The sequence below is a fragment of the Nilaparvata lugens genome, chromosome X (assembly GCF_014356525.2).
Source record: "Nilaparvata lugens isolate BPH chromosome X, ASM1435652v1, whole genome shotgun sequence".
NCBI classification, from domain to species: domain Eukaryota; kingdom Metazoa; phylum Arthropoda; class Insecta; order Hemiptera; family Delphacidae; genus Nilaparvata; species Nilaparvata lugens.
In genome coordinates this window covers 91,639,207-91,698,168 of record NC_052518.1, presented here as the reverse complement: position 1 = coordinate 91,698,168, position 58,962 = coordinate 91,639,207, and the positions used below count along the sequence as shown (strand labels likewise).

General features: G+C 34.0%; 1 protein-coding gene across 1 annotated transcript; it reads right to left on the bottom strand.

Moving 5' to 3' along the window:
- Nucleotides 1–4,275: 4,275 nt before the first annotated feature.
- LOC111045253 (malate dehydrogenase, mitochondrial) lies at nucleotides 4,276–37,086 on the bottom strand. Its single transcript, XM_022330615.2, has 7 exons — nucleotides 36,714–37,086; nucleotides 27,163–27,357; nucleotides 25,943–26,110; nucleotides 23,764–23,889; nucleotides 22,329–22,466; nucleotides 10,257–10,448; nucleotides 4,276–4,975 (listed from the first exon to the last, which is right to left on the bottom strand). Exons 1-7 carry the CDS (start codon nucleotides 36,789–36,791, stop codon nucleotides 4,847–4,849), a joined length of 1,026 nt encoding a protein of 341 aa, XP_022186307.1. The 5' UTR covers nucleotides 36,792–37,086; the 3' UTR covers nucleotides 4,276–4,846.
- Nucleotides 37,087–58,962: the final 21,876 nt, after the last annotated feature.

The following is a 58,962-nucleotide window of genomic DNA, read 5'->3' as shown; positions in this document are numbered from 1 at the left end:
TAGACAACAAAATGGAATACATGTCTATTATTAATAATTAATACAACATTATTGTGGTTGGAATTATGTATTTGAGGTAATTTAACCCAATAAATAAATAATAATCTCATTTTTAAATCCTTAAGATCTAAGATTACTGTAAACCGAGTGGTTTGGTTTGTAACAACAGCTGACCTTGAAAATTGCAAGCGTCAACTGACTTATGGGCTTAAGGGCCACTCTGTACTTAACACGTATTCACCGTACAGTACACTGTTGTAAAATCATATCTTTACATGGATAATATGCTGAGGATAGATTTGAGACATGAGTAATAATATTACATGTGTGATGTAACCTATATACATTGTATAATGATGGTGAATAAACTTGATTCTAAATTTTTAATTCAATTTGAATTATTAGAACACATTACAGTTTACACTGTATTTTTCACCACATGGATTCCCATAGATTTGGATCTTTTATGCATTATTAGTTCAAAACTATTAAATTCAGGTGAAATGGAAAATATATTGTCAGTTCCAAATGTAGTTTATTATTTAAACCACATCTTGAACTTTGAAACAGTAAATGGAAAATATATTGTCAGTTCTAAGTCTGCTATTTAATTTCACACGCAGATTTTTCAAAATCATGGCCGGATAATCGCCAGGTGCCCACACCAAATGCAAGTTAAATGAGAAAAAAACTGTTATGAAGAGAAGTAATATTTTAAGAATTCATGCGGTGATTTGATTTTATGTATGCTCATTTCTATTTAGATTATTTTTTATTCCATTTAAATCCATTACATTTCAGTTACTTATTTCATTTCATCCATAGTGTATTCATACTTTTAATTGAGCTATTTCATTCATATTTCATATTGATATTGGCTCGACAATGAAAATACCCACTGGGAAAGGTTATCATGAATCATAAACTACTGAGTATCTGGTACCAAATTCATTTTCAATTCCCAAAGCATGGGCATTTTCTATACATACATTATAAAAATAATTTTGATATTTCCTCGAGTATAAAGCTTTATTGACATTCTAAATAGAACAAAAGCCTCTCATATGAGGTAATGATATTTTGTGCTGGCAGCTTAACAGTAGCTTCAATAACTATTTACAAATTTACAATTTCTTGATGATTTTCTCCCATCTCTTTCTGTCCCTGGCTATTGTCGGCCACATATATCCAACTCTTTGGGTGAGCTCGTCTCTCCATCGGCACGCTGGACGTCCTCTCCCTCTGGCCCGATCTCGTGGTATCCAATCCGTGCATATTTTCGCCCATCGCTCTGCTGTCATCCTTGCCACATGGCCGGCCCATCTCCATTTCATCAGGTGAGCTTCTTTTTGTAGGTATTTCACCTTCACCTGCTTCAGTAAGTCTGTGTTTCGTCTTCTATGATGCAGTCGCAGTCCCAAAATACTCCTTATCATCTTCGTCTGCGTTGTCTCCAATCTCTTGTCTGATTGAGCCGTCAGGGACCAAGTCTGAGCACCATATAATATAGCTGGATAAACACATTTCAGAAGCAATTTGGCTTTTAATTCATTCGAAAAGTCGCCCTTGAATATCTTCTTCAGTGCCCAATATTTTTTCCAACCCTTGTTTATCCTCAAACTCACGTCCTTTCCCGTTCGATTCTCAAAAGAAAGCAGTTGGCCCAAATACTCATACTTATTGACATATTCTATTCTACCACCTGTAACATCAATTCTTTCCGTGTCTGAATTCGTCATTACTCTTGTTTTGCCTGCATTCAGACACAGACCAATTTTCTTGCTGGCTTCTATAAGTTCATCAAACATTTCTTTCATCTCTTCCGCACTTTTTGCCACTAACATCACATCATCTGCGAATCTTAAGTTGGTTAGTTGATAGCCATTTATGCGCAAGCCTTTGCTCTCCCAACTTAAACGGCGAAAAGCATAGTCCAAGCAGCAATTGAAGATGATTGGTGACAATGGACATCCTTGCTTGAGTCCTTTCCTCACTCTAATACTCCTTCCTCTTCGCTCCAACTCGATGTACATTTAATTATCCTCATACAAGCTTTTCAATACTTCAATGTTTTCCACTTCAACACCCGACTCCTCCAGTGCATTCCAAATTTCGCAGTGCTTAAGGCTATCGAATTCTTTGTGGAAATATACAAATCCTATGTACAAAGGCATCTTATACTCATTGCTCTTCTCAACTATTTGGTTCGCAGCTTGTAATTGATCCGCTGTAGAGTAACCTGATCTAAATCCGGCCTGTTCTGAGGGGTGGTTTTCGTAGATCTTGTTGATTATTCTGTTCTTGATTATGCTGGCGAATATCTCGAGTAATATAGAGGAATGTAATACTGCAATTTCAACCTACAGTGAAAAAATGTATAGCAACAACTTTTCGTGATAGGTATTTGGTATATATAGGTACCGGTAGTCATAAATTTTGTTTTTCTTTTGTCTCAAAACAAAGTAAGATTTTGTCTCCAGAGTAATTTAAATGATAAGTAGTGATTTTATCTCCACGGTGATAGAAATTATACTCAAAATTTGACAGTGAGAAGTGGTAATAAACGATGCTGTTATGAAATCCATAACAAAAACGCTTTTTCTGCAAAAATAAAAATCGATGTTTCCCTTGATCCAAAGCTAAAAACACCTTGCACACAGGGACAATAGTAGCGTCCTCTAGTTGCTGATATTACTTGTCAATGCCATCAGACGGGGACATTAGCAGCGTCCTAACCTCTTCTCACAGCGACAGTAGACGGTTATTTTCAGTAGCCGCCACTATAATGACCAGGTCTAGTAGACGCCACTATTCTCCATGTTTGCAGAGGGCTTAACAACTAACAAGCCACTATAATTAGTAGGTGTCAACGATTTTAGACCATTCTTCCAAACATTCCATTTCCTTCACTAAGTTTGAACTGCAGTTTTTATCGCTAATATTCAACAGTGAACTTTTTACAAATATTACGATCTACTTTCCCCAAAAAACTAGATGTCGTAGTAAGATTGTTTTTCTAAATTAACAAATTTTTCACTCATGTTAATCATACGATGTAATTTTTTTTTGTTTATTTCAGATCAAGCTACAATTTCCTTGATCAAAAATCTCTTGAGACCATTTGGAATTAGATAATTATTAAAGTAAGCTATAGAATTCAATAACCAGTGATATTGTTAACATTCCATAATATTCATCAGAGTCGTGCACTATGAACTATCAATAATATAGTATGGGTTCATAATATATTATTCAGAGGAAATGAGTTTCAACTTCCTAAGGAAAGTTTTGTCAAAGTTCATTGGTATTATGATAGCTTATTTAGTTTTATAACATTATAATAGATGGGTTTAGCTTTCAGGTATATAATATAAACCTATTATAATTTATTACTTATATTTAGGTTTACTAGTTTGATTATTATTTCCTATGATATAAGAGATTATATTAAGATATAGAAGAATTGAAAAGCAGATTTTCAGCAAATGGTGATTGCTTGCTATATTTCTAGTGAGTATAGTTTCTAACAAACATAAACTCCATCATGCCCACAATTTCAAAACAAATCTAATCTGTTTAATCTTACAAGCGATTAGAATAAAATTAATTGATCTTATTGCATCTTACGCAACATTGTTACAGGATAATATAAATTACATATATCTCACAATACCGTGAAATTTTCACCTATGTAAAGTAGTTTAAAATTTGTCATACAGTTATACAAGAATAGATCCATCAGATATTTCTCTCTGATTCTTTTGTAATTGACAAAGACAGCATCAACACTTTGGGTTGTTTTTTATTAATCATCTCTTTTACTTCCATTAATGTAAGTTGTAACAATAAATGTATTTCTGGAGTATTTTATTTATTCTACCCAAATATTTATTTCTATAAGGTTGAGTTGAAAGTATTATATATTCAATGTTAAAATCGGAAGACCAATATATCGATATCTTGAACAATTTTGCCATCACTAGCAGTGTAGCAGTAGCCTGCCGATTTTTGTCTTGAACATCAGTTTAATGGTGGTAGAATTTGTGATGGGTTTCATAAACCAGAGTTTATGCTAATCCCCTATGATAGAACTCAATTGGCTTCAAGGTTTGTGGGCAGATCAATGGTTATCATGCACAGAAATTTGAGTTCTGTAGTTTTTTTATAACAAATCGGTTGTGTAGTATTCAACTACGGGTTTGAAAACAGGAGTGGTTGTAGGAAAAATAGAAAGATTCTAAAACTTATGGGTATTGAACTAAATAGACTCACAGCTTGAAAGGCGAAAGATTTTGTAATTTTTATACAATGATAGTAGGAAAATATAATCGATCAACAAAAATAGTCTATAACAATCGTGTAGTGAACAAAACATTTAAATACACACTATCTTAAATTGTACTATTGCTTTGCAAATATTCACTTAGTAATTATCACTTGGTTATGTCACAAATTGATGAATAATCATGTATCAAAGAGCTTTTAAAGCAATAAGTCGAATTAATAAATATGGTGGACAATATTGCTGGTAAGTAATAAATATGTTTCTCAAAAATTAGCTATAAATACACAATGATGACTGATATAGCACTAAGATAGAACGATCAGCTAGTTTTACAGTATTACTGGAACTGTTCTAAGTTTCAAAGGCAAAATTATTGCTTTCTTATAATGTAAATAGATTCATACATATAGCATACATACACAGAAACCTAAGGGACATGCACACATACTTTTACAGGTATTCGGATACTGTTGCTGGTTATAGTGGATTATATATTTCGTCTCACTTTAACTGCTGAAATTGGCTAGTTCAATTTGTATTGCATTACTTAAATTGGCTAGTTCAATTTTTGTTGACAAAGTCCTCTCCCTTTTGAATATTCTTCTTCAGCTCTGGAATGGCCGCTTTCAAAAGACCTTCTTCAAAGGCGGACAATTTACCAAATCCTAGATTCTTTTCCAAACCATTGGGCTGAAAAAGACGATAAAAATACTGATTAGCATTTAATATTGGATGAAACATTCAATTGCTGTGTTGCAAATCCATTCTTTTGCACTATTCAAACTTACAAACACTTTTGAAGTGGAATCACTTATTTTTTAGCAGTGACAACATTTCAACCTGTTGTTGGTCATTTTTAAACTGACTCTTGTTCCAATAATAACTAATAGCCACATTCTTGGATACCAGTGATAACCTTGGTACAAATCAGTTTGAAAAAACACAGTTTTATTTAAAAACTAAAACAAAAATCTGGTGTGGCGCACCACACAACTTTCCTTTATGTTATTATGCCGTTATGAAAATTGATTACGTGACGCTAGTGTTCACGCGCATCTCAAGTCTACTATTCAAAGATCTGAGCCAGCTGGTGACAGGACAATAACGCTGGAGGGTGGAGACACAGGAGGTCTGCTGTCTCTTCATAGTGAATGATTTAATAGAATCAACAGTTGCCAACAGTTTGCAATATTGTATAATCACATTTTCTCGAATTTCGAGCTTATTTTCAATTTTAGGTGAAAATGTTACTGGACGTGAATTGTAGAGATTTTCATTCTCAATCTTCCCCACTTGAATTTTTTTGTTTAAATTGTATCTGAAGCCTGATAATTGTGAATCTAAAATCAAACTTTGCATAGATGGGCCGGAGCTCCTGAAATTTTTACAGATATGAGACTTGTGGCAGTTGATAGAGCTTATCAATGACTATTTCAGGTATAAATTTGATCAAAATCGTAGGAGCAGTTTTCGAGAAAATCGCGAAAAACCATTTTTGACAACTTTTTCGCCATTTAAGCCGCCATCTTGAATTGCATTTGATAGAAATTGTTCGTGTCGAATCCTTATATTGTAAGGACCTCAAGTCATTCCGTTAATTGGGAGATGAGATATCGTGTACGCAGACACACTCACAGAGATACACTCATACACACACACATACAGACCAATACCCAAAAACCACTTTTTGGACTCAGAGGACCTTGAAACGTATTGAAATGTAGAAATTGGGGTACCTTAATTTTTTCGGAAAGCAATGCTTGCCTTAGGCCTATGGTAATAGGGCAAGGAAAGTAAAAATAAAACTGTATTTTTAAAATAAATTATGGAAAAATTCCACAATATCAATTTTCATTCAACAAATTTGATCAATAGTCAGTTTCTTCATTTTGAAGATAACCAACAATAAGTCGAAACGTCGTCACTACTAAAAAGTAAATGTTTCCGCTTCAAAATTGTTTTTAATTCAACATTCAATTAGCCTACTAGTTCGCTAACTTTAGGTTCCGATCCTTTGCCAAGATCAATCATTTTTGTAGATAGATGATTGTTTCAAGGCAATACAAATGGAGAAAATATTAAATTCAACACAGAAAAATGGGGAAAGGAATAAAGGTTACTAGTAATATTACTACATAATGCGGAACTACATTACTACATTACTAGTATAGAATAGAATATGTTTTTATTTCACAAAATAAAAACAAAAACAAACCAAATATAACAATAGTAGATAGATAGTACTTATTTATAAAACTTGACACATAATGAAACTAAGTATAACTAAGTATTGACTTATTAGCCTCATTTATTATTATGTATTACATTGAAATATTAGCAAAAAAACTTTTGAAAGTACAAAAATAATAGGTAATTATACCCTATAGTTCCCTATACTAATTAGCAAACTAAAACTTTATGTGGCTACTAATCTGGTTGTCGAAAGGTTTGTCTGAATGTGGAATCCTCCATTCAGGCAATACAAATTTAGAATTAATTAAGCTCAACACAGACAAATATACACTCAGTATAGAAAATCACGAATTTACATACAAAACAAACTGGCTCTACTGTGTAGTGTATTAGAAATTGTTTTTTCCAATGAAGCCTAAATTTTTGATAAAATTCCAGAGTCAACTCAGAAAGTCAGAAAATTTCAATATTACTTAGACATAGTGAATAGAACTTGTAATATCACCTATGCAAGAGCTACTCTCTTTTGTAAGAAGGATAACCAGGTGATTCATGCTCCGCAATGGCTAAAAATAACAAATATTGAAAACATTCCATGGATAATCTACATTAGAGTTGAAAATTTGCAGCAAAAAAATATTGACTCCGGATGGGATCGAATCGGAGACTCAGTTCCAGAATCACGCACTTTGGTACTGTGCCATCAATGCACTGGGAAGATTGACGATTAGATAGGATTGAATAAAAACACAAATATTTTGTCGAGTTCTACACTGTTTAATTTAGTACACGACCATGGTTTCGTGACCACACCGGTCACATTTTCAAGTTGACTGTAATGATTTCACAGTCAACTTGAAAATGTGACCGGTGTGGTCACGAAACCATGGTCGTGTACTAAATTAAACAATGTAGAATTTGGCAACATATTTGTGTTTTTATTCTTCTGGAACGGTTCTACAATATTGACAATGACTCTGTTATGTAGCAGGCTATGTAAGTTAGGAGAAATCAAATTCGTTTTAAACATTGTTATTAATTTATTTATAACATTAAAATAGCTAACCACGGTGAACTCGAAATCTTAATGTAAAGTTTCAAATTAATCAGTTCGGTAGTTGAGATGTGTTAAGATGTATCAAACAACATGTATTCCAGTACTACAAATACGAATAACCATGATCATATCAATATATATTCCAGTACAAACAAACTATCATTCCAGTACTAAATTCAAAGTCATTTTTATTTTAGTCGGGAAAATGTCCACATGAGCGCTATACTTGTGCGTGGGTGATAGGAGAGATAAATGTACCTAACGTTCTAGGGGGATTTCGAACAAACATTATTATTTACTAGTTCTTAAATTATATTTTCACTATTTTATTTTATTTATTTATTTGTTAATACAATTGAAAATCATATGAATATGATATATATATATATATTATATATATATATATATATATATATATATATATATATATATATATATTTATTTATTTATTTGTTAATACAATTGAAAATCATATGAATATGATATATATATATATATATATATATATATATATATATATATATATATATATATATTTATTTATTATATGCGTATGGCGTGAGGGAAGAAAACTAACATAAATAACATTATTTACACTGTATGAAGTGCTGTTATAATAATAATAAAATCAGACAATATTATGAGAATGTCATGCTTGCCTGGCTCTGTCAAAATGTAAAACATAGAAAAAATAATTATTGGGTTCAAGTACCCTACACAGAGAATCAATCTCCATATTTCAAATGTCAATCTCCAGGTCACTCAGCCACTCTATAGCTTCTCTGGTGAGAGTGAGGAGGCCCGAAGCCCCTGTTGGCTGTACATTGGTCACTCATTTGTTATATGTTGAAGAGTTTGGACTTGACCGCAATCACAATTCTCAGAATCCGCAATACCCCATCTATACATGGATGTTTTTGCCCTGCTGCAACCAGTCCTAATCCTATTGAGCCTGACCCATAATTTTCTAGGGAGAGAGAAACCTATTGGATAGGCTGTCACATTTACTGTGTCTCCAATCTCATTCTGTTCACACCGCTCTTTCCATGTGCCCAAGATTTGTTGGTTGCTCATCCTACAACTTAACCATGGAGGTCTTCGTGATCTCAGTCTTATTTCTGGTTCATCACTCAGAATTTGATGTATGGGAAGGGATAATATGAATATGATCAGGGAAGAACAACAGGCATAGGGCATAGCCCAAAACTATCCTCTTCCCAAATTTTGATATATATATATATATATATATATATATATAATATATATATATATATATATATATATAATAACATGTCCATAAAAATAGGTTATGTTATTACTGTGGAAAGTTAAAGTTCAATTTCTGTCCAAAAAAATATATAAGCTGAAAATTTTGAATTTAGAATGATTAAAGCACCAAATTATAGTCAAATAAGAATTTATCAAGTTCAACTCTGTATATGAATGTTATAATGTTAATGTTTTTAATGTACATGACTACTGTTGTTTAGCCTGTGACGAATAATAAATGAATTGAACTGAATTGAATCGAGAACCAGAAAGTAAGAAGATAAAGGAAATTCATTTGTTACCACAACCCATCACAGATCAGTCCCGAGTGTAAGTCCCACACTCAGCGGCCAATTTCACCTCCAACTACAATTGCAATATGCATGGGTTCTTTCCAAATATCATACAATTATCAAATAGGCCTATTACTAATTATTTGTCAATAGCCCAATTTAAAAGCCGGTTGTTTCAAAATGGATAGAGGAATTTCAACAGGTTATAATATTTATTACATCAATCATGCTCTTTTTAATTTGATATAATATAACTTGTAGCTGTAAATTTGGTGTAATAAATATAGGGTTACTACAAAAGATTCATGAGTTTAAAAATGCATGATTGTCTCATGAGAGTACTAATCCGAAATGAATAATTTTTATACCAATGGAAAGAGAAAGTTCCAAAGTTTTTTCTACAATAAATACCTTAAGCTCCTTTTAGACAAGGCAACCAGGAAACCAGGTCACACAGTCAGTTGGGCAGGCAGACGCTCACTCCGTCACTGAGTATTGTTTCTAGACTTGGCAGCCACGTTATACAAGTGTAGTCGTCGGGCTCGGCATCCAACCAGCAGCCAAAATGTGGCTGCCAGGATGGCTGTCCTACTCTAAAAACAGTTCCCGGTGATCGAGTGAGAGACTGCCGGCCCGGCTGACTGTGCGACCTGGTTGCGCGTCCTGGCTGCCTAGTCTAATAGGATCTCACGGTATTTATTGAAAAAAAAAAACTTTGGAATTTTCTCTTTCCATTGGTATAAAAATTATTCATTTCGGGTGAGTACTTAATGAATTTTAAAAATCCGATGAATCTTTTGTAGTAATCCTGTATTTATTGCATCAAACTTACAGCTCCAAGCTATATTATATCAAATTAAAAAGAGCATGGTTGATGTAATAAATATTATAACCTGTTAGAACCCCTCTATTCATTTTGAAACAACCGGTATTCGAATTACTGACAAATAATTAGTAATAGGCCTATTCGATAATTGAATGATATTGATTGATATGATTGATGTAATACAAATTATAACCAGTTGAAGCCCCTCTATTCATGTGAAGGTAGATGAATATTTTGCAGTAACCCTGTATTATAACTTGTTAAACCCTATTAATTCATCCTGAAACACCCGGTACATTCAAAATTTAAGATGCACATACAGAAAATACTTACTCCCAATAGCACTGGAGTGGAGAAGTATTTAGCATCAGTGATATCGGATCGAACATAGGCACATTCAACAACATTAGCTTCTCCCTTCAGAGCACGACACAATGAAATGGCGAACCTGGCTCCGGCAAAAGCCATGGATAGTGTGGCTGATCCTGCTCCAGCCTTAGCCTTCACTACTTCAGTACCGGCTTCCTGAAAACCAATAAAAATATATCATGAAAACAAGTCTCAAACATTTCTGATAACAGAGCTCAATTTATCCGTAGATCCATTCCGCGAATGATTGAATAAATAAATAACATTTCATTGTCAGCAAGCCACAAAGCACAAGACAAAGTAAACATGTTATGTACATGTTTATAAAAAACAATCACTATTATCTTTCTAGACATATTGAACAGTCTGAACAGTAATATTGAGATCGTACTATATCTACGAATTTAAAATGAGAAATCAATATTTTAGGACTTGAGCAGCTTAGTTCATCACACAAACTTTTCGTAAATTACAATTAAAATAAATCAAGAAATGCATTAAATGAATTACATTAAAATACATGCAAATGAATTGAGGGATACTACTCTCATAAATCTTACTCAGATTATTAAATGCGTTCTGTACCAACCAATCATGAACTTTAGGCTTTAGGGGTGTTTCATGTAATGTTGATTATCAAACATTTTTCGCCCAACAGTTTCAAAACTGTTGATTTCGACAGTCTCTGGAGTTGAATATAAATCGGTCTATTGTCCTAGTATTAACTGAGTGAATATTGTTTCTTGTTTGATAACGGTGTAGATTTTCCCTCGTGTATATCAAAACATAATATATGTAGAGATTTATTACTGATAAAATTTCATTTATTGTAATAAAATTATTCATTGATTGTACTTATTGTAATAAATTAATCTTTTATTATTCTTTATTCATTCATACAATAAGTACATCATCAAAATGATAAGGAGAGAAAAGTAAGGTGACCTTGTGCCATTCCTCTTCCGAATTTGGATAAGGTTACACATAGTCCGAAATAGGTTAAGTCTTGTAGTTCTTCACTTCACAAAATGTTCAGTCCTCAAGTATTTTCACGAAGTAGATTTTCAAATTTAGATGCATCTACATTCATCCTTTGAGGCACAAGTAACCCATCAATACTAATAATTATAATAAATATTTAATAAACCGGCCATGCCTTCAAAAGGTTACTAGTGATTCTATAAAATATAATTATAATAAATAATATGTTCTCAAACGGTCTGCAAGATGCATTAGGCTATATATTCAATTGATGGACTTGAACGTGAGCAAGTAATTTTTCAAATCAGAGTTAAAATCGGTTTTCCAGTGAGATTAAGAGTCTCCCGAGCTTAAAAAAAGGGTGAATTAAAAAAAAACATAATTAACGGATGAGCATAATAATTTTGGCTTGTCTCAAATTGAGACACGACTGACGCGTGTGCCACGACATGACAGTGCGAAGTTTTGTAGCACTATAATGAATCAGCGCAAATTAGCAACACAACAAGACGCGGAACGCGTAGTTCTTGGCAATACGCATATTGGAACGAGACCAGCACGAGGTTATGCGCTACCTAGCACGAGTTTTTGCAACTCTTGTAAAAGAATGGATCATTGCACATCGGAAACACGTGCGACAGCAGTGCTATTGTTGCAAGACACGATCCGCGTGGTTCTGTGAAAGAGGCACAATTTTTTGTGTCACGCGCGTTCCTATCATAATATGATCATGATTATTATAAATGATTGAAGCACACAGAATGAGTAGCACAAATTATCATGATGATATCCTAGAAGAATCACGTCTACCAGGGAATACCGGTAGTCAAAACACAAAACAGAGCTAGGCGTGCGGCACGATTCTCTGCTACTATCAGCTTCATGTCGGGTCACACGTGCCAGTTCGTTTACATATGAACATTAAATATGATCATATGACATGTCTTCAAGCTAGTCGTGGCACTCGCTCATGGCGTGTCTCAATATGCGCCAATCTTAACAGTAGTGTGATATCACACAATGAACCATATACAGAATGCGGCAGCGAAACTTACTTTTTTAAATGTAAATAGAACTTTGTGTATAGATCAGAAAGTTTGTATTTATTTTTTGAAATGTAGACACATATATCAGGTTTTATTTCAATTAGTTGTTCTGAATATCAAATCAGGTAGGTGACGTCCCCCATTCTCCATACACTGAGTAAACTGATTTCTGGCGTTTGTCATGACTCCTGCCAGCATTACAGACGTTATGTTGGCAATTTCTTCCCTGATATTGGTATTCAAATCTTGTAGGGTCCTTGGAAGGTTCACATGAACAAGGAATTTAAAAAACCTCCATAGAAAAAATCACAAGGGTTCAAATCGGGAGATCGGGCTGGCCTATCCAAATCGCTCCTAATTGAGATCAGGTAAACTAGAAAGTGTTCCCTCAATTGAAGTCACGTTCAGAAAGTTCCTGCACAGTTGCCATCTTGTATGGGTGGGAATGAAGATTATCATGAAGAATTCATCTCACAGAACGATCGGGAAGTCCAAGAGCGGACGCGTGTTTACGCGCATAACGCTGTGGTGATCGCAACATTGAAACTCTCACTGCCTCAATGTTCTCAGGTGACCTAATGGGCCGAAGGACTTCACTTCTTCGTCTTGTCGCAATTGCAGTTTGTCTGAACGTAGTGACCCACGTAACAATTAATTAATAATTTCTCTGATTGCCAATGAATTGCAACCAGAGGAGTTTATTGACAAAACATATACATACAGTAGTTGTTATATTATACATACAAAATTGCTAATACTAAACTTAGTTCTAATTATGATACCCCACTATAATAATATGTGTCGAGGTAATCATAATATTCTTTTCTAAAACTTTTATAAAAAATGTAATTAGTAATTTTAGTTATAAAGGTTTGTTAGTTATTAAAGGTAGAATAAAAAGAAGACAGTAGTTCATTCTATATCCTATTTACAATGAGCTCCTCGGTCTGGTAAATGCCAGTATCATATAACCAATTCCGTACTGCTCTTTCAAATCTATTTATATTTATTTCGTCCTTTGCGATCTGCGGGATTTTATTGTAAATTCTAGGACCTAAATATTGTACAGATCTCTGACCAAAAGCTGTGCTCATTCTGGGAACGAGAAGAAAATTCAGATTTCTAATTCTGGTGTTGTGGCTATGGAAAATTAAATCGGTAAAATTTGTATTCTTCTTAATATAAATTACTAAAACTAATACATATAATTGTCTGACGATGAGAACTCTACTTTCGGTGAACAATTCACTTGTTGGAAAACGGTTGTTTCTGTTTGTCATAGCCTTGAGAATACGTTTCTGAGCTTTAAAAATTGAAACTATCAAGTTGTAATTTGCTGCACCCCAAACCAACAGTCCATATCTCAAAAGTGACTCTACAAGTGAGAAATATACTAGTTTATCATATCTTTACTAATTATATGACGAAGCTGGTAGAACTTATAAATGAGCTTTCTCATTTTCTTAGTTGTGTACGATATATGTTCATCCCATTTCAATCGATCATCTACAATTATACCTAGATATTTAACATTATCAGAGCGCTTAATGAGAGGACAATCATAGTTTCGATTCTCCCCTTTACAATAATGGAGTTTCATTGATGACTTTGATGGTTTGGTGCTATCAGTTATAGAAAAGGTTAAGAATTTTGTTTTCCTTGCATTTAATGTTAATAGGTTGTTCCCCATCCATGTGGTGACCCTGGAGAGTTGTGTTTCTGCTGTTTGAAATACCTCATCCCAGTTTCTATCCTGGAAAATCAGGGCCCTGTCATCTGCATATGCTATTACCCTACCTCCGATTCCTTGAGAAATTCCCATTTCCATGGATCCTTCAGCATTCATGTGACTTCCAACTTCTGTTCTCTGCTGACGATTGCTAAGGTAGGATTTGAACCACTCCAGAGTTGTATTTCTTATTCCTATTGCTTCAAGTTTTTCAAGTAATAAATCATGTGACTTATAATAAGCTACTTATTAGTGATATAGGCCTATAGTTACTCAAAATTAGCTTATCACCTCCCTTATGGATAGGTCTGACACAAATTAATTTCATTGCTTTAGGAAATGTTCCAGTTAATAGACTCAAATTGAAGACATGAGCCAGAGGTTTACAAATTAATTCTCTAATGCCTTTTAAAATTCTATTATCAAAACCATCAAGACCCGGCGCACTACTGTTTTACAAAGAGTTTATAGCTTCAATAATTTATTGCTCAATTATGGGAAAAAATCATAGAATTGGGTACTCTTATATTCGGCTTATAACTATTTACAATATCACTTATAGTCTTACCTAAGCTATCTGATATTTCCTTGGCCATGTTTTCTCCTATACTAACAAAGTATTCATTAATGAGATTCAGTAATAAATTAGGATTCTCTTTCAATGTTACAACATTATTTCCTATTTTTACAGAATTCAATTAATCTGTCTTCTCTCGGTTTGAATCAGTGGCATCCTTTATGATCTCCCAAGTTTTCTTGATGTTATTTCCTGCTTCATTGAATTTATTCTTGAAGTAATCTTCTTTTGAACTCTGAATAAGCGACGTCAGCGTATTCCTGTAGAGACGGTAATGGGCTGCTAGTTCTTGATTTTCTGGTTGAAATTTCCTCTTTTTATTCAAAAGATTCCTTTTTCTAATGGATAAGACAAGCCCTCTCGTAATCCAAGGTTTGATGATCTTAATTTTCTTTTTTTGTCTGTACTGATGAGAGTTATTATCCATGTGGTGTTTTAAAATTTCTATAAATTTTTCGTAGGCCATATCTGTATCATTACTTTCATTACTTTCAAGAACCCACTCCCAGTGCTCCTCTGCTAGACATGTTCTTAGACCAGCTAAATTAATTGTTTTTCGGTTTTTGGAATCGGTTTCATGTAGATTCGCTCTGTTACTTGCTCCCGGACATCTTTGTAGACCCAAAACGGTGATAAAATTATCTGTGATGCTGGAGTGGTATATTATTGGATAGATCTGTTGTTTGGAGTTTGTTAATATGTGATCCAGGCATGTTGATGTTTCTGTTGTTACCCTGGTGGCTTGTTTGATGCAGATCTTCGAACAGCCATGTTCGCTCAATAAATCAAGATATTCGTCGAGTTGTTGATGTTGATTAGGTAGCATCCATCGTATTAATGTTGAAGTGTCCTGCGCATATTATTAACTGTCCTCGCAAACTATTGAGAACATTTTCCAAATCCTCTACAAACTCTGTTATATTGTAGTTCGATGGAGATCTATAAATTGCTAATATGTTGTATTTTTCCTTAGTAGTTTGTAATTGTAGGTGAAGAACATTTGCCGGTCCAATATTCAACTCGGCTGAAAGTACATTTAGAACGTTTTTCGTGTATACTACGACTCCATCATTCTGATTACGGTTGTTTGACGAGTAAACATTATTGTATCCCTTCAACTCTTTTGGAATATGATCATTTTTAATCCAACACTCTGTTAATATAATCACATCAAAATCATAAGAAATATCCTGTATTTGAATCATTAGATCATCGGAATACTTCTGATATTGAGGCTAAAAACAGTTAGGTCACAGTTTTCAAGTGCATCATGGAGTTTTTGTGCATCTTCAACCAAACTGTCCTGTATTTCATCCATTCCATCCAGATCATTTGCAACATATAAAATATCATTATTGTTTATGATTTTGTGTTGTTTAGATGCATTCCTCCCTGCAGGCTGATCAACATTCCTTCGTGCCATCTCTTGATATATGCATCCTCACACTCCATAACATTTTTTGTTATTGACGATATCAGATCGTTCATCACCGCTGTCAGGTAGCAGAAGCCATGAGTGTGTCTGCTTAGCGCTACAATCGCATGACTTACACTGTTATAGATGTCCATTTGCTTCGTATTCATCCGCACGAGAACAACGTACTTATAAGTACAAATACAAAATACAAATACAAATTGTTTTTATTCTGATTCAAAAATCAAATACATACAAAATTTCAAATACATCAAACATCAAAAATGGAAATAAAATACAAAGTGCACTGAAGAAATTGTATAAAATATAATTTATGTAATAATAAGGCTTTCTACGTGTATGATGTATTATGAAAAAAAACAAAGCTTTTTTGAAACAGAATATTTCTAGCTTGCTGTAAGCATAAAATGCTTAACGCGTGCAAGCAGGAGTGCTTATACTATAATTGAATAAAATCAGAAAGAAGAAAAAAAAATTTTTTTGGGCAAGAAAAAAATGAAAACACACACTCACACATTCACTCACCTCTCATACATTTCCAGTTTGGGCTTAATTACTTTTTGATATGATTTTCAACAACTATAATAATTATTATGTCGAAAACTAAGAAAGAATAAAAAACATGTGTTCTAAACAATCAGGCAAGATATTTCTAAGCCATTTAAGAATGTAATATTTGAACATTTTCCTATTATCAATTCTCTTTGCCTCAAAAGGTAAATTATTGAAAAATTTCGGACCTAGAAATACAAACGATTTCTGGAAACAAGTGGTATATGACCTGGGAAGCCTTAGCAGATCAGAAGTGACTCTCCTAGTTTGATAATTTGTTCTCTCCCTGAAAAGTGCCTGACCACTGTTTCCAGACATTACAAAGAATAGGTATAAAACTTTGAAAACATATATGTATCTTAGAGGCAAGCATTTTATATCTTGAAAAAGGGGAAAGGCATGTTCATATCTTCCTGATTTTTTAACAGCTCTGACAATAGATTTTTGTAAGGTTATAAGTGGTCTCAAGTGGGTAATGTAAGTAGAGCCCCAACAACTTATTCCATAATTCAGTTTAGAGTCAACAAGAGCAAAGTATAACTGTCTAAGAATGGTGGTTGGAAGAATCTTATTTAGAAAATAGAATTTTCTCAGGATATGTAAAAGATAATTTTTAACATAACGTATGTGTAGAGACCAGGTAAGCTTCTCATCTACTGTAACACCTAAATATTTGATGGAGTCAATTTGCGTGACAACTTGACAGTTACAATTATTCCGCAAACAATCAACGTGGAACTTCAAACCAGATGGTAAATTCCAGCTTGACGACAGTGTGAACAGAATATACTTGGTCTTTGACAGGTTAAGAGACAGATTATTGTGTTTGAACCACAACAACAACCTATCAACATCAGTCTGCATCACACTCTCCAAGTCCAAACCATCCAACCCACAATATGCAAAAGCAGTGTCATCTGCGAATGACACTGGCACACCATTGTAGTTACATGAGAAAAGGTCATTTATGAATACAAGAAATAGGATTGGCCCAAGGACCGATCCTTGTGGTACACCACAATCTACTACCTGGACCTCACTCTTCACACCTCCTATGACAACATATTGCACCCTTTCTTTCAAATAGGATGAAAACCACATATGTGCAACACCTCTGATACCAGCATTATATAGTTTGTCCAGCAGAATTGTGTGGCTTACTGTGTCGAATGCCTTTTTTATATCCAGGAATAATCCTGCAACACAGTTCGCTGGTCTGGAGTTAATGCCAGAATATATAGCTGTCATGAAAGTATGAAGAGCCATCTCCGTATTCATCAACTCACGAAAACCAAATTGGTTTTTATAAAAAAAGTTACATGAGTTGAGAAAATCAAGAATCCTTTTTCTCATTACCTTTTCTAACAGCTTAGAAAAAATTGAAAGTAAGGATATAGGTCGATAGTTAGTTAATTCTGATCTAGAGCCAGATTTGAATATGGGTACTACCTTGGCCAATTTCATCCTGGAAGGAAATATACCTGTAGAAAGACTGCAATTGAATATATCTACCAGAATTGGGACTACAGACATAGCAACTGACTTCAATAGTCCAGAAGATATGTCATCGTCCCCTGGAGCTTTACCGGATTTTAATTCCTTTATGTACATCAACATTTCATTGAAAGTGACAGGCTCAATGAATATAGATCTTTGACAAGTGGTTTTTGTAAAATTTTCATTATAACTCTCTACATCACTGACAACTAAATTACCTGATGAGGCTGCAATATCTTTAGAAATATTTACAAAAAAATTATTAAAAAGGTTTGACAGAGTTTGATGGTCACTGACAATCTCACTCCCGTGCTCAATTTTTAGTTCATCGAGACTTCCTTTTTTTGGTCTCCCACACAGCTTATTCAGAACTACCCATTTTTGACGTGGAGCTAATAAATTTATTGTGGCGTAGTACTTTTCTTTTTCGATTTTGATCCAGGTCTTTATTTTTTTAGAAAAAGTTTTAAATTCATTTTTTCCATTTTTATTTTCGGGATTCCTTTTTACTTTTTTGAATAGCTTATCACGGGAGTGAATTGCTGTGCATAAACCATTTGTCATCCATGGTTTAAGCTTTTTTACTTTTACTGATTCAGTTGATGTAATTTCAATTTTATTTTTGGAACATTCAATATAATTTGCAAATGTCTCAAGAAAATTGTTGAACTTATAATCAACATTATTATTAAATAATACGTCACTCCAATCATGAGACATCAGCATGTTATTAAGACTATGAAAATCTATTTTAAATTTATTACTATTTGAATTATCGTTATATCTTACGGTATTTGATCGGAGAGTCAGGGACACAGCTCTATGATCACCTATTAAGGTTTCAATTACTGCGCCCCTAACAAAATTTGTGAAGGTCCGCGATCTAATAAAGACATGGTCAATTAGAGTTGCCGTTGTTTCAGTTACTCTGGTAGGTATGTTGATTACTGGTTCAAAGCCATAACAACTGAGAATTTCTAAGTAGCTGTCAACTTTATTATCATCATTGATAAGAATATTGATATTGACGTCTCCTATCAAGACAGTATCGCAGGTTGTTGAACGAGCTACAACTGAGTCAAGACTTGAAAGAAATCTATCACAGTCAAAGCCATGCCATCGATAAAGACAAATCAGATTGAAATTGTAATTTGATAAGGCGCACTGTAGATACAGTACATCCGCACCGCTCAATTCACAGTCGGTCAAATTACAACTGAAATCAACTAGTTTGCTGGAATAATAAACTACAATACCAGTGGCTCTAGTAAAAGTAGAAATATGTGAATAAAATTCATATCCTTCAATAAAATAATGCGATACCTGATCATCTGTATCCAACCACACTTCAGATAACACAACTATTGCAGGCCTTACATTCCAACAGCTCAAATAAGTTACAAATTTATCAAAATTACTGCTTATGCCTTGTATGTTTTGATGAAGAATTGTCAAATTATTACTTTGTGGAATATGAGAGAGATTAACTTCATCAATACTATTCAATAGCACACAGTTATCTTCTTCATTATTCATCATGAGTGAAATATGTGTACTCGTATTTTAGAGAATTGGTGGAAAATCTGGTAAAAAAGCTAAATTCAAAAACCCTCATTGGAAAACTCACACACACACTCACGCACACACCAAGAAAAAAAATAAACATAAAAAACAATATATTCCTCAAACCTGTGTGATGGAACCTACCATTTAGAATAAGGAATAAAGAGATTCGATTTATATAGTCGTTAACTAATATTTCAAATAATAAGAGATTCGATTTATATAGTCGTTAACTAATATTTCAAATAATAAGGTTTCATTAATTGTTTAGATTAATCTTAACATGGCTTATACAACTCATTAATCAGTTCAAATAAGCAAATTAAATTATTAAATTTAGAATACGTCACTTGAACCTGGGCTCTTCAGAAAAAAAAACGCATTCTTATGGATTAATTTCAAAGTAAATTAGGCTACCTATATAAGTATTCTCCACATAATTTGATATTAAGTGAATATTCGCACAAAACAATCATTAATCGATACCAAATATGAATGCCAAAAAATAAAATAAATATAGTGAATAGAATGAATAAAAACTTTTTCAGCTTTTTCTGCTCTTTATATGATAGAAATTATATCCTAATTGAAGTTTAAAGTTATTTAACATGAAACAAAAACATGAATAATGTCCTGAACTTAATGGCATTGAGAAAAAAAATGTTCATCATCATTACACTTCCAGGAACTGAGTTGTAACCAAAAGTTAATTTTGAATGATCTGATGATAAAGTCAATAGAAGTAAAAATAATAGTTACAACACTTTAAGCTTTTGTGACTTCGTATTAGAGTTAATTTCAGTTCCGCTTTTGACCTGCCTCACTCCTGGATGAAATTTTTTAGTGAGGATTCACGCACTATTTGTTTAGCCGGAGACGCCGCATCCTTTCTCACAAATATTTTTCCACTCTTTACCCAGACGTAAGTAAGCTTGCCATTTTTCCTGAGTTCTTTGGCCTTTCCAAGCAATTGTTTATTTATCGGAGACAAATGTTCATTGATGTAGACAGCTGACTTAGGAAGCCCAAGACCAAGATCGCTTGAATTTATTCCCCTTTTCTTCTTTGCCGCTTCAAGCCATGCAATTTTGATTTTTCTTGCGACAAACTTGACGATGATATTGAAGTTACCCCTGGTGTTTGGTACCCTGTGCGCTATAGCAATATCATCGTCTTTGTATGGAACTCCAATAGCCTTAGCAACAGCCCCCAGTACACTATAAATATTTTCACTATCAGTCTGTGGCACACCAGTGATTTCTATATTTTCAATCCTCGATCTTTGTTGAAGAAAATTAATCTCCTCGCGCAGCTGACAGTTTTCTTTTGCTTGTCCTGCGATAGTTGCCTCCATTTCCCGGTGCCTTTCATCGATCTTCGCGGAAAGTTCATCAAATCTCGAGTTAATGTCAACACTAGATTTTTTTAAAGCTTCGACGTCAGTTGTAAGAGTTTGAATCTTAGGTTCGAACCGAGAGATAAGCTCCGTACGCAGTTCAGTAATCGAATCTAATATTTTATTCAACTTGGCATCAATACTATTACCATCCGAACCACCTATACATTCGTCACACTTCCAGGTTGATCGTGCTTGATTGTTCATTTTTTTGAACTTATCAGAACTCCCAAGCCTCGTACAGTTCGCATGAAAAACACCTGCACACTTACTGCACTTTATACCTTCGCTGGCATTTGCAAAGCTCGTATTACACTTACTACAATCTGCCATATCGAGAAGTAAGGCTCTAAAAAAGTAAGGCCTTTAGCTTCATGTACTGTGTGTATTTTAATTGATTCCCGGTCCGGGGCAGTAGCTAAAAGGGCTAGATTAAAGTTATTTCGAAATGCGCGCGGGGTTGTGATCACAGAACATCCGCTCGAAAAATAAGTCTCAACGGCAAATTCACGCTCCTCATTGTTCCAATGCATACTGGCGACTGAACATGTCGGGAAGAAAACTTTATGGTCTGGCCTCTTCAACGAGACCAAATTTGCTCTACTACGACATTAGCTGACTGAAAGGCGTTCACTTTAAAATAGGAAGTTTCGTTGCCGCACCCGGTACAGATACAATGCATGCGCTGTTGGAGAAAAATGTTGGTTCTCTACGCGAAAAATGAAAAATTTCAGAGACAGTTATGAAATTGGTGAAGTTGAATTCGGCCCACAAGAGGCCAATCAGAGGGGCTCCACCGTATATTCTCAATTCAACTAACATTGAAAGGAATTCCCTCTCAAACATATCACTATGCTGTCTGGTGTTTTATGTAGATTGATTTAATTGACTAAAATGATGCTTCAACTACTTTTTTAGTATTATTGAATATTAAATTGGTGTCAAGCTTCTTACGTGTAGGGTTGACAATAATTTAACTCTAAACCCAAAGTACAATATATAAGTACTTTGAAGCTTCTACTTTTATGATGCTTCAAGTACTTTTTTAGCACCTATTATTGAATATTAAATTTGCGTTAGCTTCCTAAGTATGGGGTTGACGATAGTTTAACTCAAAACCCGAAGAACAATAAGTTATCAATTTTTTAACACTAAGATGTAATGAAATAATAATACCTTCATAATAAACCTCATTTAAATACTATAATCAATTTGAAATAATAGAACTCATTTTAAGAGCAAGTTTTACTCGCAACTAACCTGGATACGTTCGGTCAACGCCTTCAACTGATCAGCTGGGAAATCAACGGCAGGCTTTGCTTGGGAAATAACAGGGATAATTGTCACTCCCGAGTGTCCACCAATAACGGGAATGTTCACATTAACTGGATCGAGACCCTGTAAAATAATTATATCACTATTACTATGGAAATTTTTAGTATTAATAATTTGATAGTATGGTGTGAGATGTTGTGGTATTTCTCCATAATTGAAAGAATAAGGCGTTGATATTGTCAATACCACTATATTATGTATTCAAATTACAGAACCAGGTTTCATGGTAACACCTACCACATCTTCAGCTGAACTGATGTGTTTGTTATTGTTGAAGGAACAGGAAATTCAATTTTAGGTTATGTGTTAAAAATTTTATGTCTAAGGGCCGTTTGCACAGTGAAAGCTTAAACTGAATTCAATCAGATGTTGGCTTAAACTGAAAATGAACCACATTATAGCAAATGATACTTGATATAGATTTAATCCAGTTTAAGATGAAATTTAGTTTAAACTGGCACTGTGCAAACGGCCCTTAATGTCTTAAAAATGTCTAAAAAATGTTTAAAATGTCTTAAAAATTTGATATTTTTATATTTACAATGTGATTTTCCATTTTAAAAATATTAGCATAGTTTGATTCCTAATAGCAAAATTCCTATAGACAAAAAATCTATACCTCAGCTAAGACACTAACATAAACGTTTTCTATCATTTTGTTCTTGAAAAAGCTAAGAATACACATAAAAAACATAGATATTTCGTATTTTTATCCCAATTATCTTCGTCACTTCTCTGCTATACTAGATCTTCAAATGCTACAAACATAGATATCAGGATTAATCTATTACTTATCTTTCTTTTTCAGACTTTCCTACTAATAATTCATGTACCTAATTATCTTAATGCTGAAACATCCTGCATTAGAATTGTTTTATTATTCAATGTAATAGCAAATAACCTGAAATTTCACTAATAATGTCAAATCTTTATTTGTCTCAAAAAGCATAATTACAATAAAAAAATGGTCATAAAAGAAAAAAGTTAAGAGCAATATAAAATGAAAAAAGAAAAATACCATTAGATAGGATTATAACTATATTATCAACGGGAAGTCCCTGCAAGATTCGATGAACCTGAGCGCAGAGACCGAGTGTTCAATGCTTAACAGTACAAGAAATAATAATGGGATATTATTAAGAAATAGGGAAGAGAAACAGTGAGTGAGGAAGGGAAGAGAAAGAGCAGAGTGAAGGCATACGGGAAAGTAAAGAATAGTTGAAAATTACATAAAAAACATGAGAAGTCTTTATACTAAGCTTTGAGGAAATTACATTGCTAAAATTACATTGTTCGAGATTATCCATGTATGAATTTCAATTAGCAGTGTTCTATTAATGTAATCGAACAAACTACATACCTTCAGTTCAGAGACGAACTTATTAGCACGAACAATATCAAGAGTCGTTACACCGAAAATTCTCTTGGGATCATAGACTCCAGCTTTCTTTAGTACTTCGGAAGCAATAGGAACTGTGCTATTAACCTGTAAAATAGCAAAGAATTGTGTTTCTAACGTGAGAGCAAAAACTGGAATATGGTAAAACAAATATGATGATAAAAATGTTTTCAAATTGAAGAAATAATCTGAATAAGGTGAAATAGCAGCCTGTAAAATATCAACGAATTGAGTTTCTAACGTGAGAACAAAACCTGAAATATTGAGAAACAAATGTGATGATAAAAATATTTTCAAATAAAATAAAATAGCCTGTATAAGGTATAAACTTTCACAAATAATTTAAACACTAAGCACATTAGACGTTCCAGATTAAATTTCGTAGTAAAATAAAAGATATAAGGCCAAGTAATATTGAGAATAGATAATAAATTAAATTAACAAAATGATTTTCAATTAGCATTTGAATCGATAAGATGTCCGATTTTGTAATGGGTATCTTTTTTCACAAATAGAATTAGCTTAATTGAGATTATATTATTCTAAGGTTTTTTTTCTTGTAATTTGACTGCAATCTAACACTTTGGTTGATGAACAGTTCAATTCTAGCTTAATTAAGTTTGACACTGCAGGGGTATATGACTCCTTCACAGTCTAATTGAGCAATACCCATGCACTGTTACTTTCAGTATCACTCACTAACACTACGCTACATTTAGATGAGATCTGAGATCTGTAGGCTTCTTCCTTTTCACTCTCCTGACTGTTGTAGAGTTGTCAATGAGGTGTAGAGCTTGGATGTTCTGATGATTATGTATATTATTTAAAGGTGTGACAATATTTATTTCAAACTGTGTGGAAATTATAAAATGTTGTAGGAAAAACATCGTCAAGTGAAACAAGCTAAAATTTTGTTTGACTTTGAAACAAATTAAGTAGAAAATAGACCTGAGGAATGGGTTTTATTATATTTTTCAACAGACAATAATTAATTGTTGAAAATTATTCTATTATTTAGTTTGTGATAGCACCTATTTGAAATTTATAAAAATTAAAGGTAAGTTATACATTAAAATAAACTTGGGGTAATGCAATAGGTGCATCACAAACTAAATTTCAAATCCCTATTAATAGGGTATTGAATGTACCTATCAATAGGTACATTCCTACATTTCTCTTCTATTTCTGTTTTTTTGTGTTAATCTATTTATTTTACAAAGCCAAGTACCAAAGTAATCACAACAATAATTCTTCATGGAGAGGTAAGCCTACCCCAGTTAATTCCAATGTCAATCAAAGATGGCCAAATAGATTGAGGGTATCTTTCTTAGAAAGAAACCGTACAATATTCATGTTTTATAGTTTGAAAAATCAAAATAATCCATACAATTTTCACAGAATAAATTCATTTAAAATAATTCCGTAAATGGAAGGGGAATGGATGAGACTTATGAAGCTTGATCCATATAATTTAAATTCATCAGTCTTTAGAATAGACAAGAGTACTAGAGTACTAGTCCTCAATGGCTTGAGATAGGCAAAATATTTATATCATCTCTTCAAGCCAAAATTGAGTGACAAATTGTGCAAAACTAGTATTTAAAATAGTTTATATTTAGTGCAAACTAGAATTTTATTATTAACAACAACAACAATAATGAAATAAGGTTAACAATAAATTTCAAGCACACTAGAAGACCTTGAACTGAATCATATAAAGTTCTCATAAGACTGAATAGATAGATCAGACGGTTTCTATTGATAAAAAGAAAAATTATTATCATAAGATTCTCTACTCTACGAGCTAGAATAATAGTGGTTCATTAAATATAAGAAATAGAAATGATTTTGAAGCATACTAAACCACCTTGAACTGATGTTAAGCTCACATCAAGTTGTATTGATTAAATATTGGTTCCATCAAAGCGCACAAAAATTAGCATAGGATTATATTTTACAAACTAGAAGAGTGGTAGTGCATTACTTTGATTCAAGAGAAATATTCATATTTTTGAAATGTTTTTTTTAAGAGTGTAAAATAGTATTCATTTCATCAGAGAAGATTCGAAAAGTTTAAGAAAACAACAGTTGTAAATGTATTATTTATGAAGAATTGGAGAGATATTATGTAGGTACTTACTGGATTTGAAATGATACCAATCAAAGCTTTAGGCGCTACCTCAGCAGCAGCCTGGGCAAGATCTCTCACAATTGAAGCATTCGTGTTGAAAAGATCGTCTCTTGTCATACCAGGCTTCCTTGGTACGCCTGCTGGAATTATAATAACGTCCGCTCCTTGCAATGATTCCTGAACAACAAAAAAACGTATTAATAAAATGTACTACTTGAATTTTCTGCTACAGATCATCATAAATATACGTTATGATAATATTGAACGAGTTCCTCAGCTAAATCATGTGATGCCACAAATAGATCATGTTAAACCACAAATAGATCATTCAGTATGTACACAATCCACAATACTGGCAGCTGAGAGAAACAGATGACATTCATTTCATCTAGATTTCAATCAACTTTTGACTTGAGGTATCCCCTTTCACAACAGCTTAGATGGGTGATGGGAGAGGCCATTGTATATCCCCTCCATTCCTACTCATCAAGCGGTTCGCAAAAAGATTTCTCATAAGGTCAATTGATAATCTGACACTATAGCTAGCTGCTCCATCTTGTTGAAAATGGGTGTTCTCATACACATGAAGTCGTCAAAGTTCAGAAATCAGGAAGTTGCTCAGCATTTGAACATAGCGAGCTAATGTTACTCTACAAATGGCCGTTGTCATCCTCAACAAATATGGACCAATTATTGCATTTGAAAACATCACTCATCAGACAGTCACTTTGGCCGAATGAAGTGGCCTTTCATCAAGTTCTTGAGGATTTTGAACAGCTCAATACGGTACCGAAAATTTTGTTTGTTAGTGAGGATTTCAATGTGAGACTTGAACAATGTGTGAAAAATAATGGTCGCCACCTTACTGGAGTAAAATATTCAAAAAGTAACGTTTTTTCTGAATAAAACCGAAATCTCTCATTTGTGTTCTATTTGTTGGAATATATGACTTGATTTTTTTTAAATTTAGTTTGATACCTGAAATTGTGCCGTTTGACTGTTCCACTTTGTATATTGGTATAAACTATGAACTAAAAAGCTTTCATAAAAACAAAATAGTTTTCGTTTTATAATTCATAAAAATTCATCATCAATAAAAATTGAAACGGTTCTATGATGCTATAAAATGTTATTAAACGACCAAAGTTGATCCAAACTACCGATTCGGTTAGTAGGATTGGAAGAACCAATAGTTTCAAACGGGAACTTTCAGACGAGATAGTACAAACCTTGAGTTGATCGGGTCCTACATAGCCGTGAACGGAAGACTTTGTGTCAATGTGGCTCAAATCGGCGGCGACTCCTGGAGTGTGGACAATGTCGAACAGGGACAATTTGGTGACTAGAGGCGACTGCTTCAGAAGTAAACTGAGAGGCTGGCCAATGCCTCCGCTCGCTCCACACACTGCCACCTTGACATTCCTCTAAAAAAATAATTTAAAAATCAAATATTAGTCTTGGAAGTAGAATAATTGACTTTCTGTTATTATTTGAAGGTGATGTGGTAAATCCATATTATTTTAAGTCGCAAGTGTGATAGGACAAAAATGAAAGTTTACGGTCAAGTAGCTATTCAAACGCGGTACTTTCAGTTTACTGTAGTGGCTGCGCTGCGTTGGCATTGTTACCCAATTTATTTTGTTCTCTATTATCAAAGAAAACGCATATTATTAATATTATTTATTGATTATTTATTTCATCCCACAATCACAATATCAAATTAATCACTGCATAATGAGGTTACCTTATTTTTCCTCTATCATTTTGATGATGTACTTATTGTATAAATATTAATGAATAAATAATTGGGAGAGAATCAACAGGATAAACCCAAAACTGTTTCTCTCCCTAATTTTAATGAAAATAGTCAAAATGAGGTTATGTAAACACTTTTATGAAAATCACAAAACATCACAGTCCAAAAATACATTATACTAGAAATTTTGTATCTGGGGTGATCAGAAATATGGAACAAAATAATTATTACACACTTGAAAATGCATTAATAAATGAAAAATACTAAAAAGCTTTATAAATTTGAAACTAGAAAAATCACAAAATCACTATCAGCACAGCTGTAACTTAAATTGAATGAAACCACAAAAAAGATAGCATAAGATGACATTCCATGGTATAGTTAGTTTATTTTCCAAATTTCAACCCAATTATTTGTTAACTTAAGCCTACTACTATCTATTATTACTGTTTTGTGTAAGAGTGACAAAGTATGAGAGACTACCAGTGTCACATAGCTTACTACAAAGACTATCAGCTTGAGTTAACAATGTGAACATGGTAAAGTACCATAATTGACAAGTGATATGAGAGAACCTCTATAATTTTTTATTTTCATTTCTCTTATTTTTATTATTGAAGACTGTTTTGGGGTTTTCCCGTAGTATTTGAAACGTTTTGAATAATTATTATATAAATTAAACATCTTCCTGTTCTTTTCGGTCATTTGTAAACTAGAAAGTTCAAAATTGATAATGTACAGAATTATAAGTGGTATATTTAAATAAATAATAATGGTATAACGCTATAACCTCGATTTAGAGACTGCCTATTGTTTCCTTTGGCATTAAATTGTTACATAGTTGCTTCCAAGTTCAAAGTATTATGGAAATGAAAATACATCTGTAGAGAGCAGTGCTATAAATTGCAGGAATAAATAGGATAATAAATGAACATTATCGATGAATCACTTCATGATATAACATAACAAGTAAAAAAAATGTATTTTAGAAAAAACTATGTATGAATAGCGTGAGTTTAAAAGAGCTTAACATCGACAACTATATGATTTGAGATGAAATGTTTACATCCCAATTTAAGTATTGATAAAAAAGTTGGTGATAAAAAACAACATAAGTCAATCATTAAATAAAACGAGGATTATTTAATTATTATTTCATGGAAAAATATCATTATGCATAACTATATTTCCATACAATATGGAAAAGAATGACAATGACATTAATCAAACAATGTTTTTCACCTTCCAAGTTCCAAGTATTATGGAAATGAAAATATATCTGTAGAGAGCAGTGCTATATTTTTAGAATCAAATATAATAATATAAACCCATCTATAGAGAACAGTGATATACTTTGAAAAGAAGATACAATGTTATAAATCAAGTTGATAGGATTAATATTGTAGTCACGAACCTGTAATTCTATTTATTCTTTTTTGAATCTATGGAATGCGAAACAAGTTTCTCTTGATGTTACCAAACTCTTTCTTGGTGTCACCTCTAAAAATATGGTATATGCTAATTTATTAGCCTATAACTGAATTGGAAAGGGATTCAAGATTCCGAATAAATTAGTTCTACTAATTCTTCTGAAATTTGGTATTTTTAAAAGTAATAATTGAAGCCCAAAAATAACTACTGTTCTAATTAGGGAGTAAAATCATCCAGGAATACACTTATATAAATCTATACAAATATGGAATTCTTCTGTGAATAGGCCAACTAGTCGCAAAAACCAAGAATGATATGAGCTTGCATCATTTTTAGGAAAAAAGTATCATTTTTAGACTGAGATATTGTACTGACAATTTACCAGAAGCAATTCAATTTTACTTGAACATGATTTAATACTCAAATGACCCTGCATAAATATTTGGAAATTATTAGTACATTTATGAGGATGATAACTGGAGTGTTTTACAAACAATTTTCACTGTATACCAAAATACAAGTTTAACATCAACTAAAAACTCTTCTCGTGTCAGAGAGTAGGCCTATAGATTCTTTCGTGCCAGTCGAGTGCGGATATGAGCGATTACATTACACTCAAAGCTTGCAGTAAATAGTCGCGTGAAAAGATAGCGATTTTGTAACCTTGTGCTGATCAACAAAATAATGTGCGGTCTATTCACGTGACGATATATTTCAGTTTAGATACTTTCACACGATGCACAAACAAGTAATGAAGTCTATAAATAAATGAATAAAGTAGATGTTACATGAAGTTTTGATAATCAATTACAGTATTCGTATTTATTTTCAAAGTTTGAATTGCTTCTGTATAAAATTAGCTGATAATATGCAATTTATGCGTCGTTTGAAAAATAATTGTTAGTGTAATATAAGCGTATAGAAATTGAGACTATCAGCAGTTTAATATCTAAAAATAGTTTATCTAAGTTGTTAATGAAAATTTGGAAGACAGAACTTTTGAGCAAATAGCCTTTATAGTTCAATGCTAGAAAAACAATTGACCCAAGCAGCAGCTATGATGGAGAACAGCAAGATAACTGTAAATTAAGTGGAGCTGATATCGTTATCAGTGTTCACAATTCAAGTTCTAGTTCCAACTACCGAAAAGCTGTAGTGAGCTTTTAACCCAATTTCCATTAGCTTCACTTTTAGTTTTGAAGAAGTTGAGTAATATTTTGTGTAAATAAATTCCAAACATTTTTTAAATGTATGAATTCAGGGCTACTTTACTTTATTTATAACATAAAATTATTATAATATCCTTTGAAATTAATAAAATAATAGATCAACTTTAAAACTAAAAAATTTCAAATAAATCAGATGATGAATAGGGGCAGCTGCTGATATAATTTACTAAAAGATGATATTTTTAATTCACCAATTAACAACAGTGTTTCAAAAAAATAAATTAATTTTTTTTTGTTAAATAATTGGCGTGGCTACAAAAAGAAATCTTGTGATCTAGCCACGAGTTCAAAGCATTCCTTTAACATGATTTTAGAATTAATACAGCTCTTTTATAATATAATCAAGACTAGTACAATACAGATGGATAAATCAAATAAACAATCATTTAATGTAATATAGTTAATCATATAATATTTAACCAAGATACTTCAAATATTCAAGATATCACTAGAATTTCAAAACAGATTAGTGAACATTTGCATACTTCAATAAACATATTAATAACATCAAACATATTTAAGAAAAATTGAAAAATATATTTCCTTTATCAATTGTTATTTAAAATAACAAAAACTATTATTAAACGTTTACTTGGAATTTATTTTTATAACATGACGATGATGTGAACACTGAAACTAGTTGTAATAATTTTATTAACTTCAAAGGGTACTATAATTCTATGTTATAAATTCCAAACAGTTTGCTATGTTATGAGTAATAACGTATTCGTGTAATATATTATTTTGATGAATATATGTTAGTTTATCACTATAATAGGCTACATAAAAAATAAATTAATAAAAACAATATAAAAACTTGTAGCACCCTTCATTATTGAAAACTTTAGAATATTTCAACTTACTTAGGTAATTTTCAACTTGAAAAACGAAAAGAGGAAGGACAGGGAGTGAGTTCTATGTTGAAAAATACTTGAAAAGGGGATTTCTGGAGAAGATACCTTCTACCTAGTGACATGTGTGGGGTATAGGCCTACACAGATGAGGTGGTTTTCTGAAATAACTTTATAATTAAGCAAATTTTTCAGTACAAAGTTACTATTCTGTTGATTTCTGATGACATTTCATTAATATTTATTGATTCTTGAATTCAAAATTTGGTACACATCACTGATGAGGGGATAAATATAAACTCATTACCAACTGAATTGTTTCAAAATTGGCTGAAATACTTTGTTCTTTACTTCATAAAATACCAACTTATTTTTTAATTTATAGGAAAAAGGAATATTTTATTGATTTGAAAGCTTATTGAGAGTTGAATACATTGATTTAATTTATTGTATCAATTTAATACACTAGTTTATTGATCAGTCTATTGATACATTGACTTAATTACAGGAGAATACATGGGCGCAAGTGTTATATCTGTATGTATTTAGTGTAATAAATTTTCATAATTTGTATGTATATTTGTACAGTTATGATAGTTAAGTATTTTTAAAATTAGAGTAATAGTAAGAAACTTCATGCTGTTGAGAAGATATAAGCAAGAGAATAGATGAAGGAAACATCTACTATGGTATTTGATGGAGTGTAAAGGCTATTTAGCAGAAGTAAGAAATTATAAATTCAATAATTTATTATCAAATTCATTCAGAAAATAATGTCTTAAAATATTATAAATTATTCCAAAGTAGGTAAATAATTTTCAGAATGAATAATCATATTATATATTTATTTATGTAACAAACTATACTAATGGGAAAACATTGGTAGATAAAATACTACGGTGAATACTAAGGATTTCTGCTGCAGTGAAACTATTTATAATAATTATCTTTTGTTAGCTATAGAGAAAGCATGGCTTTCAGTAGGCATTATTTGAAAAGAGCTTTTTCCATTAGTCCAGGGATAGAGAATAACCTATCAATCAATTTGCAACTAATAAGTACGAATGAAGATAGGTCATGAGATTGGCAACATTGAAAATTCATAACTTATTTATAACATTACAATTAGGAAGTTGAAAAAGTATTTATTTTTATAAGTGGATTGGAAATACAACCGAAGGTTGAATCTATTTATTCAGGAATATTCAGGCTTAATGCCAGAGTTCTTTTCATTAGTGATTGACGACCAGTTTCACAGAGGTCAAGTTTCAGCATTAGTATATTACCTTCACCACTACTTACTTATCTAACAAACGAAATAGTACAGTAAAAATCAACCAATGACAGATAAATTGTCAAAACCTTCTCTTCAAGGAATGCGCACAAATTTCCTGATATGTAGCAAACAAAACAAAATCCATGGTCAATATAACTATAATTATTGATTTATTATATATTATTATTTGTTATTTCAAAAAAAGAAATAGATTAAAAAATAATATTGCCATAAATTGTATTTTTCTATTCCTCACACCCATTTGAGTGATTGTTGGCTCATTTTAAAACCTAGTGTTGGACGTCCAACATTGGACATTCGCTTCTTATAACATAACATGCTATCAATAAATGAAGCAAAGTGGAGATTATTTTGAAACACGTTTTTTTAGATAAATGTATTAAGAATTGGCTGTTCTTCAATGAACGATAAAAATGAAAAGTATCATAAGAAATAAATGAAGAAACAGCATAAAAACTAATACCAAATTTAAAATTGGCTATTTAAACTTGTCAGTCTGTGATTCAGTGACATTGAAAAAATTGATATGGGCACTGTAAACCAGATTAAAATAGCCCATCAATAATTTCTTCTTATCAATTATTACGCACTGCCAAATTTAATGATGGTCGTCAAATTTCGTTTGACGAAAGCACTTCGCTCGTTATGACGAAAATTAATTGTGCAAGAAAATGTATTAGAAAATTACATTGGATTATAATTAACATGTTAAAAGAGACATACGAAATAAATGCAGCTTTTCTAATTCAACAAATAAATTTGAAACTGTTAACTGAAGAAAAATTATTTGACTAGCTCAATACATATTTAATTTTATGTACCGGTACTTTTGAAATGGAGCTTAATATTTCAGTAGTAGTAGGCCTTCTACTACATGTGGGTGAGGGATTCTTGTGAGATGAGTATGTTGTTACATCAACTCAAAACTAAAAAATAGCAATGAACAATAATTATCATTGTAAACTGTAAAGTGCTACAGTAGTGGTGGGGTGAAGACATTCATCATTGATTTCTATTAACAGCTTGTCACATAGGTGCGAGATACACTTACAGTATTACAGTGACTTGTGAAAAAAGCAATACTGTAGTTTAAAACTTATAAAAACTTGAAGGAGTAGATAAGATTGTGTTCATTTGGATGAGAACCCTCACAATTTATAACTACATTTTTATAACTCATTTTTAACTAAATGCATCCCGACACACATAGACTCTATAGTGGGATGCTACACAATAGTTTAAGGAAATTAATCCAAGTATGTAAAGGACTTTTTTCCATATTGTAAATGTTTTTTTCATGTTTAATAAATACCTCTGACATGGGTTATATGACAGAGAAAAAATAAAATAAATGAATACTATTTTTCGAAGATTAATACATTACCGTATTGAAACTTTATAGTTGTAAAGTTAAGATATCTGAATTCAGTGGATTGGTATTTTCTTTTCAATTTGAGAGAACCATCGCATTTATACTACGTGATGCATGTGAATTATGAATAATTAATTATATGCAAGACTACGAAGGTCAGTAAAAATATATTTCTGGGTAGCACCAGTATCAATTTAAACGAACTTGTTGACTATTCCAGCAAAATATGTCGAATTCAAGAAATCAATTTACATAATAGTCGGGTAGCTGGACTGAAAGTTTATCAACAAAAATGGATTTATTAATAGCTGGGTTCCTGGCAGCAGATAAAACAAGATCCCATACGGATTTTTGGCACTATAAATAGAGCTACATTCAAATCACTCAACGAGCCCAAATACTCAATTCAATAACTTCTTGAAACTGGATGAATATTCTGGATTTTGGGAGCTGTATTTCTATTCTCAAAATATGAATTGTTGAGAACTTTCAATCTTTATTGAATGTGTATGTGAGAGAGTGAGAGTGAGCACAGACAAGAAATTCGGATACTTACAATTAGCCTGATAAAAATTATTCCAGATCAGCTTAGAAAACATCTTTTTATTTGTAAGTTTTCAATTATTTCTAAACACGTTGTTCAAAACGAGACTGGCAATAACAATTCGTGCTGTTTATGTATGTAGTGTAATCTTGAGAAATTTTATATCAAGAAAAACATGATGTTGAGTATTTTTTTTATATTTTATTTTTATATCAAGAAGAACATGAGGTTGACTAACTTATTCCTGTAAAGTATGCTTCAACATTTGTTTAGTGTTCTTTCAAGTTGAATTATATGAATGACCTGTCAAATTGATTTCAGATTATCAATATGTTTATCAAAAATCAAAATTCAGGCGTGCATCCATCACCACTCTACTTCCTTATTTCATATCTGTTCACTAGTTTAGATTAAGTCATCCTTATTTTTATCAATATTGAGAGTAACGCTTAACTGCTCTACAATTATTTGAAAGATCTAATGATTTAAAAAAAATCAATGATGTTCTTAACGGAAAATTTCTGAAATTGAGTAATAATTAATTTATTGTTTTATTATAGCTAAATTTATTTGATACAAGCTGTGTTTGATCGTAATTTTCTATGAACGTTTTATTTTAATTTTTGGCTGGGGATGATGCCCATATGAGCTCTAGACTTGTGCTTGGGTAATGAGACGGATGATGATGAGAGATAAGTGGACCTACAGCTTATGCTTTAGGTGAGTACCTGATCACCGGGCAGTTATTTTCATCACTTGTATTTAGATGAGTTCGGTTCTTAAAGTGGACACCCTTACAAAGGAAGTGGCAAGTGCATGAAGCTTAACTACTAGTTTTATCGATAGCTAAAAAGCGTGACCATGATACCAATCGCTTCACTTGATTTGGTTAAGCATTTTGAAAAATTCAACGATAACAATAATAAGATGATTAAAATTTGGGGACTCTATGGACGATATAAGGATAGAGTACAATACTACCTTCTATTATTTATTAAAATTTTCTGAATACGGTACCATTGAAAATAGATTATAAACTCACTTGCATTGAATATTAGCCACGAGTTAAAGTAGTTCTTGACAACGTTCACTTAATGATACAACATGGCTTGCAACTTCATTGAAAATAAAGATGTTTCTATCATCAAATTTACACAATAAAAAATCTACGATACATGCATAAAATTACATGTTGGTTTTAAAAAACCCCTATTCTTTAAAATGCTCAACGGCTAAAAAACGTTATTTCTCCTTAATTTTACTAAATTAAAGCCTCACATTTTTGATCTTCAAGTCAAGATTCTATCAACCATGAGTGAATAACTTGAAGTACTGTACCTATATAGTTTTGAGACCGTACTTCTGAGATGGTCTGTAGCACAATAGTAACTTAAGGGCCCGGTTGCATAAAAGCCGGTTAAATTTTAACCGTGATTAACTTTACAAGAATCAATCAGAGAAAGCTTTTTTGAAAAGACGGCTTTTCTGATTGGTTCTCGTGGAATTAATCACGGTTAAAATTTAACCGGCACTTATAGTTTAACTAGTGCTCAGCGTTTACATTGGTCATGAGCTCAAGCAAACCATATTATACAATTCTGGACGGGGATGATTTGGTAGCATGTAGAAGTTTCTAATTAACAGATCCTACCTGAAAATGAGTGTGACAAGTACTAGTAGCAGCGGCCAAAAAGCAGACAAGCAGAATGATAAAAAAAGCAACCACGTTAAGTTGCTTTCTATCAGGTATCACACGGAATGAAGTTCAAGGGAGCAATATTAAAATAATTGTAGACCGTTATTACAAAAAAGTTTTCCTCTTCATTCAATTTCGTGGATTAATGCTTAGAAAATAGAGGAATACGTGATAGGAATGATTTCCCGGTTACGGATATGCGTAGGCCTACATAGATGACTAGAAATGAAACAGTCTAATAGTCAATTTCGACAGGAATAATTGGTGCGAAAATTTAAATTTTGCTAATTTGCATATTATGTAATATAAATCTAATCTAGCAGATATAAAGAAACTACATCTTCGTTAGCTGATATCCGCACTATTTATATAAGATCATCAATATTTGTCACTTATTGAGGTATTAGAATGCAAATAAATTTTTTCTATGCATAGCAGACCAATCAAGACAACCATGCGGTGTTCTAGAAGTATACGTAAAATTAGGGAACTATGTAATAGATAAATAGAATTTTATCATATAAATCATTCATAGTCTATAGAGATTTCAAACATATAACTCAAGTAAATAATATAATTATAATAGCTTGCTTAACACATTTACCTGGTTGGACGTGGAGAATTGTTTCACAAGATGACTGAATTCGGTGACATTTTTATAAGGTAGAATTCGAGAGAACATGATTGTTGTATAATAAGTTTCACGACTTTTGTAACTTGAAAGACGTTGGAGTTCACAGCTTCTTATCAAAGTATGAAATGAAAAGAGTCCAAGAGCAACTGTTCTGATAGAAAATTACAAATGAGAAGGCAAATAGGCAACAGAGCGGTGTGCGACAGACGACAGTCATCAATACGAAAGAAGCAAAGAAGGTGAAAGATGAGATAGATAATCAAAATGAACCGACAGAACAGATGATCACTTTCTCACATCCACGGACGGATGGTGGTAGATTCTACAAACCACTCTCGGTCTCAGTCAGCACCGTTTCGCGCATGCGTTAGTAACGGTTTTTTCCCGTTCCATTCAGTCAGTTCTTTGAATGTAACGTTCTTTGTGATGATGGCACAAAGTAGAAGGAATTATTCTACTTTCTTCTCTGTGATGATGGTTACCTAGCACTGTAACTGGAGCCAATCGTCATTCTATTTGATGATGATATTATTATCCAATGATGATTTATCATTGAATTCAATATAATAATCAATATATTATCATTTTATTTAATAAAAGAAAGAGTACTTTAAAAAAAAATAATTGATAAAATATAACGGTTGTTATTTAACTGATGTTGAAAAACCCTATAACTAAGTCAGCATATTGTCATTTCGAAGCAAAAACCTAACCCCCTAACCACCCCTTTCACATTTAAAACATCAATAAACATAACTTTTGGTAAATACCTCCAATCCCTTCCAGCATATTGCAATTTCAAAGCAAAATCCTAACTCCCTGACCTATCTCTTCACCTTTGAAATATCAAAAAGCATAATTCTACCTGGACCCTAGCCCTTTCTAGCATATTGCGATTTCAAAGCAAAAACCTTACCTAACTTTATGGAACATTATTAAATATAACCCAAAAAAACCTAACCACTAACCCCTAACCCTTTCACATTTAATAATTTAGAATTCAAAGCAAAATCCTAACCCCCTAACCTATCCTTTCACATTTGAAACATCAAAAAACATAACTCTACCTGGACCCTAGCCCCTCTAGCATATTGCAATTTCAAAGCAGAAACCTAACCTATCCTAATGAAACATAATAAATATAACCTAACCCTCAACCCTTTTATATTTAATACTTTAGATTTATTCGTCATCTTCAGAACAAAACATAAACATGTGGTTCATTTTCTAGAGCTAAACATATACATTTTATGATGCGCATGTTGAATCTTGCCGACACACAATCAGCTGGTATAGTGAGGTCCATGTTGTAATGGCAGTGTCGGAAGATAGGAGCGTCGCATACGTAACTACAAGGCTAGAACCATCAGGTGATCAGCTGTTCAAAAGCGTACACTTCAACCAGTGTTTACATTGAAAACCCCATGTTGAATGGAATTTTTCGTGAATAAACGTTAATAATTCAACTGATAATCACTCTTTTCGAATAAAGACTTGTTATTTTATTTTTCCAATTCAAATTTTAACCTACATCATAAATTTCAAGGGTAGTAATCATTGAATTATATTAATATTTTTAGTTGTTGGTTAACCAATTTGTAGGTTACTTGTTTCAAGATAGCTTATTCAAATTCAAACTTACTTCTTTTACAAAAGTATCAAGTTTAGCAGAGGCATGGTTTATAAATAAGAATTATCATGTTATTGAACAAAAATAAATTATAAAATCATTGTTGATAAACTAAATTAGTTTCTTTCTAAACGAATTTAAGTACAATGTATTTACGGTTGCGCTCAACTCTATTCTGGAGTTTAAGACTAAATTCATTATTATTTCAAAACTTCCAAGTAAAAAAGTGTTGATTTTGAATCGCGTAGGATAAATATTATATATATATATATTATATATATATATATATATATATTATATATATATATATATATATACATATACCGTATATATGATTCATGGCTGGCATACATTTAATAGAGAATGAGTTACAATTTATAAAATAGTGTACCGCACCCTGGTAGGTCTACAAAATTAACTGTATAGTTTAACACCGTAATTTTTTTATTGAAATTATGACATTTACAATCATGAATAATATTTCAATTGAACTACTGTATATACCTATACTTTCTTCAAAGTTTAGAATCATTAAACTGCCAGTAGTGTTTTGGATTACGGTATGTGTTTCCTCTGACCCCACAACTGTAGGTAATTGATAAAGGAGAAGTTATTGAAGATCGTGCTGTAATTCAAATAGCAGAGCTTCAAAACTGAATGAAGTATGAACATATCAGTTTTTGACATTATATTTTATATTAATATATATTAGGTAGAAGTAAAATGACACTCATTCTTTCACCAATTAATCTATTTACTCACCCGGATAAGTAAGAAAGTCGTGTTTCAGTTGATTCGTTGTTGATTATCCATATTTATTACCAATATTATTACAATGTATTGTATTTTGATAACTTTAAACTGAAAAAGCACATTCTTTTGGTGTAACAACGACCGTTTAGTGCTGGTGTTGTACATTCTCAAGCCAAACAGAAACTCGAAACGGTCGTCGCCACACCAAAAGAATGTGAGTGTTTTTTCCCTTTAAAGTTATCAAAATGAAATATAGTTAATGTTCAACCTTCTAGTGGCGCACTAAGACACTACCTCCGTAAACTCGGAGGTGTAGTGACTGAGACCGTAATTGAAAAAAATTTCAAAGACGACCAATACGGTATGCGCTTTTTTAAGAATTGACAGAAAAATGTTGTTAATGTTGTTCAGTTATAGGGTCTAGAAATTTAAAATAACTAAACCTTATTGACTTCTATATCGCCCAGAATAGGCGATTTTTCTGCTCTTACCAGCGTTTTCTTAGCTTTCAAGAGAAAATTCTTACGTTTGGTACAAAATTTCAGGTAACTTGAGGTGTAATAGTTATGTAGGCTATTGAAAGGGCTTAGAAGGTGTGCTAGAAATTGGCGTTTCCAGTGTTTATCTGTGTTTTATCAGGATTTTCAAAACCAAATGAGCAGAAAATGTTCAAATTTTATACACATTTTTAGCATATGAAATAACAGTTCAATGAATGAAATGACAAATTTATAGCAACACTGAATTGGGTTATTAATTGCGCTATGATTCCCCTGCCATTTAGCAGATAATCTTAACTCAGCTGGGGGACTCTAGCCTTTGCATGTTAGAAGAGACCATCATGAATATTAATATAATTTGTGCAAGAGCGCGCTTAATTATGCATAACCAAGCATGCAGACAAGAAACGTACAATATCTGAAAAGAGCAAAAGGAACACTAGCTCACACTGAAAGCGTGCTTGGTTGCGTTCAGTGTAAACAACGTGTTTCAATAGCACTTTTCAAATTTTGTTTTCTGGGTCATGCATGATTCTACGTAAATTTGCACATATCCATTCAATGTAATCATACAATTATTCTCATGTATCAGGATATTATTCATATTATTACTGTTGTGACCAAGAATAAATCTTTCAAGTAGTACTTTACTTTTACTTTTTCGTGTCCGGACTTCAAATTTTTCCAGCCCAATACCGGGCAAGGTCGGCAGCTAAATCATTTCCCTCCCAGAGGTCGTCAAATGTGCAGTGGGTTGGCAGTAGGGGGCATTGTAAAAGGTGTCGCATAGTCTGTGTATCTCCGCAGTCGCAAAAAATCTCCTCCGGTTGCTTGTATCCCCATTTAACCAGGTTTTCCTTCACCGGAGCCATGCCAGTTCTTATACGATTAAGGGTTCTCCATGTTAACCAGTTCAGATCCAAACCTGTTGCCACATTTTCGTCTGGAGGGTACCATTCTGGTGGTTCTGATTTAGTACACTTCAAGAAACTACGTCTAGACTTTAGTCGAAAGCTGGGTGGTTCTTCGGTCCCATATAACATGTGTCTATCGTCGAAAGTCTGCTTAAATCTTTCCAGATACTCATGGGTGGCTCTCCGGATGTTAGGGGCGACTACTCCTGCTGCTTTGTAGAGTTGGGTGATGGGAGTCGGCTTCATGCATCCAGTCATGATACGGCAGGTTTCGTTAAGTGCCACGTCTATCTTTTTGGAGTGTGTGGATCGACACCACACCGGGCATGCATATTCTCCAACTGAGAAACTGAGTGCTTTTCCAGATGTCAAGAGAACCCTTGGGCTTGCTCCCCACTTGCTGTTACGCAGTTTTTTGATTATGTTGTTTCTCGCATTGACTTTTGAAGCAGTGTTTTGGCAGTGTGTTTTATATGTTAGTGATCTGTCGAGGGTGACGCCTAGGTATTTGGGTGAGTCTGTATGTTCTAATTGTTGGCCTTCCCATTGAACATTCAGTTCTCTTCTGGCCTCCTTTGATCGTATGTGGAAGGCACACAGTTGTGTTTTTAATGGATTTGGCTTTAAACTGTTTTGTCTGTAGTATACTGACATGGCAGATAGTATTGCAGTTAGTTTTCCTTCCACTGCTTCAAAAGTCCGACTTTGAACTGCGATGGCCAAGTCGTCAGCATAAAGGAAGTGACGTGCATCAGGAGCTATAGGCTGGTCGTTGGTATATATGTTAAAAAGAAGAGGTGAGAGCACGCTTCCTTGGGCCAGTCCATTAATCTGATTTCTCCATCTGCTTTTGTTCCCATTGAGACTCACATAGAAACGCCTGTTTTGAAGGAGAGACTGAATTGTTCTGACTAGGTGGAAGTCTTGAGTTAGGTTGTATAGTTTTGTCATAAGTAGGTTGTGGTTGACTGTATCATACGCAGCTGTAAGATCTATAAGGGCTACTCCTGTAACAGTACCTTCCTCATATCCAGTCTCAATGTGTTCAGTCAGGTTCAGTATTTGGCTGGTACAGCATTTCCCAGGGCGAAATCCTGCTTGTTGGGGGATCAGCTTTTCCTCAATAAAAGGCCCTATTCGTTGGAATATGATACGCTCATATATTTTATATAGATGACACAAGAGAGATATGGGTCTATAGCTAGTGGCAAGGTCTGGTGATTTTCCTGGCTTCAATAAGGCGATCACTTTTGACTTTCTCCAGATTTTCGGCAAGGCAAAGGTGTTTATGCATGTGTTGAAGAGTTCCAGTAGCCATGTTCTGGTTTTCATTCCAAAGTGATTAATTTGGTCTGTACAGATGTCATCTATGCCTGGGGCTTTTCCATTTTTCATTGTTTTTAGAGCGGAATCCAGTTCTTCTGTTGACTGTCAGTAGACCGGGTTGTAAGGCCGATCTGCAAAGTAGTGGACTGTGTGAAAGTGTATAGATGAGATCTATATCTGATCTAGGCACTGACAGCTTTTCATTATTTGCTATGAGCGGATTTACAAACCTTGAATGTGTAGATCCGAAAAAATACCTCTGGTTTACTGTGCGTCTGAGCACAAGTAAAATGCACAAAAGTAGTGCAATAATGATGACTAATAATTAAAGAATAATAGATAATAAGTTTCTTATTATCCGTATGTAATGCTGATATTTGAATGTAACTATTGGAATGCTTAAAATTAATGTAGTTGTAATGAAAATAAAAAGAATTAGTAATGCACTCAAGTAGTTTATTGTACCTAGACTTTTTGCTAGTACGTTTAAGAATACTGATACAATGTTTCAAAACGATGTTACCTCTGTGAGCGCAAAAGATTGAGTAAAATACAAAGATAAGTTGGGATATCAATGTTAATGTTGAAATACACAAAAGAGTATATTGATGCTGAAACTAATAATAGAACAATAATGACAATGAGTACAAAATTTAGCAATGTTTAAAAATGAATACTTGAAAAAAGATCTTAAAGGTAAGAAAAAACAGAAATTATATGAATATGAACAATTACCTAATTTCACAACAAATGAAAACTAGGAATTCAGTTTAGGTAGAATCCAATCGTACCTGAAGCTTTCAAGCTGTTGACTATGTAACACTGAAAGAGGACAAATATAGCAACTTGGCTATAATGTAAGCGGAAGGAGCAGAAAGTCTGTCCAGAACTGAAGGTTCGATTAATAATTAAAAATAGAAAAGGTTGAAAAATACCAAATACAATATTGAAAGGAGACAAAGCTCAGCATATTGTATTACATAAGCGGGCTGGGAAATGACAGCTTAACGCATGTCAAGTTACATGGGGAATATTACTATATGTAGAACACATAAGTAATAATAATAATAGAAGATAAAAAATTGAATGATTGATCGTATTTAAATAGTTATTATTTAGGAATAAAAGTTAATCAGGAACAAAATTGATGGGATGAAGACTACCAGTAAACACAGTGCCTCTGAGAGGGTAAGTACAAAAATGTGAATAATAGAATAAGACTTCCCTGAATAATTAATGATGTGATGCCAAAGTGATAGGCCTACGGTGACTCAAAATCCGAGGATGGAACTTGACTCCTGTCAAGTACATTGTAGTTGCAGACAGCTGCTGGGCTAATAGAAGTTGAACGATGAAGATATCTTGATTATATCCTGATAAACGATGACCGATGCGGAAGAGAACTTGATTTGAGTACGTTGAGATATTGAAAGTTGAGACTGTTCCAATATTAAAATTGATAATGAATATAACGACGAATGGGCACTTCACAAATTGAATGAGTTTCACTGGTTGAATGTTAATTGGAAAAAAGGTTCCACCATGAGTTACGTAGAATAAATGTTTGAGGTTATGTCCTAAAGTTGATGTAATTGCAGTGAATAAATATTTAAAAAAGAGATAAAATGTTCTTGACGACTGGAATCACTGGCATCAGTAAAAATTGAGATTGACAAAGTTCGACTAAATAACTGATGAGTAGCTAAGACTGAATAGTTAAAAAATGAGTAGCGGTTGACGATGAAGGGCAAACTGCACTTGCGCAAATTTCCTGAGTTGAAATATTGAATAAGGTAAGCTGCACTTGCACAAGACTTCCCAAGTTGAAAAATGTATCTCCTATGAGCATACAAGATGAATGAATGTAACCGCTAAAAAGTGTGTACTGATGCTCAGTAAAATTGAAGTGATAAATAATAAATCAAAAGTTCATATTGAGGATTGTTGAAAGTTCATGTGGAATTCATGTTGAAATTACTTACAGTTCATAATAATAATGTGATGAATAATTGAAAAACGTTGTACGCAGAAAGCATGGCGTGAATTGCAAAAAAGGACGCTTAGTAGAAAAGTCCCGAAAGGTAAGTTAAATTCATAGAAAATATGGTTGAAAAACGTTCACTGATGAAAAATGCGTTGAATGGTTCTTGAATAAGCACACAAACTAGGACATAATGAATGATGAAAATGGATAAAGTTTTCCAAAGATGGACGCGTTAAATTGAGATGTTACATCGTATGACTGTACAAAAGAAGTGACCCTTCTTGCTTGCTGGTTGAAGAAACAGGAACTGCCCAAAAGCGGAAACATGACGTCCACGGCAGTCATGAGCACAAACTCTACGAATGAAGTGAACATAAAATCGATATTAAGCGAACTGAAGGTGTTGAGGTTGAAGTGACTGTTGAAGTATACCAAAGGAGGTTCAAAAACAATGAAAATACAATTCAAAATACTTATAGACGAATATTAAACTAGAAAACATTGAAAGAAGCAGACGACAACTAGCGCTACTATCGATCAAGCGATCAATGAAACTGTGACGTCAGAGATCGCATGACACATGAGAAAGTTGTCGGCGGACTGTAGCAGCGGTAGATTCAAATGCTACAAAAACAAGATGGACGACCATAAGACTGGCTAAAACATGAGACGAAATCTAACATAAAGCTCCCCCCTCGATGCAGGAACAAGTCTTGTCAACCAAGACGTAGCGAGTGCAAAAAAATGATGAGTACGAAAAAATACATATATGTTAGATGAGTCGAATAGAAATACACGAGCAATACGAATAATAGGTGGATAACATGATGAATAAATGCTAATACAAAAAGGACAAGTAGTGAAAGACTACCAAAATTAATCATCTTCAAGTGCTGGAAGCGGAGCGAGACTAGAGATTGCTCTCTTGAACCTACCATGTGCAGTCTGCACTGTAACAACACGAACTTTTCCATCGGCACCTGGATGGGTTTCAATGATGCGAGCTAACTTCCATGTGGAAGGAGCAGAATTGAGATCTTTCAGAAGAACCATGGTGTCAACTGTGAGATTGTCCGATTCAGTAAGCCATTTGTGCTTGCGTTGAAGTGTGACTAAGTACTCCTTAGACCATCTGTCCCAAAGTTCTTGAGTGATTTTTTGAAGAAGTTTCCAACGACACCTGTTATCGACATGGGTGGTGGGCGGGCAATGGAAAGGCAATGCAGTCAATGGGCGACCAACTAAGAAGTGACCTGGCGAGAGATACTGAAGATCTTGAGGGTCCTCTGTAAGCGGTACGAGTGGACGAGAGTTAAGGATAGCTTCAATTTGAGCTGCGAATGTAGTCATATCTTCAAAATTAAGAATATGATTGAATGTGACGACTTTGAAAATTTTCTTGAAGTTCTTGACAGCATTCTCCCATAGACCTCCAAAAGATGGGGCGCGAGGTGGAATGAAGTGCCACTTGATATTGAGAACCGACGTGTAGTTATGAATATCTTGTTGAGTTTTAGATGACTCAAAAAACTGATGTAGATCTTGTAGTTCATTGTTTGCACCTACAAACGTGGTTGCATTGTCCGAAAATATGGAGTGTGGAATACCACGACGTGATGAGAAGCGAATGAGTGCCGCAATAAAGGCTTTCGTTGTCAACTCTGAGACGACTTCTACGTGTACTGCTTTCGTGACCATGCAGACGAAGATAGCTAAATAAGCTTTTGAATATGTGCGTGATTTCTTGGAACCAACAAGTAATGAAAACGGTCCAGCATAATCTATGCCAGAGTTATAGAATGGAAAATCAGACTGTATTCTGACAGGAGGAAGTTGTCCCATGATTTGTTCCGAACGAAATTTGGCGAAGCGAAAACATAAATGGCAGGATTTCAAAACTGATTTGACTGTACGACGAGTAGATAGTATCCAATAACGCTGACGTAATGAAGTCATGGTGCTCTGAACTCCATCATGAGAAAGACGTCGATGATATGACATGATGAGCGCACGAGTGAAACGATGCTTAGAAGGCAAGATGATTTGATGTTTGTAGTCGTACGGCAAGTCCGATTGACTCAATCTGCCGCCAACTCTCAATAATGAGTCATTGTCAATGAATGGCGATAGCGCTTTCAAGGAACTAGACGGAAGCAATTCTCTGCCTTGATGGAGAAGACGAATCTCTTCTGAGAATGCTTCTGCTTGAACCGTGCGGATGATCGCAATTTCTGCTTCTTGAATTTCTTCTACTGTGAGTAGACCACATCTGCGCTGATCAGGATGATGACGTCGAGTGATGTTATGGATGAAACGACGAACGTATGCTGTTGAACGGGTGATGCGATGATAATCAGACAATTTATGAATGATATTGTTCAACACTGAAGTTGTGACTCTAGTGGCATGTGATGAGATAGGACGGATGATTGCAACATTACAGGAGATGTCATTCCATGTAGCTTCTTGCTTGGACAACCAAGACGGGCCGTTCCACCAAAGTGAACTGTTGATGAGTGTTGTTGGAGTGCAGCCTCTCGAAATTAGGTCAGCAGGATTATGTTTCGTAGTGACATGTTTCCATGTAAAATCTGCTGTAAGATTCTGAATCGTAGAGACGCGAACCGAAACAAAGATATCTGCTCTGTTTGGCAAAGCCTTGAGCCAATCGCACACAACCTTGGAATCAGTCCACAAGATTACCCTGGAAAATTTGAGCTTGGAAGCACGAATTGTTTTCACAACTAATTTCGATGACAAATATGCTGCTTGGAGTTCCAAACGAGGAATTGTGAGCAATGGTTTTATGGACGCTACCTTGGACTTTGACGTAAGCAATCTAACTTGAACCCCGTCCGATGATGAGCTGCGAACATAAAGACAAGCACCAAATGCTGTTGCGCTGGCATCAGAAAATGCATGCAGTTCCAAATCGACCTCTGAAGAGGGTGGCAAAACACAACGTGGAATAGAAACATTCGCAATGTTTGGTAAATCATGAAGTATGGATAACCATTCTGTGAGAAGCTCAGATGGTAGCTTTTGGTCCCAATCAAGTTTATGGAGCCAAAGCTTTTGAAATAACAATTTGGGACGAATGACAATGGGTGAGATGAGTCCAAGCGGATCAAATATGCTAGAAATGCATGACAATAATTGACGTTTAGTGAAAGATGTTTGATGAACAACTTTTGAAATGTTGGATGAAATAGTGAGTTGATCAGCCGTAGAATTCCAAATGAGACCAAGTGCCTTAACAACACTGTCGTTTGAATCAGATAATGGTCGTGATGTAGCTGTCTCGATGAGATGAGCTGGGATCGTTGAAAGTAATTCTGACGAATTAGACAACCACTTCCTGAGTTCAAAATTTCCTTTATTAAGTGTAGTAAGCAATTGATGAGCCAACTCTATGGCTGATGAGAGTGAAGATGAACCACTGATAAGATCATCCACGTAAAAATCTTCCTTAATGGCTTGATGAACTGCTGATTGCAGTGAACATTCAACATCTGCTAAGTGATTGAGTGTGCGTGTAGCAAGGTATGGAGCTGAGGATGTGCCGTAAGTGACAGTATTCAAGTGATACTCTTGAATAGGTTGATTCTGATCAGATCTCCAAAAGATGCGTTGAAAATTTCTGTCATTTGGATGAACAAGAATCTGGCGGTACATTTTCGCTATATCAGCAATGAATGCGATACGATGCATACGAAATCTGAGCACTGTGTCAAACAACTCAGGCTGCACTGTTGGACCAATGTGAAGAACATCATTGAGTGATAATCCTGAAGTGGACTTCGCTGAAGCATCAAACACAACTCGAAGTTTGGTAGTCGTGGAATCTGGCTTGAAAACTGGATGATGAGGAATGTGATAATATGGATCATATGGAGATGAAGGTGGTGCAAGAGACATGTGACCTAAATCAATATATTCATCCATGAATTGTATATATTGTTTCTTGAGTTCAGGATGAGTATCAAGACGTTTCTCCAGCGAGTGAAAGCGAGTCAATGCTTGTCTGAAGGATTGACCTAACGAATGAAATGAATCCTTTTTCGGCAAGGCTACAGAAAATCTGCCATCATCTTGACGTTGAACATTCTCAATGTAGTGCTGCTCAATTTGTGCGTGTTCTGCTGGCGTACTGGATTCAGTATCAATTTCTTCAATTCGCCAAAATTTTTCCAATTGCTTAGAGATGTCTGCGTTGGACACATGTTCAATGCTAGAAACGAAATTGGAAATGTGTTGATGGGTGACAGATGATTTATAAGCAGGAATGGAGCCCCAGACTATCCAACCTAACTTGGTATTCTGAAGAATACAGCTTTCGGACAGGCGAATTTGACCAGGTAAATGAAGCATGGCGTAGACATCAACGTTTAAGAGTATATCCACTCCTGAAATTCTGAAGAAGGTAGGATCGGCTAAAACAACATTGGGGGGAATATTGAAATCTGAAAAATTAAGTCCAGATGGTGGAACACTAGGAACAATTTTCTCTGTGACAATGCAATCAATGTGAGTTGACCAAGTTCGGTCAGGTGAGTGAATACTCAAAGATGACAAATTCAATAAGGTAGCATTACTGCCAGACACAGTGTGAACTGTGCTGCCAGTACAAATAGTGGGTAATTGAAGTTGAGTAGCTAATTGACGTGAAATAAAACAGCTGTCAGAGCCACTGTCGAGGAGTGCGCGGCAAATTACAGCTTGACCACTCTTGTCAAAGACAATCAGCTGGGCTGTAGGCATGATGCAAGTGCGTCTGCTATCAATGGATTTGATTTGTGGTGCGCTGTGGGCATAGCTGACTGTCTGATTGTGAGATTCAACCACATTTGTGGCAGGCTGCAAACTGGATTGAGATGAATCAAATTGACGACTTCCCTCAGAATTTGATGACTGAGGTCTAGAGGGAATTGAATTGACAACAACACTAGAAGTCGGCAACTGCTGGACAAGGCTAGTTGATATTTGCGGCGCAGGTGAAACCATGTGTGTCATTGGCACTGCTGAATTGGAGTTCATTGATGTTGGATGCACTGATGACATTTGCGATGGCTGGTTGTATTGATTATCATACCTTAATTGTTGTTGTGACTGATGAGGTATGTTATACTCACAGTACGGCACGCTCTGCGACAGATTTTTCACTGGATTGCGCGCATGGTTCGATGTTGTGACATAGTTGGACCTCTTAGGGACAGGACTTGACCCATGAAGTAGCGTGTGATGTCGTAAATTGCACGTCTTGCAGGAACCTTGACATTGGTGAGCTCGATCCCATGGCCGAATACAGTTGACACACAAGGATTTTTTCAATACAGCAGAGGTTCGCTCTGAAGTTGGAATTTTGAGAAGTTGACTACAATTGAAAATGTTGTGAGAGCCATTGCGACAAAAATAACACTCAGAAGTTGATGCTCTGTTGAAAACATTTGGTGAATTTGAAGTGTTGAAATTCATGATATTGGCTTTGGGCTGTGATGGTTGTCGACTGGTGCTAGGCTGGTTATTAGCCGGCGTATTGCGTTGCACTGATGTGTTGTTGAATGAGCTCGACATTGCTTGTGCGATTTTATGTTGCGACTCTAAAAAGTCCCAAAGGCAATCAATGGTAAGTTGAGATTTGGTAGAACAAAATCTCTCCCAATCTCTAATCGTAGCATTGTCAAATCGTGACACAGTGAGAAAAATAAAAATGAGATCTTTCACACTGATATTGAGCGCAAGGGCTTCAAGAGCAGAGATATTTGTCTTTTGATTGTCAATAAATAATCTCCACGATTGGGATGATCTACAGTCAAGCTTAGGAGGGTTGAGTATGGCTGAAATATGAGTTTCGGCAATCAATAATGAATTATCGTAACGTTGAGTCAAGAGTTCCCAGGCTAACTCAAAATCTCCAGAAGGAGAATTAGAAATTCTATTAAGTGCTTCTCCAGAAAGGACTTGACGCAGGTAATGAAATTTCAATGTATTATCAAGGTTACGGTTATTGATAACAAGACTTGTAAAGGTCGATTTGAAATTGAGCCAAGCGCTGAGACTACCGTCAAATTTTGGCAATGGAATGTCCGGTAGACGAGCGCTCACCATGTGAGGAGAATCAACGTGATTTGAGTGAGATGGGGAGCTGACTTCACTTACTCTTTTAGTTTTCAATTCATATTCATATATGGCATTGGAGAGTACAGAATTGACAGTACCAAAATTCTGGCGAATTTGGTGACACAATTCAATGTCAACAGGCAAACCTTTGTTGGAAAAATTTTCAGTAGTACTATGAAAATTTTTCTTAAGCATTAACATCTCTTGTTTGAGATCTTCAGCAAAAAAATAGTCATTACGATTTTGAATTTCTTTGATAACACCATCTTGAATTAATCGAATCAATTGCTGATTGATAGTGTCAAGATTGTTAGGAATGGTGGGAGACGGACATTGTCTGACCTCACCTTGAGAAACTTCACCTTCAAGGGTGACGAGCGAGTCGTTTGGATTCTCCATACTGAATTGTACAAAATATATAGACTTGAAAAAATTAATTAATATTTGAGTAATATAAGAATAGATATATGAATATAATGTTGAATGGACGTAATAAAACGATGTAACACAATAACTAGCGCAATAAGTACACAATGGTTGATTATAGAAATTGTCAATGAAACTAATCGGTTGATTGTTTGAAATAAATGAATGTCGTCAATGGTTTGTTGACTAATTGCGTAAAAATTAATGATAATTGCACAATGAAAATTGCTTGTCAAGATAGCACCAAATGCGTGGTAAGTATTAATATTTGCATGAATTCAATGCATTTAAAAATATTAAGTAAATTGATGAATAGATAAGTCTCTTGAAATAGCAAGAATTGATTAGTAATCCTAAAAAATTTATGACGCTCACAGAGAAAAGATATTACAAAAGGTATGTCGGTAAAATGAATTTACAGAGTTGATAAATGGTTCGGTCTTACAAATTGAATAGCCAGCGACTGATTCGGTCCCCAGATGAGTTGCCTTTAGACTTGGCAAGATGCGAGGTGCAGCAGTGTTCTGAATGCTTCTGTGCTTGGAATCGGCTCTCGCTCAGGTCTGGGTCCACGAACAGTTTACAGGTTGGCTGGTTCACTGCGCCGATACAACGTAGTGTACCTTTCTGGCCACAGTGCTGGTTCACCCTTCGATAACTGAAATATATACGAGTATTATTAGAATGATGTAAGACTAATGTATGCTAGAATGCAGTTGATAAACATGGACGCTGACTGCTCTACCTGTATTGGGTATATTCAACTAACTACAGAGGACTTGAAAAAAATTAAGGTACCCAAAGAGAAACTTGAAAATAGCAATCCAATAAAATAGTTACGAATCACCACAGGATGCCAGACGATCCGTGCCCGTACGAGGACCAAGAAATAATGTTGACTGTCAGTAGACCGGGTTGTAAGGCCGATCTGCAAAGTAGTGGACTGTGTGAAAGTGTATAGATGAGATCTATATCTGATCTAGGCACTGACAGCTTTTCATTATTTGCTATGAGCGGATTTACAAACCTTGAATGTGTAGATCCGAAAAAATACCTCTGGTTTACTGTGCGTCTGAGCACAAGTAAAATGCACAAAAGTAGTGCAATAATGATGACTAATAATTAAAGAATAATAGATAATAAGTTTCTTATTATCCGTATGTAATGCTGATATTTGAATGTAACTATTGGAATGCTTAAAATTAATGTAGTTGTAATGAAAATAAAAAGAATTAGTAATGCACTCAAGTAGTTTATTGTACCTAGACTTTTTGCTAGTACGTTTAAGAATACTGATACAATGTTTCAAAACGATGTTACCTCTGTGAGCGCAAAAGATTGAGTAAAATACAAAGATAAGTTGGGATATCAATGTTAATGTTGAAATACACAAAAGAGTATATTGATGCTGAAACTAATAATAGAACAATAATGACAATGAGTACAAAATTTAGCAATGTTTAAAAATGAATACTTGAAAAAAGATCTTAAAGGTAAGAAAAAACAGAAATTATATGAATATGAACAATTACCTAATTTCACAACAAATGAAAACTAGGAATTCAGTTTAGGTAGAATCCAATCGTACCTGAAGCTTTCAAGCTGTTGACTATGTAACACTGAAAGAGGACAAATATAGCAACTTGGCTATAATGTAAGCGGAAGGAGCAGAAAGTCTGTCCAGAACTGAAGGTTCGATTAATAATTAAAAATAGAAAAGGTTGAAAAATACCAAATACAATATTGAAAGGAGACAAAGCTCAGCATATTGTATTACATAAGCGGGCTGGGAAATGACAGCTTAACGCATGTCAAGTTACATGGGGAATATTACTATATGTAGAACACATAAGTAATAATAATAATAGAAGATAAAAAATTGAATGATTGATCGTATTTAAATAGTTATTATTTAGGAATAAAAGTTAATCAGGAACAAAATTGATGGGATGAAGACTACCAGTAAACACAGTGCCTCTGAGAGGGTAAGTACAAAAATGTGAATAATAGAATAAGACTTCCCTGAATAATTAATGATGTGATGCCAAAGTGATAGGCCTACGGTGACTCAAAATCCGAGGATGGAACTTGACTCCTGTCAAGTACATTGTAGTTGCAGACAGCTGCTGGGCTAATAGAAGTTGAACGATGAAGATATCTTGATTATATCCTGATAAACGATGACCGATGCGGAAGAGAACTTGATTTGAGTACGTTGAGATATTGAAAGTTGAGACTGTTCCAATATTAAAATTGATAATGAATATAACGACGAATGGGCACTTCACAAATTGAATGAGTTTCACTGGTTGAATGTTAATTGGAAAAAAGGTTCCACCATGAGTTACGTAGAATAAATGTTTGAGGTTATGTCCTAAAGTTGATGTAATTGCAGTGAATAAATATTTAAAAAAAGAGATAAAATGTTCTTGACGAATGAAATCACTGGCATCAGTAAGAATTGAGATTGACAAAGTTCGACTAAATAACTGATGAGTAGCTAAGACTGAATAGTTAAAAAATGAGTAGCGGTTGACGATGAAGGGCAAACTGCACTTGCGCAAATTTCCTGAGTTGAAATATTGAATAAGGTAAGCTGCACTTGCACAAGACTTCCCAAGTTGAAAAATGTATCTCCTATGAGCATACAAGATGAATGAGTGTAACCGCTAAAAAGTGTGTACTGATGCTCAGTAAAATTGAAGTGATAAATAATAAATCAAAAGTTCATATTGAGGATTGTTGAAAGTTCATGTGGAATTCATGTTGAAATTACTTACAGTTCATAATAATAATGTGATGAATAATTGAAAAACGTTGTACGCAGAAAGCATGGCGTGAATTGCAAAAAAGGACGCTTAGTAGAAAAGTCCCGAAAGGTAAGTTAAATTCATAGAAAATATGGTTGAAAAACGTTCACTGATGAAAAATGCGTTGAATGGTTCTTGAATAAGCACACAAACTAGGACATAATGAATGATGAAAATGGATAAAGTTTTCCAAAGATGGACGCGTTAAATTGAGATGTTACATCGTATGACTGTACAAAAGAAGTGACCCTTCTTGCTTGCTGGTTGAAGAAACAGGAACTGCCCAAAAAGCGGAAACATGACGTCCACGGCAGTCATGAGCACAAACTCTACGAATGAAGTGAACATAAAATCGATATTAAGCGAACTGAAGGTGTTGAGGTTGAAGTGACTGTTGAAGTATACCAAAGGAGGTTCAAAAACAATGAAAATACAATTCAAAATACTTATAGACGAATATTAAACTAGAAAACATTGAAAGAAGCAGACGACAACTAGCGCTACTATCGATCAAGCGATCAATGAAACTGTGACGTCAGAGATCGCATGACACATGAGAAAGTTGTCGGCGGACTGTAGCAGCGGTAGATTCAAATGCTACAAAAACAAGATGGACGACCATAAGACTGGCTAAAACATGAGACGAAATCTAACATCTTCCATCATGATGGGTTGTTCAAGTAATTTGTTTTCCGACTCTTCTTTGCGTATTATTTTCCTACGGGTTAGTTTTCCTTTGGTTTTTCCATTTAAGAGTAATTGGTGGGCAATCATGTTTGAGGTAACTCTTCCAGGCAGGTTTATTACACAAGGGTCTCCACTTAGTTTTTTGATGAGATTCCAGGCTATTTTGCTACTATGCGTCATGTCTAGACGTTCTAGTGTTTCAATCCATTTATTCTGTCAGGCCATACTTGTCAAGTGGGTCACTCTTTCACCTAGTTCTATTGTTTCCTCGCCAAAAGGGTCTTCAGAGTACAGTCTCTGGTATTCATCCAGCAGTTCTTTAGCTTCAGGAGACATTCCTGGAATGTATTGTTGTCGGCATCCTCTGGGTATGTTTTTACACGAGATCTTCCTTAGAATCTTAACAAACTGATCGTAGTTTTCTGGGATGGCTGGAAGGTCAGCGACAGCATTATCTAACTCGTGGCTAAACTTGTCCCAATTAGCTTTTTTAAAATTAAATCTTCTCCTGAAGGGTATAGTGGGAGTTTTCAGGGCTGAGTATACCTTTATACCGATTGGGCGGTGTTGACTTTTTGGTATATGGTCATATACTGTTTTGACGCATTCGCCAGAAATTCTGGAAGACACCCAGCACAAGTCTGGGTTATATCCACGCCTCCACGCTCGACTGTAGAATGAGCAGGGTAGTTTATGATCGTGGATTATTGTTAGGTTATTTCTTTCTGCCCATTCTTCCGTTTTGTGTCCGTTGTCATCGGTGGTTCTGTAACCCCAGGATGTTGAGTGGCTGTTAAAGTCTCCCACAATGAACTGTACTGTTTGCGAGTGGAAATTATCAGTTTCTTGGAAGTTAAAGTCCTTGTTCGGCGGTTTGTAAATTGATGTCACCGTATAGTTTCTCAGTTCCACAGTGATGATTTCGATGTCATCCACGTGTGTGCTGTCTATGGAGGTTACTAGGGCATTGGTTTTAGCAAATATTGCACTGCCGTATCTTGCATGGGGGATTTCTGCGATTAGTGTCATGCCATAGATCCGAGGTCGGGGTCTGGATTCGTCCCTATGTGTTTCCTGAATACACAGTATGTCTATTTTCTGTTCCCTGCACATCAATGATAAAAAGTCTTCTTTGGATCTAGTTAAGCCTTCAACATTAAAGCTCACTATCGTCACGGATGGCTCTGAAAAGTGCCGATTTTTTGTTGACATCTTTGGTCAACGGAATTTTTGTTTTCAGTCCGGTGGTTGAAGGATTGGCCGTCATTTTGACGTTGCCCAGGGTACGCCCGATTGCTTTGGCTAGTATTCTCTTTTTCTCTTGCTTTCACTTGTAGGTTGCAATCTTCGTGGAGGCTCCTTCAGTGTACCCCTTTCAAGTAGTATCCTACCAGAGCGTCAATAGACATATCATTGGTTCATTAGCGCTATTGAAGAATATGCATAGATTTTTCATGATATGACATGGTCTTACATAATATGATATAAATATAAAAACTCTGATATCTCACTCTGCAATAAATTATTATTTACACTGTATCGATCAGCCATAACCCATAAAGAACACTTTACTTACTTACTGGTACAGTACTTACTTCCGATGAGTAAGATGTACTGTATTCCTCACGGTCCTGGATCGGGGAATCGTCAAATTTTCAAATTGTGTCAAACTCACTTTGTTAAGAGTAGAAACAGATTAGATAAAAATGATTCATGTAAGTTACTGGATCAGGCTGAATATTGAAATCCTTTACTGAGTAAGCTAGCAGTATTATCATTGATCACATAATGTAGATACCGTAATGTATGTTCTGTTTTAATACTAAAGATAACCTACACTGCAAAATTTTTCTATTTCAAGTCATTCTTGTTATGATTTGATAAGAATTCTTATTCCAATAGTGACTTATATAATAAAATGAGTGATAGCCTACCAATTTACCTTTTCAAAAAAATCATGTTTAATCTAAAAATTCCTTAAATCTAATAAAGCTATAAATATTAGCATACTACAAAAGCCGTGGTTGTAATTCCTCTCGTAGAAATTGAGCAATACTGTAATCAAAATTGAAAAAAACAATAGGTAGGCCTAATTCAAAGCTCAAGCAACTCAACTTTACACTATATTACTATATTTTTTTACAATAATTGAAATACGTGTTTGAATTTGAAAAAGCTCATTTAAAACATGGGTAACCTACAAATTGGTTAACCAATAACTAAGAATATTAAGAGAACTCAATGATTACTACCCTTGAAATTCATGATGAGAGATAAAAATTGTATTGGTAAAATAAAATAACAACCCTTTATTCGAAAAAGTAGTTATCACTTGAATTATTAACGTTTATTCATGAAAAATTCCATTCGACATAGGGATTTCAATGTAAACACGGGTTGAAGTGTATGCTTTTGAACAGCTGATCGGCTGTATGTACTGGCCATGAGTTGAGTAGGCCATGATAGGAGGAAAGGGTTGCCAGATCTCAGCCTTGCGTCCAAAACAGCTGATACTGATACATCTGATGAATTTAACTGTTCATTATTTTTGAAAATAGTTAATCATATTTTATTTTGTCAAATATATTTCTTTAAGATGTAATAATAAATTTTCATGATTGAGATGAAATATTTTGTCAATTAGTTGAGTTTCTACATTGTTGATAAACGATGTGGCAACATTGCAATTCGTAAAAGAGATAGTGCCATCTGCTTTGTTGAACGATATATTACAAGGATAGCAATACTATTGCAAAACACACACTACCATTATAATGTGGACCTCACTATAGATACTCAAAGAGTACTTTTGACTAACTATGTGATAACTGTGACTATTGCTGGCCGTTACTCTGTTTCTGAGACAAAGAGAAGCTGCTGCTGTAGACTCTTAGACCAGGACTTTACCTTAATATAGAGAAAAACCAAATAGACCATTCGTAGCCAGCTTGACCAACCCAACGGCTTAGCTATTTTCATGTACTTTTCAGGTTATGAAAATAAATTATTCTATTATAATTCTATTATTCTTGATTAAATCTATTTAATAATATTTAAAATATTTACAGTTGGGATGTCTATGTTACCTGAATGATGTTACCTAAAAAATGATCAGTAGAAGTTTTAAACCGTTATGTTGGTAGTGAGGTCACGTGGGGTTGCCTTTGGTCTATTTGCGTTTTCTCTGTCGTTGTGTCGTTAAGATCGTTCTTGTGAGATCAGTCAGAAAAAGTAACAGAACCTCCATCATTGTACAATGTACATTTCAAAAATGTAGGCTAGGCTAGTATTCATAAATAACCAGATTTTTCATCTACAAGAAATGTTGCTGTTAATTTTTTCTTAAATTATAAATAGTCGAGTCAAGGAAAGGTGAATTCTCTACACTTTCTTCAGTGGAATTTGTGATATTCCCAACTGTTTCCGAGATATTCGCTCTTGAAGGTTTGTAATTGTTGAAATAACAGGTTTTTATCCTATTTTTGGCTTTTTCAGGGCTTATAATTCCTCAACAATGCATTATTTAAAAATTAATGTTTACCGTAGGTTTGTAGAGCATTAAATTCTCTTTGGAATGATGTACGGTAGGCTATTATTTATTTATATATTTACATCAACAATAGAAAAATTACAATAACATAATTATAGAGGCTTACAGCTTTATGCCAAAACAAGCCTCATTGAAAATCAATTGTTTACACAAACTGAAACTAAATTAGCAAGAAAGAAAAAACGAAAAATAGCAATAAAAATAGTTTGGAAGAAAGATTATAAATAGGAAATCTAAGGCACAATAGAAAATAGAAAAAAGACTGAAGAAAAATAAGGCTAATTGAAAAAAGAGAATAGGTAGCAAGCCTATTTTAAGAAGAAGAATTTGAAATTTAAATTTTTATGGTCTGAAAATTGATTAAGCATTTATAATTTAAGAGTTTGATAACATTGTTCACTAAAATTGCGCAAATTATCAGGGAATATATCTAGAATCGTATTCAAAGAATTGTACAATCTAACAGTTTTTTGTAAGAAGCAATTTGCATGATGTACAGTGTATATTCATCCAAAGCAAAAAACATATTTGATCTAGGTCTATTTAACGGAACAAAGATACTTAAGAGTTCGAAAATATTCGGAATGTCTAAATGATTATTCAATATTTTAAATAGAACAATCAATTAATGATACGAAATCCCGCCTATTCTTCAACGACATAATTTGAAAACTGACTCTCAGACACCTCATAGAAAAGTCATACGGGCATGAATGTCCTTACTTCTTGTAATACATGAATCTGAGGACTTTATTTTGTATGCGTTCGATACTACCAATATATATCTCTTGATAAGGACTCCAAACAACTGCACAATACTCAAGTCTACTTCTCACCAGGGCCAGACACAGCATTTTGATTAAATCAATGTCTGTGAAGTGTCTGACATTTCTCATGATAAATCCTAGCATCTTATTTGAAATATTAAGGATGTAATTAATGTGATCTCTGAATGTGAGAGTGGAGTCTATGTAGACACCCAAATCCTTAATCACATAAACTCTTTCAAGATGTTCATCTAATAATTTGTAGTCAGCAAAAATCTGTTGCTGTCTAGTGAAGACAATAAATTTACATTTCTTCACATTCAATGCCAGATTGTTCCTTTCACTCCAATCATTCAACCTGCCCAAATCCTCCTGTAACATCTGAGAGTCATCTGCATAAATGAGACAATTACTGTTTTTAATACACTCTGGAATGTCATTAATAAGTAAAAGGAACAAAAGAAGCCCAAGATTACGCCTTTGGGGCACACCTGAACCACTCGTGAAACATTTTGATCTAATATTATTGAAATACACAAAGAATAAACGCTGACTAAGGTATGAGTGAAAGAAGGCATCCATTTCAGATGTGAAACCAAAGGCAAACATTTTCTGCAGAAGGATTTTGTGGTCTACCTTATCAAAAGCTCTGGAATAATCGAGGTAAATTGCATCAACACGTATGCCTTTATCAAGGTGACTTGAAATATAATTAGTAAATAGGAGAAGATTACTGACAGTTGATCGTTTTT

Bases quoted from the DNA above. Each gene is read 5' to 3' on its own strand.
- LOC111045253 (XM_022330615.2), bottom strand. From the start codon at position 36,791: ATGTTCTCTCGAATTCTACCTTATAAAAATGTCACCGAATTCAGTCAT. The intron at 22,467-23,763 runs GTATGTAGTTTG...ATTATTTTACAG, and splicing joins AGTTCGTCTCTGAACTGAAG to GGTCTCGATCCAGTTAATGT. The intron at 4,976-10,256 runs GTAAGTATTTTC...CGTCTTTTTCAG, and splicing joins CCACTCCAGTGCTATTGGGA to CCCAATGGTTTGGAAAAGAA.